This window comes from Quercus lobata, chromosome 1 (assembly GCF_001633185.2).
Source record: "Quercus lobata isolate SW786 chromosome 1, ValleyOak3.0 Primary Assembly, whole genome shotgun sequence".
Classification (NCBI taxonomy): domain Eukaryota; kingdom Viridiplantae; phylum Streptophyta; class Magnoliopsida; order Fagales; family Fagaceae; genus Quercus; species Quercus lobata.
The window spans coordinates 24,750,451-24,822,539 of NC_044904.1; the positions used below are offsets into that span (position 1 = coordinate 24,750,451).

At 39.5% G+C, this 72,089-nt stretch overlaps 5 protein-coding genes and 1 pseudogene across 10 annotated transcripts; 3 read left to right on the forward strand and 3 right to left on the reverse strand.

Moving 5' to 3' along the window:
• Window positions 1–12,767, reverse strand: part of LOC115951337 — a 13,677-nt pseudogene extending 910 nt beyond the window's left edge.
• Window positions 12,768–30,295: 17,528 nt separating this feature from the next.
• LOC115951352 lies at window positions 30,296–31,336 on the forward strand. The gene has a single exon (XM_031068570.1). The coding sequence runs from the start codon at window positions 30,296–30,298 to the stop codon at window positions 31,334–31,336; it is 1,041 nt and encodes a 346-aa protein (XP_030924430.1).
• Window positions 31,337–31,630: 294 nt separating this feature from the next.
• On the forward strand, window positions 31,631–34,966 carry LOC115951362. The gene is made up of 2 exons (XM_031068582.1): window positions 31,631–32,643; window positions 32,737–34,966. The coding sequence occupies exons 1-2, from the start codon at window positions 31,631–31,633 to the stop codon at window positions 34,964–34,966; spliced, it is 3,243 nt and encodes a 1,080-aa protein (XP_030924442.1).
• Window positions 34,967–36,689: 1,723 nt separating this feature from the next.
• LOC115951372 lies at window positions 36,690–38,912 on the reverse strand. Its single transcript, XM_031068592.1, has 5 exons — window positions 38,111–38,912; window positions 37,854–38,024; window positions 37,297–37,775; window positions 36,838–37,219; window positions 36,690–36,790 (listed from the first exon to the last, which is right to left on the reverse strand). The coding sequence occupies exons 1-5, from the start codon at window positions 38,910–38,912 to the stop codon at window positions 36,690–36,692; spliced, it is 1,935 nt and encodes a 644-aa protein (XP_030924452.1).
• Window positions 38,913–44,253: 5,341 nt separating this feature from the next.
• LOC115951382 lies at window positions 44,254–45,045 on the forward strand. The gene has a single exon (XM_031068599.1). The coding sequence runs from the start codon at window positions 44,254–44,256 to the stop codon at window positions 45,043–45,045; it is 792 nt and encodes a 263-aa protein (XP_030924459.1).
• A 2,599-nt stretch (window positions 45,046–47,644) lies between these two features.
• Window positions 47,645–56,337, reverse strand: LOC115984572. 6 transcript variants are annotated; one of them, XM_031107607.1, is made up of 14 exons: window positions 55,468–56,331; window positions 54,815–55,054; window positions 54,359–54,449; window positions 54,164–54,238; window positions 53,840–54,036; window positions 52,939–53,753; window positions 52,723–52,834; window positions 51,809–51,895; window positions 51,544–51,693; window positions 51,350–51,409; window positions 49,555–49,640; window positions 49,434–49,479; window positions 49,203–49,356; window positions 47,645–48,380 (listed from the first exon to the last, which is right to left on the reverse strand). In XM_031107607.1, exons 7-14 carry the CDS (start codon window positions 52,807–52,809, stop codon window positions 48,091–48,093), a joined length of 960 nt encoding a protein of 319 aa, XP_030963467.1. In that variant the 5' UTR covers window positions 52,810–52,834; window positions 52,939–53,753; window positions 53,840–54,036; window positions 54,164–54,238; window positions 54,359–54,449; window positions 54,815–55,054; window positions 55,468–56,331; the 3' UTR covers window positions 47,645–48,090. The 6 variants fall into 6 exon arrangements, with proteins under 6 accessions (XP_030963467.1, XP_030963461.1, XP_030963457.1 ...); XM_031107601.1 differs by having other exon boundaries at window positions 53,840–54,238; window positions 54,815–55,032; XM_031107597.1 differs by having other exon boundaries at window positions 53,840–54,238.
• Window positions 56,338–72,089: the final 15,752 nt, after the last annotated feature.

Here is a 72,089-nt window from a genome sequence, read left to right on the forward strand (position 1 = left end):
CCAATTCCACCAACTGAAAAGCATATCTGCAACCGATCTAGGCAAGACCCAAGAAATCCCAAAGGATCTAAACACCAAACTCCACAACTGATAAGCTTTTTCACAATGGAGAAGCAAATGATTCACCGTCTCCCCATTACAACGACACATAATGCACCAGTCAACAAAATCAAAGCCTCTACTTCGCAGAATGTCTCCTGTAAGAATCTTCTCCCAAGTTGCAGTCCAAACAAAGAAAGAGACGCGCGTAGGAGCCTTAAGCTTCCAAATACCTTTCCAAGGAAAGATAATAGGCAAGGGGCTTCGAAGCCTATCGTAGAACGAGCGTATGTTAAAATCTCCTTTCTTCGACAATTTCCATATCATACGGTCACCTTGTTCAGATTGAGGTAAGCTAGAAGCCAAGGTGTGAAGGAAATCATCCACATCTCCCACCTCCCAATCATTAGGATCCCTAAGTAAAAGAACCTTCCAGCTTCTTCGTGCCTCGGTCCCCAACCGTTCGAGAGACAATGCCACAGAAGCCTCTCTATTAGTGGCAATCCCATACACTACCGGGAAGGATAGGTGGAGAGGTAAGTCCCCACACTACTGATCTGTCCAAAACTTCACTCTATTCCCTTCCCCTACCTCAAACCGGATATATTTGCTAAAAACCTCCCAACCTTTTCGGATACTTCTCCATAGACCACATCCATGAACACCCCTACCTAACTTAGAAGACCATCCCCCCCACTCTTCCCCAAACTTCGAAGCTACGACCCTCCTCCAAAGACGAGTCTCCTCAACCCCATACCGCCATAACCATTTTCCTAATAAGGCTCTATTAAAAGTAGTTAACTTCCTTATCCCCAAACCTCCATTCGCCTTAGGAGCACACACCTTATCCCACCCCACCAAATGAACCTTCGAATCCCCCCACAAGAAGTCCCTCTGGATCTTCTCAATCTTATTAGCCACATGCGAGGGGATAGTAAAAAGAGATAAATAGTAAGTAGGAAGACTAGAGAGCATACTCTTAAGAAGCGTTAGTCTACCTCCTTTAGACAAATACAACTTCTTCCACCCGGCCAACTTCCTATTAATTTTCTCCAAGATAGGATTCCAAATAGAAGGGGACTTATGGGAAGCCCCCAACGGCATACCAAGGTAGGTCATAGGCAAAGACCCAATCCGACAACCAAGAATCTCTGCCAAGGTGTGAACATTATTAACCTCCCCTATTGGAACCATCTCACTCTTCAAGGCATTAACCTTCAAACCTGTCACAGCCTAAAAACAAAGGAGAAGCATCCGCACATGAAGGATCTGCTCTATTTCCGCATCACAGAACAGGATAGTATCATCCGCAAATAGAAGATGCGAGACACAGTCCCCTTCACCCCGTCTCCCAACAGCCTTAAAACCCCTGATCAAGCCAGCACCTTCAACTTTTTTTAACATCCTACTTAAGACCTCCATCATGACCAAAAACAACATTGGAGAAAGAGGGTCTCCTTGTCTCAATCCCCTCGAACTCCCAAAAAAATCAGCTGGAGCCCCATTAATCAAAATAGAAAACTGGACAGTAGAAATACAAGTGCGAATCCATCTACACCACTTCTCCCCAAAGCCCATTCTCTTCAAAAGATCTAGAAGGGCCTCCCAATTCACATGATCGTAAGCTTTCTCAATGTCTAGCTTACAAATCACCCCCGGGATCTTACTCTTTACTCAACTTTCAACACACTCATTGGCAATAAGAACTGAGTCAAGAATCTGTCTACCTCCCACAAAACTATTCTGAGACTCATAAATCAATTGATCTAAAACCCGTTTCAAACGATTAGCCAAAACCTTAGACAAGATCTTGTACAAGCTCCCCACCAAGCTAATAGGCCTGAAATCTCGAATATTAGAAGCATCATTCTTCTTAGGAATAAGGGCTAAAAAGGTAGCGTTCAAAGATTTCTCAAACTTACTATGATGATAGAACTCCTCAAAAACTGCTAGAACATCACTTTCCACCACTCTCCAACAATGATGGAAAAAAGCCATAGAAAAACCATCTGGACCTGGAGCTTTATCTCCAGCCAACTCATTCACAGTTAGAAGAATCTCCTCCTTCTCAAATCTCCTTTCAAGCCAACCCCTCTCCGACCCATCTATCTGATCAAACTCCAAACCTTCCACAAAAGGCCTCCATTCCTCTGTCTCTTGATACAAATTTTTATAAAAGTTTACTACTTGGGCAGCCACCTCGGATTCCTCTTCATAAATCACCCCATCCACCTCCAAAAAACTCAGATGATTAAACCTTCTACGGGAATTAGCCACCTTATGGAAAAATTTAGTATTATTATCTCCTTCCTTAATCCATAGCATCCTAGATTTCTGTCTCCAAGAAATTTCCTCCAAGGAGAGAAGTTTCTCAACTTCAGATCTCACCGCAACTCTCTCACATGACTCAGCATCAGAGAGGCCAAACTCCCCTTCCTTGGCGTCTAATAACTTCAAAGCCTCTAATAGCTGAGTCTTTTTGCGTCCGACATGACCAAACTCCAACCGATTCCACTGAACGATGTCTTCTTTCAAAGCCTTTAGTTTTCTGGCAAACACAAAACTAGGAGTACCAGAGAAAGAATGCCGATTCCACCAAGAATGCACTCTATCAATGAACCCTTCCGACTTTAGCCACATGTTCTCAAACCGAAAAGGGCTTTTCCCCCTCGCCATTCCCCCTATCTCTACTAGAATAGGGAAATGGTCTGAAATAGGGCGAGGTAAAATCCGTTGAGTCACATCCGGATAACGTTCCTCCCAATCGGGAGACACCAAAACTCTGTCTAACCTAGACATCGAGGACTGATTCGATCCGCTAGACCAAGTATAGCTCCCTCCCTCCAAAGGCAAGTCTATCAAATTAAGATCCTGAATGAACTCTGAAAACAATTCCATAGCCGGAGTAAGACGAGAATTTCCCAACCGTTCGCTAGGGAAACGAACAATATTAAAATCCCCGATACAACACCAAGGGACGTTCCAGAAATGATGAACACCGACCAACTCGTCCCACATTAGGCCCCTCGCATTGTTATCAACTGGGCCATAGACCCCAGAACACGCCTAAATGAGGCCGTCTCCCAACCCTTGCCACCGAACAGACACAGAAAAAGAACCCACCAAAAGCTCCAACCTCTCTAAAACCCTACTATCCCACATCAACAACACCCCACCAGCCGTCTGGACTGCATCTAAAGCCACCCAATCCACAAAAGGACAACTCCATAGGCTGCCAACCATCTGTCTGTCCATACCAGAGAGCTTAGTTTCTTGAAGGCAGATAACATCACACTTCCAATTACGCAGTAAATTTTTCACTATCGAACGTTTTCGAAAGTCATTCAGACCCCTAACATTCCAAGAAAGAATTTTTAAATTCATAAAGACTTGAATTCCCCAACTAATAAAATAGCTTAGCAGCCAGCACACTACCTGCCATCATAATTAACCGAAGATTGCAAATTCCTCAGCTCTCTCTTCCCCTTATCCTTATAGATGACAACTTTTCTAGAAGCTGTTACTTTCCTGGTCGACACTTTGGCAGCCTCCGTCTCCCTCTCAATCTTTTGTAACAAAGCAATGCATAAATCCTCATGCCGGCTCAAAGGCAGCCCCACCAATTTACTAAAACTAGGAAGCCTGTTCTTAACCCATCTAGAAATATCCAACATATTCTCACACTCCACATTCTCATTACAACAATTCAATTCAGCTGATATAGGTAATCCAAAGGGAGTGTTAGACAACAGAGGTATAGATAAACTTTCCTCTCCACCCAAACCCATGTCTGGACTAATCAATCCTTCCACCGCCAAAGCACTCACCCCAGGGACAACACATACTGTCTTTGAGGGTGTCATTGCCAGATTGGGTTTCTCTATATCAAGGACAGCTTCCGTCCTAACAATGGCATAACTCTCCCAGCCACCTCTGTCCCCAACATTGTTACCCAATATCACAAGACCAGCCCGGTATAAGCTCAAGAAGAAATCAGCTAAAAAGCATTCAACCGGTGGCCTGGAAAACCCGTTGATAGACTTACCCGATGTCCCCAAGGGAACATCGGAGCTATTTCCGACAAAGAAAGTTCCGGCGACCTTGCCCGGTGGTAACAAGGGCACGACGGCGCTAGTTCCGGCAGCGGAGGAGCCTTCGACCATAACCGGAGGCTCGTCGGAGCTGGAACCGGGAAACCCAGGCTCGTCGAAGCTGGAACCGGGTAACCCAGGCTCATCGGAGCTGGTACCGGTGGAGAATGGGCCGTCGGCCACCAACGAGGCTGCTGCGCACTGGAGACTGGCACGAGATCGAAGGGCAGAATGGGGGCGCCAGTGTCCATGGGGGCTGGGCTTGTACACTTTCTCCAGTCAGAGAGCTCTCACCCACTTCAAAATGACTTGGGCCTGAGAAAACTGACTGAAAATGGCCCACACCAGCTTCAGTCAACACTGGGCTAGAACCTAGGCCCAAAGCTGGGTTAATTGCAGCCTGGTTGGTTCCCCGTGGAACCCATTTAAGGGTCTTAGAAGCTTCTCCATTGCATTTCCAATCTCCTGCCCGTACATCCCTTCTGATCTTCATATCTCCTCTTTTCTTTCTAACCCAGAAAACCTGCCTCCTCCCTGTCACATCAACCTCCACGACAAGACTTCTCCCTGTCCAGCAAGATCTCCAAACTTCACTCCTCCTCCCCTTTTCATAATTTTTTGAATTCAAACACAGACTTGGACTTGGGAAACGTATCCTATCTGCCAGAAATTGCTCACCTACCTCTACTACCTCATTAATACGTTGCTCCCTCCTCACCCCTCCCACCACCTCCTTCTTATCAGACTTATCCACCGGAAAATCCCTTACTTCAGCCCCTGCAATTCTCAGATTCAACTCCATTTTCTCCTCTCCTAGCTGAGTAACCTTCCCCTTGGCTGTGAATCCTAGTTGCTTTAGATTCTTTCTATCCTCTGTTCTTCCGTGAAAACCTTGCACAACATCAGCAAAAGTTCTAGAATATTGGGCCTCCAAGTTATGCCTCCGCACCTGAGGAATGAACTTAGGAAGACCTTTACCACCCTCCGCATAATGAGAAGGGTTCAACAATTTTCTTAGTTCCAGACCAAAAGCCCTCCAACCATTTCTGCCTTTGCCTTCCGGAATAATAAGCGACCTTCTAGGCCCACCAGCTTTGAGCTCAGTCAGTAGCAAGAACTGACCAGAGGAGTTAGAGCTCCATTGAAGAGTAAAAGCAGTGCCACCTTCTCTAAAAGTAAAAAACTGTTTGGAGTTCTCCCCAACGACAAGGTTTTCAATGTTAAACATCAGCCATTGGGCTGCATTCTTGCCCATAAAAACAGACCTCATAAAGAATTTACCCCTCACAAAAATCCTTAACAAGAAATAACGGCCCCCTTCCTCTACTACTAATTGAAAAAATTTGGACTCAATGAAGAAACTACGAACCCCCCCCACGCAGAAAGAATTTCTAAATCCAAGCAGTTTTAGACTGAGACAATATGCAAGACAACCTAGGCTTCCCACCTAGATTAACCCCACAGTAAACCTTAGACTTCACCACCTAAGGTTGTTTGGATTTACCACCAAACGCAACTTACTTCTGTAAATGGTAACTGAACATATAAAGAAAATTAAAGGTCAAGCACATGTAAGACTCTAAGTAATACATATGTATAGGTGGAGTACATCTGACAGAGTCTATAAAGACAGAATCTGTCCTGTAGATAAGTCATTCCCTCAAAAGCAGAAACAATAGCTTCCTTAAACTGATCCTTGTAACGGAGAAGAGGCAGGACCCCCATAACTGATGGCAACTGATAGTGTTTTCAATTGATAATCAATTGATGTTTCAAGAGCAGGAGAAAGAGTGGGTTTTGCCTGGAAAGAAACCAATTCAAATTTCAAAAGAACTTAGGTTCAACGTGAAAACATATAACACACACCATACATGGGAGAAGCACCTTTATTGAAACAGAGGACTTAGAAGTTCCTCTTCCTCCAAATCCTGTAACTGGCACTCCTTCTAAAGAGGAGATAACAGAGGACAAAATGGGCTCAATAAGGTGAGTAACTGCCTCTTCTGGGTTTGAATGCACACATGCACAACAAAGCAGTCCAACCTCAGCAATTGCCCCCAGAAGGATATTTGTCTTCACAAACTTACAAACTTTTTTTAAAGCCTGTTAGGAGCATGAGGAAAAGTAATAAGAACATCTTTGATTGAGATTCTAAAATTCAAAAAGAACTGAATTGAATATCATTAACCAGAACTAAACCTGAGTATACAGGGATTTTGAAAGTCTCCCAAGCAAGATTTCAAGCATGCAATAGTAGTAAGGACCATCCTCAACGAGAAAAGTTCCTGATGTTGCAGACGAATGTAGGCCTTCATTCCTGCAGCAGCAGTAACCAATTATTCCAATACATAATAGAAATGTAGAACAGAAGATATGGAAGAACTGAATGTTAATACTAACGTAACACTGCTGGGTTCCAAGTGCAGAAGCAAGGAAAATAGGCGACATAAGAATTTATCAAGCCATTCAGAAAAACAAATCATAGGCAGGAATGACGACTCGTCTATGTTATCATCCAAATAAGCCAACTGCAAGTATAAATGGATTAGTAAAAGCATTTATTCATGGTTATAAGGGCAATAATAATTGAGTATTCTAAGAATATTACGGGCTTGTGTGCTTACATTGGAAAAAATGGAGCCAATTAGTTGCATGGTTGCCAAGGTTTTAGGAGGATCATTGGCATCCATTCCAAGTAATACATTGGACAATGAAACCATCAAAAGATCAGTGAACTCATCACCACTTTCAACTGATTCTACTGAAGTTGATTGGGAGGTGAGAAATAGTGAACGCCCAACAAATGCTACTGACATTACAGCAATTTTCAGCTAGTGGGTGGCAGTCATCTGACTAGACACAACATTGGTGAAAGAGAAGTTAATGTGATGAAACAAGCAAAACTTAAAGGGGTGAACAATACTATTAATAGGACATTGTTTCACAAATGCACAGGTGTTTTCCATCAGGAAAACTGCAGACAATCATTTTAAGTTTCAACAATTCTGTGATGTAATGAAATAAATGATACAAACTTACTTACCGTCTCTAAGGCCATATGGAATCGAGATGCCACAAAAGGAAGAACCAAAGAGGGCTCCACATAAGACAAAACAGAAGTTGCTGCAGCAACTGTCTCGGATAAATGCTCATTCTTGCTATATTGACCACGATCAATTAACTTCAGCACCACATTGATGAAATACGTCCTTTCTGATCTTCCAAGAAGCAGTTCGGGCTGTCTACTGTTTTCTGTGTTCCTGCAGTAACAGTACTTTAGTAGAAAGAATAAAAATGTGCTAAAGCATGAAGAACAGATTTATATCATCATGCAGGAAATTCTTACTGTTGCTCATGCTGTAGGCGTTTCTCAAATTGTATTACCAAATGGAACAAAAATCGCTCCAATGAATAAGTCCAACGACCACCATTGGAGGGATGGTAATATCTACAACAACAGACACCAGTAAAGAACTGACAGTTTTTATTACCAACTCACACGCTTAGAAAAATAAAATAAAATGTGTATGAGAATATGAGTCAACAAACTGTTCCAAGAGGTTGACCAATTTCTCAAACTGATCTTGAATCAAACTACCAGGTCTGAATAGATACACCTGCCACCAAAATTATAAAATATATACCAACATCTTAGGAACCATCCAAATGGGGACCACTTCATGCAAAGAGTAAAATGTAGGCCATAGTGCAAAAGTCTTACAATAGCTTTTGCGATGGCCTTTGCTGGGGTGACTGTTTTATTGGAGAACAAGAACCTTGTGTTTCGGGGAACATCCACAGAAAAAGGATATGATCCACTTCCATTTGCCACAGGAACCTGTGGTTGACAGATTGGGTGAAGGCATATAAGTGTGTGTAGTAACAATAATAATAATAATAACAATAATATGGCAATAACAACAACAACAATAATAACAGTAATTCTTATTAACAGTAGCAGCAGCAGCAGTAAGTCTTAGGCTCCATTTCATAGTTAAATGTACTCCATAAAACATTTTAAGAATTTTTGGGTGTGTAAAAAACCTTGGTCAAACCGTTAATATTTTTAGTTGACGAGGAAAACACATTTGTAAAAGTTGTAAATTGTTTTACGGCAATTTTTTTTGTAAAACATTTTCCAAACTCTTTCTCACACAGACAACCCCCCCACCCCCCCCCAATTCTTTCACACATAGACCTACATCCTCCTTGCTCTCCTTCTCACACCCAAAGGATGCCAGCTGTGGGGCATGGGATCATTAGCATGGTGGCACAGTGGTGAAGTGGCATGGTGGCACAGTGATCATCGGTGCAGAGGGTTCATTTTTTTCTGATCCACTTGGTGGTCAAATGTTGGGGTTTGTTGAGGCGCAAAGGCTTGGCAGTCAATGCTGGCGGGCAAGCGGTGGCCATCAGCAGTCTGCTAATCTGCCACTGCAGATGATCTGTTATGGGTGTTGTGATTTTGGGATTTTTCCACCAATCTGTAATGGGTGTTTGGGATTTTCCTACTGCCAATCAGTGATGGGTATTGTGGATATGTAGAGTTTTGATCTATTTGGGTGTTTTGTCCTGTAACAGGTTTTGGTTGTGGATATACAGATTTTGTGATGGAGGAAATTTTCCACATTTTATCTAGCAACAAACACCGAAAAATAATTTCTAAAGCATTTTCAAAAATGCAGCCAAACGCTAAAAAAGAAAATGCTTTCACTAACTGAAAAAATTTTACATCAAAAAACATTTTACAATAAAACAAATGGAGCCTTATAATTATTTTAGGCCATCTTGTAGGAGCAAATAAAAACATCATTTAATTGCTTGACATTATTGATGCATAATCAATCAAGGATCTACAATTTCTGTCAAAATGTACTTCTACTTTCTTTATGATAAGCATTAGTTAGAAGAAAATCATGTTCAACTACAAGACTCATATCCACATGCTAGGGACCACTGTATGTAACCAGTATCAATACATATTCAACACTATTTAAACAATTCATACACTCACCTCAAACATATTCAAGTATCTGGCAAAAAGTGTGGGTAAGAAACACTCCCATTCTATGGAGTTGCAGTTCTTTACAACACGAGCTACTAGAGCAGCCCATTGACTATTCCAAAATTGGCAATTTGGCATCGAGTCCCACAGGTCTATACACGATTTAATCCAGTCATTGCCATGCCAACAATAGGAAGTTAATTTGCCCAAACAAGCATAAAGAAAACCACAAAGAATAGGAGTTCTCAAAAATATGTGCTGCTAACAACAACACAAGCCTTAATCCCAAATTTTTGGGGTTGGCTATGGATTCTCAACTAAAAAATGGCAGCTTACTTTGTAAAAAAGTCTTGGTTGTCTAAATTTGTAGGAAGAAACAGTCTCACAAACCCAGATACTTCAAATGATGAATTATGCCATGGATTTTCCAATAAAGATCTGCAGGTTTGTTACATTAGATGGTAAGAAACAAAAAGTAAAGAATGAACACAGAGCTTTCACCATTATGACCACGCCAAAAATTCAATTCAATTGGGACGAGTGACTCCACTTCTTAACATTCCTAACATGAATACTATAAATTCAGTATAGTACAAAGTTTGAAGAGATTTTTTTTTTTTTTTTAAGTAAGAATGTTATATATACGAATGGCTACTCTATGCATGAAGAACATAGAGCAAACCCAGAAAATACAAGAAGAAGAAAACAGAGAACAAAGTTTGAAGAGATTTAAAGCCTACATTGACCAAATTGATTTCTATTCAGGCTACCTATTTTTTGTTGCTGAATCATCAAAGGCTAAACATCGGGGACTGCAGAAGAGTACAGATGTTTAACAAAAAGTCAAGACTGAAGTGACCAAATTGAGTTTTTTTATTATTTCTAAAACCTAATATTTTGGTTGTTTTAAGATTATTAAAAAAACAATAGTAAAATAATATTTTCACAAAAATAACATGAATTTTCATAGACAATGTCTGGTGTACTTGGTGTAGCTATTAATAAAACAAATTACTAAAACTCTAGTGTATTCTGCCTCCATGAAAAAACTAAAGGTCAAAAACATTAAATATATGCCATATGTAACTTTGAAAAGATCCAAATCAAATTGAACCTACTGATGGCCAAAGAAATCCAAAGTAACTTCAAGGCTTTTAGACAGATCAACAAAATCAAAGAGAGAGATCCTCAGAGCACTGACCTAAACTCAGACCATATCTCAAAGGCAGAACCTGGTGGGAAAAACCTCCGGCAGGATCGAACAAGGGAAGTAATAGCCTCAAAATGTCTCTGTCTCAATCTCCACCCTTCAGGACCAGTATCCCTGTAACAGATGAATAATCCTAAGTCATCAGCATATAAATTTTCCAAAACTAGGAAGTACAAGACAAAAAATAGTGTATATGTAATTCAGTGAAGCAAAAAAAAGCAATTATTGACAGGTTAAGAAAAATACAACTATATTAAGTTGAAGGGAATGCAAAGAAGTATGAGTCGTATGACAGCAACAACAAAGAGAAAGACTTTAAGCTAGAGACCTTGGATCATTAAGAATTTACTTTGTCATACAGATTTTTTTTTATTGGAATGATTTCCCTTTGGTTAATGTGGGTAATTTTGAAAAAGAAAAACTACAAATTTAACGATGGCATTCTCTCTTTTATTGAGCTGAAAACATTGTTTGTAAGGTTGTTTGAATGGGCCCGAACATTTGGCACTATATGCATGCTCTGTTGTAGAGTTTATTGATTCTATTTCCTTTAGATTGTAATTTTTGTATATTTTAATTCTTCAGGTTCACTGTATGTATACATCCTGTGTACACTACACATTCCTCTTTTCAATAAATTGCATATTACTTATCCAAAAAAATAGCTTCAAAATCACTAAACAGTTTTAGTGCATAAATAGGAGATTTCATGATAAAATATCTTTTTCTTTTTTTGGATTGATTATTTATAAACAATCCAACATAACCTCATCATTCGCCTCATTCTTATTTGGGGGTGGGGGGTGAGCTGCCATTGAGTGTTCATAATGAATTATCATAATTTAACCAATCAATTAAATCATGGCAATACTTCGTTGAACTAAGAATAAATGAAAACAATACATTTTGAAGGCGAATACTTAAAACTCGCCTTGTGAAATGTGTATTAACCGAAGTATCGTACAAAGGTCGCCATTGAACTTTCAAGGACAACTTCTTCCGATACTTATTAAGTACCCTTACTAAGATATTTCCCCATCTAACCTAATCAGCACAAACAGAACATCATATCAGAAAAGACAAATTGTAAAAGTAAATATGTACAAGGAGAAAATATTTCACATGAGACAATAGATCACCTGGGCATAAAGCTTGTTTTGTGAGTTTTTAAACAACTCCAACCCTATCTCAACAAGTGTGCTGACATCTTCCAAAGATACATCACTTTTTGCCTTTATGAAACTGCATAACAAATAAATTCAAGTCAGATTTCAATCCTGTCACCAATCAATATAGATGGGACAAGGCATGGATGAGCTAGCTCCATCCGCTTCACCAACAAGTTCTGCAATTACTAGCTATATAAGTGAAAAAAGACCAGTCTGATAGTAGGACCAGATCAACTATGTGCCAAAAAAAGAAACAAAAAATAAAACAAAACAAATTTTCAACAATTTCTGAAAAGAACTTTTTCAATTGAAAAGCAATATAAACACATTAGATCTACATCTTCCAAACCAACTGATATATATCTACACCAGATTGAGACCAACCATAATTTGTGTGCCTCCAACATAAAAAAATTTACTATGACATATATCTCACATGCACCATCCATAACACATAGTAATTTGCTTCATGCATCTTTTTGAGTGACTCTCAGTGATATCCTTAGTACAAGGCCTGTGTAATTGGGGTCCATCGTACTCTAGTTTTTTAATTTTAATAAAGTTTTACTTTAAACAATAGGAAGTTAATTTGCCCAAACAAGCATAAAGAAAACCACAAAGAATAGGAGTTCTCAAACCAGAGGGTCGACACTCATCTTGCTACAGCCAAGAAAATAAAGAGATGAAAATGCAACCTTTATCTTTCAGAAGGCTGCATTGTCTCTGACAGCAAAAATTGATTTATTGCTTCCTCAAAATGCAGGCCAAACAGCAATAGAAACCCCACTTGAGCATGAACAAAGGAGAGCATATCCTTTGACAATTCACCATCACACTCAAGTTCCTCCACCAAGGCAATGGCTTCTTTAAAGTTCTTCTTTCTCAAAACGTCTTTGTTTTGTTCTTCAGAAGGTAATTTACGATAGCAAATAACCTAGCAACCATTTAACATGAAACGGGAGAATTTATCAAGACCCCTCGAGAACAGAACTAAAACAAGCTATTGGTTAAGGCATAATGTGAACATCTAAATACAATACAACATGTACCCTTTACATAACAAAATAGACCATCAATTGTAAAAATGGGTGAAGCCCCATCAAGCTCGTTTTACATACCTTGTTAGGTGTTGCAACAGCAACAAGTTTCCCACTCCCAACTTCCTCATCAGCAACAACGCTAACTCCAACTCCTTCCCCACCAAAACTTATCAATTGAATACACCTACCCGACTTTTTATGATACACCTCCATTTTCGTGGACCTTAGAGGTAGGGTCCAAGGAAACTGATGAAAAGGCTGACGAGGTTCTAAAGTTGTTGGAGTCCAAAAAATCACTATCGATGGTCTAAATCTAGAAATGTCTAACACTTAGATTCAGTCCATCGATAGTGATTTTCTGGCATCCAACAATCCAAAATATCCTACTTTAGAACCTCATCAGCCTTTTCATCAGTTTCCTTGGACCCTACGTACAGAGCAAAGTTCAAAAATAGATACGGTCCTGATAAACAACATAATCATACAACACATTTTCAAACTCCCCAACTTCATGAGGCTTAGCCCCTCTAATTGGCCACAGTTAAATACATCACAAATTAATAAGTTAGAATCATTACCAGCCACTTCAAAATTGACCTAAAATCCGCCTTCTCCAAGCTTATTGGTATTAGAAAAGTTATTTGTTGCTACTTTTATTGTGCTGAACTTGAATTTTAGTGCTTCCAGCCTTTTCATAGCATCATCATCTTCATGAAAGTAACAAGTGGACAAACCATAATGATTAAGTAATTTCCATCAGAACAAAGAATGCTTTTTAGCTGCTTATATATTGTAAAATAAACTTTGAAAATGTATCATTTCAATTACCTTTTTTGAACCTTATGCCGTCTCGTATAATGAGGAGGAGGTCTTGCATGTCCTTTATCAGATGTCTCGGGCCCAGCGTTGTGTCCATGTTTGTGCCCCCTGTCCCACAAGGAGGTGCCTTTGATATGCGTTTCGGCCGACCTTCTGGTTGAGCAGGTAACCCACTAGCATGCTCAACCTGAACATGGGGTGGGTCGATGGCTGATGAAGGGCCAATAGACGTATTGTCAGAGGGTGGGTCCTGCTGCATGTTAGGTGGGGTTAGATGAATACCCAAGTCAAAAGATGGAATGGGTGACACCTCGGGAAATGACCGTGGGGTGGGTGGACGAATGTCAGACCCAGGACAAGGATGTGGAGTCGGTGGAGGGATGGTAAAACTACGGGATGGATGTAGGGTGGGTGAAGGGATGGTAGGGCTAAGGGATAGATGTGGGGTGGGTGGAGGGAGATCAGGGGTAGGGACAAGTCGAGGGGTACAAATAGGCAGACGTCTGGTAGAAGCTGTGCTCGTGTTTGGGCTTTCAGTAGTGCTTGGCCTCTTGAGTAGCTGCTGCCGCAAGAGTAGCTGCCTCCTCATTTGGGACCTTAGGATCCGGAGGTCGTACACGGCCAATCGCCTGCACTGCAATCAGCACATCAATAATGTCTTGGTGGTCCTCCGTGCCCACCAGGTGACGGCTCAACAAACGGAGGTATCCTTCAATCTGCACATGAAAAAACCAAGTATAATAGTAATACAATACAAAATCAACAATGCGAATGAATAATAAAATAATAGTTTGAACAGTAACTGGTTCTACTAGCAAGAATTGCAAATTATAGGGAGACCAAGTATTACCTTTAACTAAATTTAAATTATCTTTTCTATTAAAGATGTAGACAGAAATGCTAATTAAAAATTCAAATGAGTAGAAAATAAAAAATTATAAGAATGGGAAGAAGAATGTATACCATAACTCTAAAGGCTGAAATAAGAAATATGACCTTCGATTTTGAAATTAGATTTTGAAATCAACAAAGTTCTCTATAAGGTAAATGAACAAAGTTCTCTATAAAAAATCTTAAGTAGACAACAGCTTTATGCTACTTCTTTGATGCTAAGCATACATTGGACCACATATATCATGTTTTATAAATAGTGGTTTCATGCTAAGAAGTACGGTAATATGTAGAAGATGTAGAGAAGTTACCATTAGAATCAATGTAGCATCAGGAACATCGATGAACCTCCGAGTCACCCTTTTGAACCAGTCGAAGTACTAATGCTGTGGAGGCATATCACCAAGCACTGCTTGACAACACCGTTGAAGGCGGTTACCCCAATGCATGATATGCAGAGCATGTTTCCGCATCCAATCAACGCCCACCTTCCCCCTCAAATCAATGGCATGAAGCACGGTGTCAGTGTCAACATCGCCGGAAATTTCTTGGATCATCTCAAATTGACGAACGACACGATCCGGTGTATGTATTTCTACTAGGTGGAAACATACAAGCGGCACCGTTGCCGTCCACACAGCCCTCCCTGCAACGCACCATGACGGAAGGTCCTCAAAATCAACTTCATACGGCTGTCACACCACCTACAGTAGCCCAAAAACAAGTACGCAACACATTAGGCAACTATGTTAATATTTCAAAGTTCACCAAACATATATCTTGTTCCTAAACATATTAACATGTTAAATAAGGCATTTTCATACCTGGCCTGGCAACATTGAAGCTATTTGCTGGCGATACCAGTCCCTGAAGATGTAAGCAGGCCTGTTTTTCTTGTTTGGGACCCACAACCACCTACAACAATCAAGAACAAATTATCAATATCTAGAACTTTCCTACTAAGATAATGTCATGACTAAAACTATAATGTTATCACATATAACTACTAAGATAATGTTATAGATATTTACTCAATTGATAATATCACTAGAATAAGAAACAATCCTTATAAGGTAGAGACTTATTTCAGGTACAGAGGACCACGCGCTGGAGGACCATAAGCGCCCACTAGCGGGCCACGCTCAACTGCCAGGCACAAATAGGGAAACCTGGCCCATAACCAATACTGGACCAACAGTAAGCACCCACCGATTTGACTGGTGTCCTTATGGCTTGCCCTGCATAGCTCTCGGTACAACCATGCAAGGCAAGCACTTCTCCAACTATACCTTTGTGGGTTGCGAAGGTCTTCCAATTGCTACACCCACATTAGATACACCCTATCGCCAGATTTGTCCATAAATATTGTGTCCCCCAGTAGCGCTAGGATATATCATCGTGCGTACTTATGCAGCTTATCCTCTTCGGCATCAGCGACAATAGATTAGCAACTTGCTCCAAAAGCCGTTTGATGAGAATCCTTTGGCCATTAAGTTCCTTATGCTCTTGATTTATAGGTTGAAAGCCAAGGAACTCCTCGCACACATTCATCCAATTTTTCTATGTGCTCCCTGTTATAACGTCACCATCAACAGGAAGCCCGAGAATCACCTCCACATCCTGCAATGTGATAATGATCTCACCATGTGGCATGTGGAAGGTATGAGTCTCGAGCCGTCATCGCTTCACTAAAGCTGTTATTAGGCCATGGTCAAGCTCTCTACCCGGTTGCCTCAGCAGTCCCTCCAAGCCCAATGCCTTAATGATGTCAACAACTCAGTCGTCCACCATTGGCTCTCGGTTGGAGAACTCTTCAGTACGGCCACGGTAGGTAAGGGCCCCTGGATCCTACACAAAACGGATCCTTGGATTAACATATGACAAACGTTTGCATGTACATTGTATGAATTAAATACGTGTACATTTGACATAAATATTTACTGCTGTGTTGTACCTGCCCATTCCAAATAGCTTTTGACCGATGGGTGGGCTGCAACTTTAACACCGACGTGTCAATAGGGCCAGGCTGTTTATGGTCAATCCGTCCAGCATTTGCAGCAGCCATATTGCACGAGAATGATAAGCAATTAGCACGTAATAGACAGGATTCAAAAAACAAAAACCAAAAACAATCTAAGAAAAATACTCAAAAAACAACTTATATCTGGCCATTACGTTATTTTCAAAACTTACTATCCAAGTTTATAAGAAAACTCTAAGTTCATAATAAAACTTACTATCCAAAATCATATAACGTAAAGAAGTCAAACTTTATTAATATTTTCATACAATATGTCTATATCAAAACAAAACTCTAATGATCACTTATTTTACTATTCTGGAATACATGAATCCATGTTTTCAGGCCAACTAATTCAATATGTTTTGTTTGGGATTCAAGTTTATTGGACAAGCTATTTCATTTTTCCAGCTAAGCTCATTAAGGACATTGAGAAGCTTTTCAATCTGATCAGGCTGTTCATATAGCTAAAGTAACTTGGACTCAAGTTTGTTTGCCAACAAAGAAGGGTGACTTGGGGCTGAAAAGGCTGCAATAACGAAGCACATTTGGATTTTGCTTGTGCAAGCTGGCTCCTTGTGGGTGGCATGGATACACAGATACCTTTAGAAAGGGCAAAATTTTTGGAAGGTAAACCCCCCCCCCCCCAAGAACTGTTCTGTTTTTTAAATGGAAAATTGGAGATGGGAGTAGGGTTTCTGGCATGATAATTGGCATCCTCAATGGGTCCTTAGTCACAAATTTTATACTAAAGCCATATTTGCAGCAGGCAGCTATCCTTCAGCTAGGGTGTCTAGTATTATTGTTAATGGTCATTGGCAGTGGAGGCCTCCTCGATCTATGGATCAAAGTCCTTTACAACAGGAATGTTGGTTCCTATTCATGGAGAAGACACTTTAGTATGGACTCTAACTAAAATTTTTATATTTTCTTGTAAATCTACTTGGGAAGCCCTTAGAAATAGAAGCAATGAAGTTGATTGGGATAAAGTGGGTTGGGATGCTGCCATCATGCCAAAAACATGCATTTATTTTTTGGTTGGCTATTCAGGATAGGCTTTTCACTTTTGATAGATTAGAAGTGGGGCTGGCAAGAAAATTTGTTGTGTTGATTCTACAGAAACAAGTGTGAATCCAGGGATCATGTTTTCTTTGAATGTTCCTTTTCAAGCAAGATGTGGCAGCAAGTAGTGTGGGAATGTTTATGGCAGCAGGTGCCTGATCACTGTGGAGCAGTAATTGATTGGGGGGAAAATTTAACAGGTAGAAGTATACAATCAAGAGTGGGGAAAGTGGCCATAGCAATTGTTGTATATCATATCTGGAGGCCGAAGAACACATGTAAAATTTCAAAAATTATGTTTACTGAAGAACAAATGGTTAAAAGAATTTTTTTTGGAAATAAAATAGAGATTAGGGGCCTTTGTGCCTAAAAGGATCACTGCAATTGACAGTAAGTATATGTCGAAGATTAGGTGTTAGACAATTTTTTTGTAGCATGATTGTGACTGGTTTGGTGATGGTTGAGCTAGTAGTCATGTGCTTATGCTAAAAAAAACAAGAATAATTTGAAAATAGAAAGTGGGCCTGGTGAATCACGTATCCCTTGCTTGCTAGTTTCAAATTGTTGCAGCTTCTGTGCTAGCTAGATGCTATTTACTGCTAGTAGGTTATTTGACTAATCCTCTAGGTGGAGTGTAATATATTTGCTGGAGAGTTTGTATGCACCCCTTTCTTGGTGTAATTTATTAGTTTGGGGGAGGTGGTTTTGCTTAGTTTTCAAAATGGGGTTTGCAATTCGTTTGCTGCTGGTTTGGTGTTTTGGACTTCACTGTAGATCTTTCTTTTGTTTTTGTTATATATATATATGTGTGTGTGTGTGTATAATCATTGTACTTTGCTATGTTTGTTTCATGGATAATCAAGGGAAAGAAATGAATTTCAGGATTATTTTCTATATGGTTGATAATTCAAGGAAATTTTCCTTTACTGTTTATTGATTATTGATTTGATTTTGGTGCTTTATATATCTTTATTTGTTGATTATCTTTATTATTACTACCTAATAAAAAAAACCAAAGACTGTAAATACAAATATTGGAATTCATAGTTGGTTGGATTCTTTGTACCGCAGAATTGACAGTCCTTGGACAGCACTTGGTTAATAGTTCATTGTAGTTTAGTTTATATGTTTTGTAATGTGACACAATTCTTGTGTCTATTATTATTGTATTGTAATGTGATTGTTATTAGTAGGTGATTTTAGAGTATGGTTGCTAATAGGATAAACATTTATTTTACCTAATGATTTTATAAATTGAAGATTAATATTTTTTATGATTGTCATTTGTGTTGTAGATAACAACAATACATAGAAGGACTGAAGGATGCAGTCGCGTAATGTGGCAGTAGTTTTTTCTTTTTGCCTAGAATTTTTTTCTTTTTTTTTGTTTTTGGGCCTATGGCTCTTTGTCAAGCCTTCTTTGTTTGGAAAGGATCATTTTAAATTTTAGACAAAAATGTAAAGTACACTTTCTATTTAGAATAATTTTAAATTTTTTTTTATAAACTAAGATATTTTATTAGAAGACAAGATTACTTCGTGTTCAAGATGATAAACAAAGAACCCAAAAGAATTGCACACTCATGAAGCGATTCTATAAAATCTAAATGGAAATGCAACTAGTAGGACCCCACACATGAGACCAATTAAACTTAGTTCAAATCATCAATGATTCCAACTTAACATAAGATATATATATATATATATATATTCAAACTTAACGAGTCAAAATTCCAAATATTTGAGGGATGTTTTTCGAACTAATTCCTCCAATATACCTTCCCTAATAATAGCCATTGGATCTCAAGAGGCTTTAAAGACTACCTTCTATAAAACATATTAAATGGATCAACAAATGGTCTATAGTCTCACCATTTATATAGGTGCATGTATATAACACATCCCATGCTACTTTCCAAATGAAAAATGAGCCATTTTTCAGGCTTTAACACACTAAAGAATCTTCTATTTTACCCCAAATAATCTCATACTACGAACAAACATCAAAATGACCACTCCCCTTGAATTTTCATTTCATCCTATTGGTCGCTAACCTCTTGGGGATATTTGAGTACAGCAGATCTGAATGAAATTTCATTGACACCAATTTCTAAAAATGAAAACCTTTTAATAAATCTTACATTCCAGCTCCATTGCACCCCAGACCTTCATGCACTCTTACATGATACTGTCTATAACTATTCACTTACAAGTTTGAGACTTGGTCATGCCAATAAATTGGATTACATGCCTTCACCATTTCCTATGATTGTCTTTCATTCTAAATTTCATACTGATACATCTACTCCATAAACTTAACCCCTCTCTCTCTCTCTCTCCAAAGAAATTGAATAAGACTATAATTTTCAACATTTTATAGATGAGACACCTGAGTATATTAGGATATGAGACCAAATGAATGATTAGGAGAAAAAAATGGTAATTCCCATTGACATATAGTATATTGATATTATATGTTACATAAACATAATACTATAATCCTAAACACACTGATTTTATAAGGTTTAGTTACACAGGACCATGAAGATTCATTTGGTTAATTACAAGGAAAGGAATCAAACAGAAAGCTTAGGGTGCTGGAACAGCCTAATCCTACAAGGTGACATGCTGCTAAATTTTCTCATCCATTATCACTAAACAGATATAACATGAATATGACAAAACTTAACTACTAGCCAAATATTCTGCTGCAAACACAACAAAAAAACAGAGGCTTTTTTAACAAAACAATCAGCAATAAGAAAATTTTCAATTACTATATCGGGAAAAAAAATGACTACCCAATTGAAATATTTAAATGTAAATAAAATTTAAAGGAGCACAAATGCAGAATTCACAAAATTAGGAAAATAAAAAGGGGTTTAAGACATTATCAAACCCTAACATCAACAATTTAATTTCACAAAGACCCACTTAACAAACCCTAACATCATCACTGCAGAACAATGCATAGTTCAAGATATAAATTTGAAATTTGCCTGATATCAACAGTTCAACCCACGAACAGAACAACGCACAAAACAAAAAAAAACAAAAAAACAAAAAAATCAATCCCACAAACCAATTCAATCTCAAAAAACAATAAAGTTTCGATCTTTTTTAACAGTTTTATTAGAAATTCAATAAAGAAACCAAAATACAAAAGAACTTCGTCAAACCAAAGTTTCTTTGATTTTTCCCACTGTTTCTCGACAACCAAACAGTTAACTTGGTACAAAGCAACGCAACTTTCTTTTTAGTTTTCAGAGACCGCGTAGACTGAAGGAACTCAAAGCTTGCTGTGGCTTGATCAATTCTTTTGGCCAAGGAGATGAATGTGAAATAGTGGAGACTCAGAGTGGAGACTGGGTGAGAGAACGAAGAAGATGAGTGATTGATAGTGGAGAGAGTGGAGAGCGTGAGACGGTGAGTGAGAGAGCGTGAGACGGTGAGTGAGACTGTGTCTGCTCTTTGTGAGAGAGGGTGAGTGAGAGTGGAGAGTGATCTGTGTGAGAGAAGCGTTATTTTTAAAAAAAATAGCCCATTTAAAACCGAGTCTTAGACTCGGTTTCCATGTCTGCCACGTGACCACAATATGAAACCGAGTCTATGGCCATTTGGCCCTCGCAAGGCCAACCAAGTTCTAAGCGATATCTATTCTAAAAAAAAAAAAAAGTTCGAAGCGACGTTAACTTGAACCTCATGAAGGATAGCGCAACCCTATCAAATAGACTAGCTCTACTTATAGGACATTAGATCAATTAGAAATAGAAAGATTGTTTACCATATTAATTTTCTAGCAAATCTGTGTACCAAAGTAAGTTAGAAATTTGTATGATCGTATCAATTTTCTTATCAGAAATTGTAGTCTTTCCAAATCCTTCCATTCCAAGAGAAGTAAACTCTGTACAGTGCGACCGGCTGGTGACCCGCGCACTACACATCATACCGAGATTGATAGTATCGGGTGGGTCCCAGACCTCCATGACAAGGTCGAAGACAAGCCCTCCAGGGATTAGACCGTCACTGCAAAGCATGCAGCCATGGTTGGGGTGTGTAGAAGTAGAAGCGAACGGAAATGGGATGCCATAGAGAAATTGAGAGGCCATGGTCACAGAATCACCTATGGGGTACCTAGTGGCTAGTGGTTCCATGGTTTAAAAACCGGGAATCGGATCTCAATCTTGCCCGGTTCTTTTCGAAAATCAGAAATTTAAAAAATATGCATCAAAAACCGGAAATCGGTGGCTCAACCATCAAAACCACTCTCAACCCAGCGTGTAAAAAAAAAAGACAGTGGTATCACTGATACAATGACCAGCGTGTTTGCAGACAGAAAGAGAGAGAGGGGTAAAGAATTCGGCAGTGCGAGGTTTCAACAAAAATGAGAAGAAGCGGTTGCAGATCCAAAAGTTTTGAGAGAGAAGCTGAAGGAGAGAGGAAACTTAACAGAGTTATTAGTAGAGAGAGAGAGAGAGAGAGAGGAGGTGGAAGAGAGAGGAAACAACCCAGAACATATCCGGCGAAATTAACAAGAAGTAAAAGAAGTGGCCAAAGGGAGTATGTGGGAAGTTGGTATTTAATGGATTTTTTCTGCCATTTATTAATGGAGTTGCAGTGTCATGAGCCAAGAGCTAGTCAGGCCCTTAGCTTGCACGTGTCCCCTCTAACTTTGTTTTCCCTCCTCGGGAAGTGGTAAAGAAGATGGAAAAACAAACACCTCAGTTCAGTGTTGAGCAAAACTCAGTTCAGTGTTGAGCAAAAGAAGACAACACGTGAACAAACTATATTTCAAAATATTGAGTTTACATTACACTTCACAGTCACATTAGCTTAGATACACACGGCAATCGCTTATCTTTTATAAGATAGGCTTGGTTACCAAAATACACTCGCCTCACTCTACATACTTCACACTCAAAAATGGAAACCAAAAGAGACCTTGCAAAGAACAAACAAAAGAAGAGAGTCCATGCCATGTGAGAGGTCTGGTGAGGATCAAAAAAAGAGCACTTGCAACAAAATAAGAGTCCATGCCGTGTCTCACGTCCCAAACCATTAGATCATTCATAGCAGATATGTCAAATGTCAAATATTTGGCACATTTAGTATACCAAACGTCAAAAAACTCTCTTTATGAGATATTCCAAATCTTACAATTTTTGTCACATGTGAATAATACCGTTCCAAACATTTGGCACATTTAGTATACCAAACGTCAAAAAACTCTCTTTATGAGATGTTCCAAATCTTACAATTTTTGTCACATGTGAACAATACCGTTCCATTTTGGAACGGTATAGATAAGAATGCTAAAAAAAAAATAGTTTTTTATTCATTTCTCTCTCGTCGTTTTTTATTTTCTCTCTTTTTTCTCTTTTTGGTGTTTGGTGGGACGAGTTAATATATTATTTTAATATGTAGTAAATATTATTTTAATTTATAGAATTGAATGATAAAACATCTGATAAATGGAATGTTGTAAAATGATGTGGTAAAATAATAAAATAGGCTTTTAGTGTGTCAAAATGGCATTTTTTATAGAACATCTGCTGTGAATGCTCTAAGATATGACTAATATCAGTTTTTTTTTTTATTGCTTCTTTTGGTTTTCTCTGGAGGAATTCGAATTCTAGTGGATTTTTTCCCACGTTAGCTTTGCCCCCTAAAAACTCGAGTTTTTTCATTGAATTTAAGTCGTAAAGACACAAAATGTTAGTTTTTTTAAATAGTTTCAAAAATCATGCTAATTAACAAAATTATTAGTAAAATTGTGTAAATATGCCCCCAAAAAAATCTGATTTATCCTTTGCCTAATTAATTGAGGGGATAATTGCAGTTAACCCACCTGTGGTTTGGTCAGTTTTAACTAAGCCTACCTGTGATTTAAAAAGTGTCACTTAATCCACCTGAAGTGTCCTCCATTAGATATCTGTAACTCACCTCACCATTTTCACAGTTAAAAAAAAAAAAAAAAAAAACATTTGTGCACTAAGGTTTTAATAATCTTCCTAATTAATATTTTGTATCAATTTCTGAAAATTTCAAAAACATTCCACAATATTAGCATTATAAAAACTACTTTAAGTAAAATAAATCTACTTAAGAAGTTAAAATGGGCTAAAGTTAACTTAATTGGAATATATCGATAATTATTGACAGCATGCATAAGTTACAGCCCTGAATCTTCATAGTCAGGAACCATGACTTGACTTGGCCTAGATATAAATGCAATAATATGCATATGTTTTTTTTTTTGAGAAAGAACTTGAGTATTTTTATTAATGTAAATGAGTTACATCCGAAAGTAAAACCGACACAATATGAGATGGAACATCTTCCATCCATACTTGAAAATCTGGTATGCCTATAGCATATCTCGCCAGATCATGAGCTACACAATTGCCGTTTCTCTTTACATGAGAATACAACACTCTTTGAAAATGATTTGAGTAAATTTTAACATCCTCTACCAGCAGACCCAATGGGCATAGGTTCTGTTCTTGAGATTTCAAAGCTTGAATCAAATGTAATGCATCACCTTCGAGAATGACATTTTGGAACCCCAGCTCATGTGCAAATGACAAAGCTTTCCGGGCAGCCAACGCTTCTGTCACACCAGCCTCATACGCCTGAAAAATACTCTCTGAACAAGAAGCCAAAACAGCACCATAGTTATCCCTTATTACAACACCAATACCAGCTCTATTTGCATCATCAAAGACTGCTCCATCAAAGTTAACTTTCACAAAACCAGCCGGCGGTGCACTCCATCTGTTTCCTCCATTTCTGTTACTCCTTACCGCTGTACCTGCTGCTTCTGTGCTGGTTTTATAATGCGCCAACCATTCAGCTGCCAGATCAGCAACATGATGCAACGGATAAGCTTGCAAATTAAGCCTCACCTTGTTTCTTTGATTCCAAATAGTCCAGGCCGTGTAAGCCAGCAGCTCCAAAGACTTCCCTTCCTCTATCATCCATGACAGCAGCTCTCTTACACAAGTGAACTCCATTTCGCACCTAAACCCCCATTTTTCCTGATCAGTCCACACTACATCCAGCTCCGGGCATGACCACAAAGCATGCACCGAGTCCTCCACTGCCAGTTTACACCTTTCACAGATTGGTTCCTCTAAGATTTTCCTACGCATCAAAGCTTGTTTGGTTGGAAGTACATTACGGCAAGCCCTCCAAAGAAAATTTTTTATCTTTGGGGGAGCTTGCATCCGCCATATTTCCTTCCAAACTCGCTTATGACAGATAGGGGGAGTTTGAAAATTTAATTGCAGCTCCTCTTCTTCTTTAAGGAACCTATATCCGGACTTACATGTGTAATTTCCGGAGGTTGAGTAAGGCCAATACAAAGTGTCCTCTGTCACATGTCGACTTAGGGGGATTTTCTTGATCAACTTAGCATCCTCTTCCACAAATAACCCATCCACCATCTCTTCATTCCATCTTCTTGTAGTTGGGTCAATAAGTGAATCTACGGTATAATTTTCAAGACTCTCCAATGGGCAGGAAGGCAGAAACGTTGGATGTTTTCTTGGCAGCCAACGTTGCTGCCAAATGTTTATTTTTTCTCCATTTCCTACCCTCCATATTGCCCCCCTTTGAATGATGTCTCTTCCTCTAAGGATACTCTTCCAAGCATAAGACCCCATCCTTGACTCGGCAGCCTCCATAAGCGATGAATTTGGGAAGAAACGAGCTTTAAATACTTTGTAAAAGAGTGAGGATTTATTATTCAATAGCCGCCATGCTTGCTTTGCTAAGAGGGAATCATTGAACATAGCAAGATCTCGAAAGCCCATACCTCCAATAGTCTTAGATTTTGTCATCTCTCCCCATTTTATCCACTGGATTTTCCTACGGTCTCCCCTTTGGCCCCACCAAAATCTTTTGATTAGAGCCTCAATTTCATTGCACAAACTCACCGGTAATTTGAAACATCCCATAGTGTAAGTGGGGATGGCTTGTATGACCGCCTTTATAAGCACTTCCCTTCCGGCTTGTGAAAGTAACTTTGCTTCCCACCCTTGAAGTTTCCGCCAAACTCTCTCCTTAATGTAGCTAAAACTTTCTTTTTTTCGTTTCCCAACCAAGGAGGGCAGCCCAAGGTATTTTTCATAATGCAAGATTTCTGGTACACCTAAAGCCGCCTTAATTCCATGCTTCACCCCCTCCGGAGTAGACTTGCTAAAGAACAAGGAGGTTTTACTCTTATTCATTTTTTGACCCGAGGCTTCTTCATACTCTTTTAGTATCTCCAAGACATTGTTGCACTCCTCCATTGTTGCCCTGCAAAAAATAAGACTATCATCTGCGAAAAGCAGATGCGTTAGTTTTGGGCCCCTTCGACAAAGGGAGTAGCCATGGATATCACCATGTAGGTCCGCCTTTTTAATTAAGCCATTCAACCCCTCCGTACAAAGAAGGAATAGGAAGGGGGAAAGTGGATCTCCCTGCCTAATCCCCCTTGTAGGATAAATCATCCCACATGGTTCTCCATTTACCAACACAGAATATGAAACTGTTTTTACACAACCCATAACCAAATTTATCCACCTCTCCCTAAAACCCATTTTCCTCATTATCCCCTCCAAGTAATACCACTCCACCCGGTCATACGCTTTACTCATATCCAATTTCAGTGCCATATACCCATACTTACTCCCCTTGTAATTTTGTAGACTATGCAAGGTCTCGAAGGCCACCAAAATATTATCAGAAATTAATCTACCCTTAGTGAAGGCTGATTGGTGTTCAGTGATAATGGATGGAAGTAATTTTTTGAGGCGATTTGCAAGAATTTTGGAATAAATTTTGTAGAGGACATTACAAAGGCTAATAGGGCGAAATTGGTGTGCATATTCAGGGGAGTTTATTTTTGGAACAAGTGTGATAAAAGTATGGTTTAGGGGCGTAGGTATAGTACCTGAGTTCAACCATGACAATATGGCTAAGGTAACATCATGATTCACCGTGCTCCAAAAATGTTGATAAAAGAGCGGAGGCATGCCATCTGGTCCAGGAGCTTTGAGGGCCGCCATCTGTTGGAGTGCAGTAGCAACTTCACTTGCTTCAAATTCTCTACAGAGGCTTTCATTCATCTCCTCATCTATCACTGTAGGCACACAATCTAAGATACCTGTAGAAACCCTCCCATCTGTTGAGGTAAATAGAGACTTGTAATAGTTCACCATTACTTCCCCAATATCCTCCTGTCTAGTTCTCCAAACACCTCCCTCATCCCTAATACCTTCCATTGTGTTCTTCCTATATCTCTTTGAGGCATAGCTATGGAAATACTTTGAATTTTTATCCCCTTGATTTGCCCATAGAATTCGTGATCGTTGAGCCCACATCGCAGCTTCCCTATCTTGCAACACCTCAATTTCTTTTTTAATCTGTCTCACCTTAAAATTATCCCCACTAACCATGGCTACCCTCTCTTCTCTAGCTAGGTCCTTTTTCAACAGGTTCAAGTCCAATCTTACATTCCCAAAAACATTTTTCTCCCATTGCCCCAACTCCTTACCACACTTCTCCACTTTTTTTAGTATATCATCCTCATCACCAACTTCATACCCACTGCCCCACGCCGAAACTACCACCTCCTCACAACTGGGATTTGAGAGCCACATTTGTTCGAACCGGAAAATTTTTTTCCGAGTAGGTGGGTGCAGGCCAGAAAGAGATAATAGAATTGGAACATGATCCGAAGAGTTACATGACAAATGGTACACCCTTGAACCTCCAAACTTCATGAACCAACTATTATTTACCAAACACCTATCAAGCCTCTCCCAAATTGAAGCCCCATTTTCGAAGTGCTTGCTCCAAGTGAATTTAGAGCCCTCAAATCCCAAATCCATGAAACCACACTCATCAATCACCTCCCTAAATTGTTGCATCTGATTATAAGGCCTTCTTGCACCCCCAAGCTTCTCCTCTTGTTTGATAATTTCATTAAAATCCCCATAACAAAGCCATGGTTTTTCCGGTCTAGAGTTTAAAGCCCTAAGTTTTGCCCAAGCTTCATGACGTCTAGCTGTATCCGGTTCACCATAAAAACCCGTTAATCTCCACTCATTCTCCGTATTTTTATCAATCACCGCATCAATATAGTACCTATCTGAATCTTCCACCTTTAAATTGATCGAAGCTTTCCAATAAAGAACTAATCCCCCACTCCTTCCCACTCTTGGCACCACCCATCTATGATCAAAACCAATACTTCTTTGCACAAACTCTAGCCTAGCATCATCTGTAAGCGTCTCGGCTAAAAACACTACAGTGGGATCTTTTGCCCGTATGATTTCCACGAGCTCCCTCCCTGTACGTAGGTTCCCAAGCCCACGACAGTTCCAAGCTAAACAACTCATTGCTGTTGGCGGGGCTGCACATCAGCTCCCGCCATTACAAAAGTTTTGTTTTCTCCACTAAGGATTTTTTGGACTCGCTTTGCTGAAACCTCATTATGATCTGCCTCTGTCACAGCCCTTCTTTTCTTCCCTTGTGACTGAAAATTTGCTGCTGTGTTGCCCTTAGACTTTTCCCTTTGTCTGCGTGTCCAGGTTGAAGAAACACGTGAGTTGGGAGTGTTGTGAATCCTGACTTCCTGAGCAGCACGTGAGTTGGGAGTGTTGTGAATCCTGACTTCCTGAGCAGCACGTGATTGCTTAAGTGTTGGATTCACACTTAAGTTGTCACGTGCACTTAAATTCTCACATGCATTAGGGCTTCTTGCCAAACTTCTACCCGTTCCAAGCATGCTAGCCGCCCCAAACTCCTGAGCCAGACTTAACTCCTCTTTATTTCCTTCATCAGCAAATTCAGTTTCCTTAGGAGTCTTCAAATCCTCAATAATTTTCTCCTTAATTCCCTCTTGATTGACCGTGTCTCCCATATTAATTCCATCCCCTTCATTACTCCTTAATGACCTAATTACTTCCTCGTCTTCAAGGCTGACATTAATGCTAGCCGTTACTCCATGTGGCTGCTCCGGTACATTTTCTCCACCAGAAACAGAGGTCCGACCTGAATCAGAGTCTTCCGGTGTACCTGAACTTCTCTTCTTCTTCTCGGCATAGAACCCAGGGACTAATATTGCACTTCGTCTTGCAGCAACAAATGGTGGAGCTCTCATCACTGTCAATCCATAACCCGCAGTCTCTGTCATCGTGAGTTAATCGTCCACACCAGTAGCACATATTCGGCAACCTCTCATACTTGAACGATATCCACACCTGCTTACCTCCTTCCCCTACAGAAATCAGTCTACCCCGACATAATGGTAATGACAAATCAATGGAGGCCTGGATTCGGATAAAATAACCACCATCAAATATTCTTGGATCCGTTGGCACGAAAACATCCCCCAAAACACTACCAATTTTCTTCGCAGCCTCTATTGTCATAAATTTCAATGGAATTCCATGCATTTGAACCCATAGTTTCGTCCTCTCAAACCTTAACTCTTGAAGTGAGGACTCATTATCATATCGACTCATTGCCACCAAGTGTTTATCAAAAGTCCATGGTTCTCCCTCTAAGATTCTCTCCACATCCTCCCTATTATCAAATGTGAAAAGAATTTTATGGTCTCCAAAACTCTGGATCTTGAACCCGTTCTTGGCTCTCCATAGCGGGTTAAACGTCTTCGCTATGACCTCCATGTTAATGGCTCGCTTTGTCAAAAACTTTGCAGCAATGGAAAACTTCTCCTTGCTATCATCATCAATCAAGCAACACCCTGGTCCCTCTCTCTCTGACAACTTAAGTCGATTCCATGACTGAGCCAATTCGTCCATCCTCACACTCACTCAAACAGTTTCCCACACCCCCAAAAGGAACCCAACAAGCCTAGAAGCAACAGTGTTACTCCTAGGATACCCAACACCTTCGTCGAAGGGACACACAAATTCTACTGTGAAAAAAGAGTTAGAAAGAAATACCATGATTAGTGCACAAATACCATGATTTGTTTCCCTTCACTGTTGGACCAATCAACTCTACCTAAAACATGGGAAAAAGTGGAAAATTAAGCAATTAAAATATTAAGGGTCCGTTTGGTACATGTGTTTAAACATATGTTTTCCGTTTTTAAACAATATTACACATATTTCCACACATTTTTTCACCCACATGTATTTTTAAAAAATACAAAAAACGTTACTAAAATAACACTACCAAATAGCCCCCAAAGTGTTCCCTTCACTAATACCATGATTTACAAATTCAGATGGAGTGTTGACCCTGATAGAGAAGCGGAAAATAATTCCATCTCCAGCTCGTCCAGAGCCTACAACGCAGGTCGATCCCAGAGTTTATCCAGAAGAAGAAGAAGAAGCGTCCATGAATAATAGCACCACTCCATAAACTGTCCTCCATGAAAGACATGATTGTCCATTAGGTTCGTCCATGAACAATCATTAGATATCCTTGGACGAACCAAACCGTCCTACGCTAGACGGACAGAAGCTCAACACTTAGACTTTCAACTAAACCCACAACTATCTCAACAAACCCTTCGAATAAGTTAACTTCCATTAGCGGTTACAATTTTATATCCGTTGAGATAGTTAACTCCGGAGTTGTTGGTTTCCACAAATCCTGGGACGGTTATTGGACAAGTAACCGTCCCAGGCCTCCTATATAAGGGACCGGTCTGAACCCGACAGAGGTAAGATTTTCACTCAGACAATTTTCCAAAATACTTGGAACTTCCTTCTCTACGAAACTAACTTCTCCATCGGAGGAGGTTCGACCGGTCTTCTCCGGTCTCCTCTTTGATTGCGTTTCCTTCCTTGCAGGCCATCAACCGTTTCGATAGCCCACCGAAACCAGGCCATCCACCTTACTGATTCGGAGCGATATCAGTTGGCGCCGTCTGTGGGAATCGAAGGTTGTTTTGCGACTTTCTTTTCCGCGACAAAGGGTTAGGATGGTCAGGACCAGGTCTAGGGCTACTAGCCCTGGCCGTCAGGGAAGCAGAGGCTCTTCAAGTGATCCCCAGCGTGATCGCCAATCTGCACCAGTCATGCAGACGTCATCCGTTCAGAATATGCAATCCATGGCGGCTGCAATGGCGGAATTGACTCGCCAAAACCAGGAGTTAAGGATGGAGATCAGTCAGAGAAGACAGACACGTGAGGAACACGCAGGACAGACACAAGGCCATGGTGACAGAGAGAATACTGAGGTTGGAAGCCAGTTTAAAGGCACCACTTCACGGACAGTGCCACACTTGAAAGAGGAGATGGACCAAATGAAGAAAGTCATGGAGGAGATGAAGGAGAACATGAGGAGAACTAATCCTATAGAAGATTTGGTCCACAGAACAGATTCTCCTTTTACGGCTTCCATCAATGGCCAACCCTTACCATCAAAGTTCAAATTGCCTTCCCTGGACTCGTATGATGGGACGCGTGACCCCTTTGATCACATTGCAACATTCAAGACGACAATGCACCTCCAAGGGGTCCCTAATGAAATCATGTGTCGAGCCTTCCCTACTACCCTTAAAGGCCCGGCACGAGTTTGGTTCAGTAAAATCCCCCCAAGTTCCGTAAGTTCTTTCGAAGAGTTAAGTAAATTGTTTGTTAACAATTTCATCGGGGGACAGAGGCACAAGCGCTCTTCGTCCAGCTTACTGACCATAGAACAAGGGGAGAACGAAAGCCTGCGGTCATTCATCACTCGCTTCAACAGAGAAGCCCTTAGCGTGGACGAGGTGGACGACAAGCTTCTATTGGCAGCCTTCCACAATGGGATTAATTCGGATTTATTTATCCACAAGCTATACGAGAAGGAGCCTCAAACCATGGCCGAGCTTGTCCATTCGGCTCAGAACTTCATGAATGCAGAAGATGCAATCATAGCCAAGAAGAGGAAAAGAGCTGAGAGGATGGAAGCGCACCCAGTTCGACACTCAGAACAAGCCCCTCGTCCAAAGAAGGGACGGACGGAAGATAGGAAGGAATGAGATGGCAGGAAGACAGGTCCCTTGGGAAGAAGCCAAAACTATACGCCCCTGAACGCTCCACTTAATCAGGTGCTCATGCAAATCAAAGACGATCCTTCTTTAAAATGGCCAGAGAAGATGAAAGGGGATCCCAACAAGCGCAATAAGAACAAATATTGTCGCTTTCACAGGGACCATGGGCATGACACGGATGAATGTTATGACCTAAAATAGCAAATTGAGAACCTTATCAAGCAAGGAAAGTTGAAGCACTTCGTTGGAAGGGATCGTACAGATGAGAAGCTGAAAGGCAAAATGGAGGAATCATCCCGGCCCCCACTTGGAGAGATAAGGATTATCGTTGGAGGGAACCCGATGGGGCAATCTTCCAAGTCGAAGAAGACGTATCTCAAAGCGGTACAAAATGTCCAGCTCTCTGGACGACCACCAAGGACGAGATTAATGGACGAGCCAACCATTTCCTTCACCGATAAAGATGCTGAGAGGATCCATCACCCGCACGACGATGCGATCGTCATTACACTGCTCATTGCAGATTATACAACCAGAAGAGTGTTAGTTGACAATGGAAGTTCAGCAGACATATTGTACTACCCCGCCTTCCAACAGATGAGGCTTGGACGAGATCAACTTCGTCCAGTATGCTCGCCGCTGATAGGATTTAGAGGAATGAAGGTGCAGCCCGTGGGTACCATTACATTACCAGTGGTGGTAGGGTCATACCCGCAACAGATAACCAAGGAAGTCAATTTCCTCGTGGTAGACTGTACTTCTTCATACAATGCCATCATTGGAAGACCCACTCTTAATAGTTGGAAGGCGATAACCTCGACCTACCATCTATCAGTCAAATTCCCTACGGAGTACGGGATAGGACAAGCACAAGGAGATCAGTTGGCAGCTAGAGAATGCTACTTAGCCATGATGGCTTTGGACGAACAGATGCAGACAATGAGCATCGAGGAGAGAAGAGTTATTGCAGAGCCCACGGAAGTGTTGGAAGATGTTCTTTTGCAAGAAGATGATCCTGAGAAATTTACCAGAATTGGAACAGGTATGAAGGAGAAGGCAAGAAAAGACCTCATCCAGTTCCTGAGAAAAAGTATCGACGTTTTTGCATGGAGTCATGACGACATGCCAGGAATCGACCCAAGTGTGATCACTCATCGATTGAATGTATACCCCTTTTTTAAGTCTATCCGTCAAAAGAAGAGGGTATTCGCTCCCGAGAGGGACAAGGCAATCAAGGAAGAGGTTCAAAAACTGACCACGGCAAAATTCATTAAGGAAGTCTATTACCCGGACTGGTTAGCCAATGTGGTGATGGTGAAGAAAGCTAATGAAAAGTGGAGAATGTGTGTAGACTTCACTGACTTGAACAAAGCATGCCCCAAGAATAGTTATTCTCTGCCACGCATTGATCAATTGGTGGACTCTACTGCTGGCCATCAGTTGCTGAGCTTCATGGATGCCTTCTCAGGATATAATCAGATCAAGATGGATGAAGCCGATCAGGAAAAAACTTCCTTCATTACTAGCCAAGGCTTGTTTTGCTACAAAGTGATGCCCTTCAGCTTGAAGAACGCAGGGGCAACTTATCAAAGGTTAGTGAATCATATGTTTCGTCCACAAATAGGATGGAATGTGGAGGTTTATGTCGACGACATGCTTGTGAAGAGCATAGACGAGGGAAGCCATCTAGATGACCTACAGGAAACCTTTGAAACACTTCGGCGATATAAGATGAAGTTGAACCCAAGCAAGTGTGCATTCGGAGTATCATCGGGAAAGTTTCTGGGGTTCATGGTCTCGCAAAGAGGAATTGAGGCAAATTCGGACAAGATCCAGGCTATATTGAACATGGAGCCACCGAAGAATATTAAGGAAGTCCAATCCCTCACAGGACGAGTTGCCGCTTTGAACAGGTTTGTTTCGAAAGCCACAGATAAATGTTTACCTTTCTTTAAAGTCCTCAGGAAGGCATTTGAGTGGACGGACGAATGTCAAAGGGCCTTCCAAGACCTGAAGGACTATCTCACAACTGCCCCATTATTAAGTCCATCCGTGCAAGGAGAAGAACTGTACTTATACTTAGCGGTGTCCTCACACGTCGTAAGTTCAGCTTTAATCAGAGAAGAGGGGAAAATACAAAAACCGGTGTACTACACTAGCCGGGCACTCAGAGGAGCAGAGGGAAGATATCCGCTCATGGAGAAATTGGCTTTTGCACTAATAACGGCTTCTAGGAAGTTGAGACATTACTTCCAAATTCATGTCATCAATGTCATGACGGACCATCTGCTTAAGAGGGCAATGAACAAACTGGAAGCCGCAGGACGACTGATTCAGTGGGCAGTTGAACTTAGTGAATTCGACATTCGGTACCAACCGAGAAAGGCAATAAAGGCTCAAGCCCTAGTAGATTTCATCGCAGAATTCACCCCAAGTTACGAAGACCTGGGGGAAGGAAAGTACAACAAATGGGTCGTCCATGTAGATGGATCATCTACATTATATGCTGGAGGAATAGGAGTTGTTTTGCAGTCGCCAGAAGGGGACAAATTGAAATACACGGCCCGTCTGCAATACCAGACTACTAACAATGAAGTGGAATATGAAGCCCTTTTAAAGGGGTTGGAACTGGCCAAATCTGTAGAAGCAGACGCAATACTTGTCATGGGAGACTCTCAACTGGTCATAGGCCAAGTCAATGGAACATATGAAGCCAAGGAAGACAGAATGAAGAAGTATCTAAGGAAGGTAGTACGCCTTGTGAAGAAATTCAAAAAAGCAGATTTTATTCAAATCCCAAGGGAAGAGAATATGGAGGCAGATACTCTGGCAAAGGAAGCATCTGCGAATGAGGTATTGGACGATATAGATGGTGTACACCACATGCCAAGTATAGACCTTCCAGAACTGATGCAGATAGAGGGGGAAGAAAATTGGATGACCCCAATAGTGTCCTACTTAAAGGACGGAAGGCTTCCAGAAGAGAAGGACGAAGCAAGGAAGCTCAAAGTCAAGTCAGTCAGGTATGTGCTTATGGACGAGGTGTTATACAAGAGAGGTTTTTCCCAGCCTCTCTTAAGATGTTTGGCTCCGGACGAAGCAAGTTACATTTTAAGGGAGGTTCACGAAGGAGCATGCGGGAACCATTCGGGAGCCAGATCACTCGTCCATAAAGTCATCCGTAGCGGATTCTATTGGCCAACCATCCAGGCTGATGCTAAAGCATATGTCAAAGTATGTGATCAATGTCAACGCTTCAGCAATATTCCCAGACAACCAGCAGAATATCTCACGCCAATGATGGCCCCTTGGCCTTTCGCACAATGGGGACTAGACATTTTGGGGCCCTTTCCGACTGGAACTCGGCAAATGAAATTTCTGGTGGTGGGAATAGATTACTTCACAAAATGGGTGGAAGCCGAACCCTTAGCCAAAATTACGCAGCAGAATGTCAAGAACTTCGTCTGGAAGAACATTGTATGCAGATTCGGAGTACCTAGAGTACTAGTGTCTGACAATGGACGACAGTTTGACAATACACCCTTCAGGGAATTTTGTGAACAGCTTGGAATGAAGAACCATTACTCCTCACCTTCCCACCCACAGGCCAATGGCTAGGCAGAAGTAGCGAACCGATCCTTGCTGAGTAGCGAACCGATCCTTGCTGAAGATCATCAAGACTCGGCTCGAAGGGGCAAAGGGAATATGGCCGGATGAATTACCAGGTGTTTTATGGGCTTATAGAACGACAGCGAGAACTCCAACAGGAGAGACTCCTTTTAAACTAGCCTACGGAAGCGAGGCAGTTATACCAGCAGAAGTACACATGACGAGCCACAGGGTGAGGAAGTATCAAGCTGAAGAAAACGAGGAACAGCTCCGTCTTAACCTTGACCTTATGGACGAGGTCAGGATGGATGCAGAGCAGAGGACAGCAAGGTACAAAAATCTAATGGCAAGACAATATGACGCTATGGTGAAGCCTAGGCGTTTCAACATCGGGGATCTCGTCTTGAAGAGGGTTACCTTGGCAACAAGAAACCCGGCCTACGGGAAACTTGGCCCAAATTGGGAAGGACCTTATAGGGTTATCAACTGCAAAAGGCAAGGATCCTACTATTTGGAAGCTTTGGATGGGCGGAGGCTGGAACACCCTTGGAATGTTGAGCACCTCAGGAAGTACCATCAATAAGTGCTGACTCTTCACCAGTGTCCTTGGACGAGGTATCCGGACGAGCAGAAGTGTTTACTACTATTAAGTGTTTTTAAGTATTTTAATAATCCCCTAGAAAGTACATTAGTGTCTTCACTTTTGTGCTATTCATGGATGAGTTGGTTTGTATTTCTAATTCAATAAGGCACTAGCTCATGAGCATGTGCCATGCCTGTGGACGAATGATTACATAAGTTTGGGTTTTCAAATATATATATTGTTTTAAAGTATATTATTGGAATCCTTATATGATCATTTAGATTGATCCGCAAAAAAGAAAGCGAGCATGGACGAATGAAATCCTTGGACGAAAGGACATATCGTCCATGAGCTCTCCTCCAAAGGAAAGATGAAAAGGTACATCCGTCCAAAGCAAGAGACGAGATGAAACCTAAGCTGAAAATGAAGCTAAGGTCCATCCGTCCGTAACACAGGACGAGATGAAACCTAACCCAAAATTGAAACTAAGGTTCATCCGTCCAGAACATAGGACGAGATGAAAAATAAGCTGAAAATAAAGCGAAGTTTCATCCGTCCAGAACAAAGGACGAGATGAAAAGGGAATACTCGTCTAGACCTCAAGACGAGATGAATTCCCAAAAGTGTTCGTCCAAGACGCGGACGAGCGAAGACTTCAAAACTAGCTTAACAATCCATTACATTGGACGAGAAATCGCTAAAAAGTCTAATCATCAAGGACGACAAAATGATCGTCCATAATTTTGGAATAATGAAAAATCTAGCCAAAAGGAATCAATTTACTTTCTTGGTGATGTAATAAAATTCACCCCCATGCCCAAGACGAGGTGAAGTGAATTCCTAGATGGACGAACCACACATTGATGAAAATAAAAATTTCATACATAAAGCTGGAAACATATATATTCAAACACAATGGAAGTAAAAATAGAAGTATTCATTTCTTTCATGAAATTCAAGGGTGGACGACCAACGTCCAAAAACCCCTTTAGTTTTGAATATGAAAATGTATATAAAACTCGTCCATAATCCTGGACGAGATGATTGTACTTGCATAAACTTTAAAAAAGAAAAAGAAGTAAAAAGCCCAAAACAACAGGCACTTCTATGAAAAGGCAAATAAAAGTAAATTTTCTAAGGAAATAGATTTCACTTGGGCAAGCTCGTCTTGGGATCGTCCTGAATGACTTCAGTGTTAGCATCGTCCATGATGTTGACGTCCTCGGAACTCGTCTGCAACGCGGAACTCTCTGTAGCAAGAGGGAGCTTGAACGAGTTGAAGTCCAAATCAGGATACGCCTCTTGGCATCAGCACGGAAGTCTTCATACCCAGCTGCATAATGACTGTCTAGACGATTCTTGTACTCGTCAGACTTCTTAAAGGCAGCAATTGCTTCCTCACGTGCCTTCTCCAAGGACGAGGTAAGCTCTGAAACTTGTCCCTCGAGATGGACGATGCGGGTATCCTTCTCTAAGTTGTCAGCTTTGAGCTCCTCTACTTCGTTCTTCAACTTCGTCTCGCTTCCCAGCAGACGATTAAAATCCTCTGTCAACCTAATGACCTCCCCCTTCTTGAGCAAAACCTCATGGCCCAGCTCCTTAGCCTTATCCTTGGCTGTCTTGGCCTCTGTAGCAAGCTCCTTGGCCTGGCAGGTCGCTGTATAAAACTTTGACATAGCCTGCATTTGGACGAAAAGGAGTTAGACATTTCATTCAAAATTAAATGTCTACACACAAGGACGAGGAAGAAATTTACCTTGAAAAGGTCATGGATGCCAGAACGCTCAAACTCCTTCACTGACATGTTGTAACATTCGTTAACCTCATGATCAGTGACGATCCCTTTGAACGTCCTCCATGCATAACCCTCGTCCAGAACCAAATTAGAGGGACGATCAGAGGATTCAGACGAGCCAGACTTGTGAGAAGTTTTGGGAGCAGGGGGAGGATCAGACGGAACAGGATGAACCGTTTGGACGGGCTCCACGTCCACCACAGGCTCGTCCAAGTTCACTGTTGGTGGCACGAACTTGGGAACCTTTGGAAGGGAAGTCCTTGGTTTTTGTTTTTTGTGGCCACGACGACTGGGGAGGTCGTCCAGATCCACAGTACTCGAGATTGATTTAGACTTCCTCTTCCCAGCCTGGACGGAAGCCACTTTAGCAGTAGGGGCAGCAACATCCTCGTCCCCGCTAGCCACTGTTTTCTCCTTGTTTTCCCTCATCGTGCTTATTCCTATGATGAGGAAATTTAATATAAAAAAAAGAAAAAAAAAAAGGGAAAGGAGAGCTGAAACAGTGGACGATCACTTACTTCGACGAGTGAGCTCCTCGTGACTTAAATTCTCAGCAGTAGGAGTTGGACCGAGTCCCCAAGTTGCTAGACGAGAAAAAGTAACCAAGTCGTGGAAAGTCCTTCCTGGAAAAGTGCGAACCACTTCTATCTGATCCAAGAAAAACTTATCCAAACGTGGACGAACGACAGCTGCATCACCAAGATAAAAGGTTAGACGAGTGACAGATAAAAATTTTTTGAAGGACAAACAAGATAAAATGGAAAGAAAAACATACCCTCAGGACGAAGACGACCTAGAGGGCTGGTAAAAGGAGGGAAGAGGGGAATACCCACATCAGCTGGGTCCCCAGCCCAATTTCCAGAAATAATAAAAAATTCTTTTTTCCAAAGCCGGTCAGACGAACTACGGCCCGTTATTAAACTGTAATATGAACCTCTGGACGAGAACTGGTAGAACCCAGCAGATTTTTTGATCTCTGAGGGCTTATAACAGTAAAGGAACTCGTCCACTGTAATTGGACGGTTCCCTTCCAATGCCTCACGCCATAATATTTGCATGGCAACTATCGTCCTCCAACCATTGGGGTTGAGCTGGTTTGGCCCAATACCCAACCTTTGGAAGAGGTCTCTGCAGAAAGAGTTTAAGGGAAACCTAAGGCCAGCTAATAGGTAAGAAGCGTATACCCCTAAGCCAGAGGAAGGGGAACAACACCATTCTCCAGGCTGGGGTAGACGAGGGTTAAGCTCTTTAGGGATTTGGTATCTATCTACAAGAGTTTTTAACTTAGCACCGTCTAAGGTGGATGCTACCTCTGGGGCACAACTATAGATTACATCTTCGTCCTCTTCCTCGTCTTGAGGAGGACTTGATGGCTGTCTGGACGAGCTAGCCCCAGATCCAAAAGCCGCCCTATGTCGTTGTTCCTGAAATTCCTCTAAGGGAATGCCAGGAACCCCAGACGAGTAATGCTCGTCTGAGGAGTCACTACAGGACGAACTATCTACACTACCGTCACTCTCAGAAGAACCGTCCTGGTAGTCGTCTATCTCTCTCTCTAGACTAGAAGATGAAGGCATGGTTGAAATGTAGAGGACTTAAAATGAGAGCCTAAAAATAAAAAAAAGAAAGAGGAAATACCTGATGAAACTAGGACGAGAGCTAGACGAGAATCTTGGACAAGTTGGCAGAAGAGAGAATGAGGAAAAAAGTGAGGGGCATGAAAGAGAATGCGCTATTTATAGGCCCCAGCAACAGGGTCAACGAAGTGACACTCACCACTCAGAGATTGACACGTGGCGATCCCTTTGGGAAACGAGATCGACGCGACTGGCCAACCAACGGTTTCGTGACACGTGGCGTACGAAAAAGCGAAATTTTGTTGAAATCACGACAATGTCCTGGACGACCCTTTGAACAAAGGGGCAACTGATAGAGAAGCGGAAAATAATTCCATCTCCAGCTCGTCCAAAAGGCTCGTCCAGAGCCTACAACGCAGGTCGATCCCAGAGTTTATCCAGAAGAAGAAGAAGAAGCGTCCATGAATAATAGCACCACTCCATAAACTGTCCTCCATGAAAGACATGATTGTGCATTAGGTTCGTCCATGAACAATCATTAGATATCCTTGGACGAACCAAACCGTCCTACGCTAGACGGACGGAAGCTCAACACTTAGACTTTCAACTAAACCCACAACTATCTCAACAAACCCTTCGAATAAGTTAACTTCCATTAGCGGTTACAATTTTATATCCGTTGAGGTAGTTAACTCCGGAGTTGTTGGTTTCCACAAATCCTGGGACGGTTATTGGACAAGTAACCGTCCCAGGCCTCCTATATAAGGGACCGGTCTGAACCCGACAGAGGTAAGATTTTCACTTAGACAATTTTCCAAAATACTTGGAACTTCCTTCTCTACAAAACTAACTTCTCCATCGGAGGAGGTTCGACCGGTCTTCTCCGGTCTCCTCTTTGATTGCGTTTCCTTCCTTGCAGGCTATCAACCGTTTCGATAGCCCACCGAAGCCAGACCATCCACCTTACTGATTCGGAGCGATATCAGACCCTAATATATTTTACGCTTATACTGTCTCGTATAGTGTCTGGTATGTGGGGGAGGGGGTATTGCATCTCCTTGGTCAGGCTCCTCTCGTTGATGCAAAGATGAAGTCACAACCGAACAATGGATTAGATGAATTTAATACCAACCATGACAGCAATCGTGAAATTATTCATTACATTAAATTACTTGTCATACCATGGGGCTAGCCTTGTGTCCTGCTTTATGACTAACTGTCCCACAAGGAGGTGGTTTTGTTGTGCGTTTAGGTCGACCTTGTGGGGGTGAGTGTAACCCAACTACTTGCTCATTCTCGACATGCACATTTGGCTATTTTGCTTCACTTCCAACAACTAAAGATCCTACAACTGTGGGGGAGGATGGTGTAGCAGATGATATGAGTGAGGCCTGTACTCATGGGATCTGTATGCAATCCAGGAGTGGGCATGAATGACATGGAGTCAGTATGGGGTGGGTTCATGGCTGAAGTAAGGCCTATACAACTGCTGGGTGGTACATAGTCTATATGACCAATGCTATACAAAGGGGACTGGATGTGCATGACAAGAAGGGTCTCATTGAAATCAATGTCGAGATCAAAGGATGGCAGAGTAATTGAAAGATGAGCAAGGTCAGAAAATGTACGTGGGGTGGGTGAAGGGATCTTGGGGTGAGAAGATGCATTAGCAATAGGTGAAGGGATCTCTGGGGAACGAGATGCATGTGGGGATGGAGGGATCTCTAGGGCAGGAGATGCATGTGGGGGTGGAGGGGGATCCGGCCTAGTGACGACCTAATGGGGTGCAGCACGCCAACCATGGCTATGGTTGGCAGGAGTTGAGCTCGTGCTAGGTCGTACAATATCTTCTGGCGCTTCTAGATTTGCCTCATTGGTATTTTGCACAGGAAGATGGGCAGTTAAACGATGAAGGCAATCCACTGCCTTAAGCACATCTGTAATCTGCTTATAATCAAGATTGCCTCCTACACAACGCATCAACAATTGCTTGTGACTTGCAATCTGCAAGTAAATAAATACAATTACTACATCCAACACAAAAATGGTAATATGCAACTAAATTTGAAAAGAAAGGTCGAAGCAATTACTATAATACGAAGTGCAGTGCTAGTGTGGTCGAAGAACCTCCAAGTGACCCTATCATACCACTGGAAGTATGGATGATTAGGCGGCATATCACCCTCTAGTCATGCTCCATGACATAGTAATTGTGCTCGACTATTCCATACTTGGATATGGTCAACATGTTTCTCCCTCCAATTCATTTTGGTCTTCCCCCTTAGGTCTATAGCATGAAAGGTGTCGTCAGTATCAACATCGAAGGGAATTTCTTGTATCATCCCAGACTGACGAATTACACAATTTGGTGAATGTTTCTCTACTAGCCAGAAACATACAAGTGACACCCTCGTAGTCCACATTTCCCTTCCTGCGAAACAAAATGCAGGCAGGTGGCCTAATTCGGCTTCATATGGTTGCCATACCACCTGCAGTAGCAAAAAAAAAAAAGGGCAGCACATTATGCAATGTTCCATTATTTTTTACTATGAGATATTTTACAATTATAACAACATACACTATTCATAAACATTACAAGAAACACAATTTAGGTACCTAGTTAGGATGCATAGAATCTAGAAACTGACAGTACCAGACCAAACAGATTTCGGCGGGGCAATTCTTCGTGCTCAAGACCCATAGCCACCTACAATTAAGAAAGAGAGAGTCATGAATATCTACCAATTATGCAATGATAACGCAATATAATTGAGTTACTTAATGGACAATGGAGAAGGTGCTAATGGTGGGCCATAACATTGACCACTACCCATCACAAACAAACTCTATTTTTATCAATATTTAGCCAAAATAATCCAAGTCTATGAGTATTTTGTAACATGAGTTTATGCAATGGATTCAAGTCCGTCTTACATCAAACACATAATGACCACGAAGCAAGGACACACTGTAATTTAGGCAAAATTACAATTTAACTTATGACTTGGTCCATCACAATTTAGCCTGCAAACTATTAATTGATAACTCCAATGATTTTATTTTAGTCTCAACCTCATGCAACAAAGCATTAAAATTGAATAAACCACTCCTTAACTTATTAAGTATAATAAAACCGAGTGTACAACTTTGAAGTTCATATCTTAAACACACTGCAGGAAACTAAGATGCATGTGGGTTGAGAAAGTGCCAAAACAATTTGAGAAATAGAAGAGAGAAAGAACGATGGATGCACAATGCTGTAAGAAAGTGCACCGTATATTTAGGAGAACATTCAACTTCATAATATAGCACCAAACATTGCTGACAAAATCTGAAACCAACACATCTTTGCTTGAAATGCAAAGAAATTTTAACACAAAATCCACTCCAATCTTTGCTTTAAATACATAAAAACCAAAGTCAAACTCTACTCCAAACCAATGTCGTTTGGTAGACAATTCTTGCCTATCACTATATATATAAAAGCACCTTTTATTTATTTATTTTTTAATGATTCAATAATTAAAACTTACTATCCCTAGGGAGAATGAGAAGAATTACTTAGGAAAATTATTTTATATGTGTGATATGAACCCTAATGGACCTTCAAAGTTCTAATAGAGAACGGTCAACAAAATTCGATGTAAAGGGTCATGTTAAGATATTGACATCTAAATATAATGAGCACTTTTTATGAAAAGAAGTTGCTGGTCATTTCTACAATTCTCTTTGACAGAGTGAGTGCTTATTTTTGAACTCAATATATGCCCCTTCATCCCTTGCCCACCAAAAGAAAAGATAACGCTGAATTTATTTTAGGTGGCAACAAACTTTAGTTTAAGTTTTGAGGGGGCAGGCTGAAGTTTTACTGTTTCTGGTGTGGGTATGAGTGGGCATATGTGTATTATATAGTGGAAGTTGAAAGGAAGTTTCAAAGTAATTCAACCATGTCTGTGTTTGATCATCTGTCTAAGTATTATATAACCATTTGTGGGAAGCAAAGTGCTCCACAGTTTACAATAACTGTGTGTTTCTATGATTTATCACAAATAAATACAAAAATGTTTTAGAAATATATCTTTGGGATAGAGCTTTTCATCCATAAACTTCTAATGGATTCAAGAAGTTCTATTTCTATCGAAGGACTTTTTTGGTTAGGATAGCTGGCAAGCCTAAGATTCTAAAGGGCTATTTGATTTTAAAAAAGTCTTCACTCATCACTTATCACTTAAAATACCCCAACTCCCTAAAGGTGGCACGTTTGGCACACTGTTTCCAACTTCTCATAACTCAATTTTTTGTACTTTCTGTGAGACCTATACTTAAGCACCATGTCAGTAAGTTCTGTTTGCCTACCCACCTCACCCTCATTTCATTTCACTTTCTTCACTGCTTATTTCCCCTTCAGTTCTTCAACCCTATTACTCTCCCAAACCCAAAGACGAACCCAGCTAAAATTCCAAGCAAGCTCGGACCTATGGCGCCGATCACCAAGGCCACTTGATCTCCTCCGACGTGCAACGGCGGCGCGATCTCCTCCATCGTGACTCAACGGCACCGATGAAGTGTGAAGAAACGTGACCCATTTCCTTGATTTGTCACGGACGATCTCCTCCGATGTATAACGGTGCTACTTTATCCCTTTTTGTACTCTCTCAACTTGTGAATGGATCTGATTTATGTTTTTGGCATTTGGGTTTTGAGAAAACTATTAGCTTTTAGCTTGAAATTGTGTTGGCCTTCATTTTTCCTTGTAGTTTGGTTTCTGAGAAAATAATAAAGAAGACTTTTTTTGGTTTGTTTTTTGTTTATATGATATTATTATGCTTGCCCATATGCTAGTTTAGCTTCAATCTGATTATTTTTTCCTGTTTGGCTAATATTATATCGTTTTTTGAAAATATTTGACTTCTCATCAGCTTAAGTAAACCAATTCAAATAGATGGTTTAATTAGCTTAGAGGCTTTGAATTTTTAATTGTTAAAGTAATATTAAAAGAAAATAGCTCAATCCTGTTTGAACAATAGTATTATAGATGATTGTCTTCTTTTTACCAAGAAGACAATGGTTTAAGGTTTATATGTTTCGATGTGCTGTGATAGTGTGTATTGGAGTATAGGGTGGTTCTGTTTGTAATGGTATGGAGATCCTATAATTTTGGACATGCTATGTTGGGTGGTAACTAAAGTTGTGTTCTTATCACCAAAAAAAAAAAAAAAAAAAAAAAAAAAAAGAGGAAGAAACAAAAAGCAACATGGAAGACTAGAGTTCAGCATGTTACAATACGACTCTCGTTTATGAACCTCCTGCCTCATCATTTTATGAAAATACTTGGGAAAATATGGTTGATCCTGAAGTTGTTCAGCAAGCATTTGGTTCTTCTTGGAATGCGGACATGAATTTTGCGAAAGGGTTGATTTTTGCGAATAAAGAGGCAGTGAAACGTGCATTAACAATTTACACCACAAAGCATAACAGAAACATTATGACTAGTAGGTCGACCACAAGTAGACTGTCTGTGAAATGCAACGATGAATCATGCGTGTGGTACGTTGGGGCAGTCGCGAAGCCTGAACTCGGACTATGGATGGTCACATCTTATAGGGGTCCTCATAGTTGTATGCCCCTTGCCACGGCCCTTGATGGTAGAATGATGAATTGTAATTTTCTTACAGCAGAATTTGTTCCATTGTTGCAAGAGAAACACACGGCAACAATTTATCACTTCAGACATTTCATTAAAGGGAAGTATTATGGGCATAATCTTTCTTACTATAAGATATGGGATGCGAAACAACGAGCTATTGCAAAGATATTCGAGGATTGGGAAGAGTCTTACCAAAGGTTGAGAAAGTTATTGTTGGCATACTGGGATCAAGAACCTAGCACCCGGTTCTGGTGTTACACCATACCCAGGGACGAGTTCGATGATACAATATTGCGTTATGTATTTTGGGCTTTCGCTCCATGCATTGAAGGATTCATACATTGTAAGCCAGTGATCAGTATTGATGGGACCCATTTGTTTGGTAAATATCGAGGGATGTTGTTGATTGCAATGGCCACCGATACCAATAACAAGGTTTTGTCTCTCGCATTTGCCGTTGTAGACAAAGAGTCAGGGCCTAGTTAGGGGTGGTTTTTAGAACACCTCAGGAATGCACTGGGGGATGTGATAGCAAATAAGGACATCTGCATAATTTCTGACCAACATAAGGATATTCAAAACGCAATTGCAAATTGGCCTAGAGATGATGATGGACGACTACGAGTAGTTCACAGATATTGCCTTCGACATGTTGCTAGCAACTTCAACACGCATTTTCAGGACGTCACTTTAAAGTCATTGGCCTTGAAAGCGAGGTATGCTACTCAGGAAGCTAAATTTGAGTTGTACATACAACCTATCAAGGAAGCCAAGATCGAGGCCCTTAGGAAGAAACGGAGAACCGAGCGGCAACAAAATGAACCCGACTCATCATCATGCCATACACATATCTAATGCTAGGCATGTGGACCCAGCTACATGATGGTGGATACCGTTATAGGGCTAAAGACAACCAATGCCTTGAAAGCGAGGTATGCTACTCAGGAAGCTAAATTTGAGTTGTACATGCAACCTATCAAGGAAGCCAAGATCGAGGCCCTTAGGAAGAAACGGAGAACCGAGCGGCAACAAAATGAACCCGACTCATCCATCATGCCATACACATATCTAATGAAAGAGGATCTAGGCATGTGGACCCAGCTACATGATGGTGGATACCGTTATAGGGCTATGACAACCAATGTCTCGGAATGCTTCAATGGAGTACTTAAAGGTGCCCGTGGCCTACCCATTGCTGCAATGGTTGAATTCACTTGGAGCAAACTTATTGCGTATTTCCATGATCGACACAAAGAAATTACTCATGATCTCTCAAAGGACAAGATATGGAGTAAATATGCCTTAAAAATCTATGGACAAAACCTACAAAAATCAATTTCACACCAAATAAATCTGCTTAATAATTTGAATGGTATATATCAAGTAATTACTGCACACAACATCCATAACTCTGGAGGGGGACACCATAGTTATGAAGTAAACATAATGGCCAGAACATGTCGTTGTGGAAAGTGGCAAATGAGAAAGATCTCTTGTTCACATGCAATTATAGCTCTTCAGCACTTAGGGCAAGATGCGACTACATATATTGACCCATGTTATAGTTTGGTGAACGCCATTCACACCTACTCACATGCATTTGTGTTGCTAAAGTTAGAGTCATTGTGGAGGGATGTGGATGGTCCAAAGTGGGTGCCTGACCCAAACCTGTTGCGAGGCAAAGGTCGACCTGTGGCGTCTAGGATACGGAATGAGATGGATGGGGTCCGGCGAGAACCGGGAAGCCGGAGGCCAGATTCTGACTTGAAGGAGATTCAACAAAAGCAGAGTTGTGGACTGTGTCATCAACATGGGCATAACCGTAGAAGATATCCGCTTTCCCGTGGGGCTTCGATAAGCAGTAATAATCCAAACTAGATAAGTGATGCTTTTATATAAAATGCCATGATTGTATCAATTAGCCAAGTTGCGTAGATTAGTACGTATGTTTTGGGTTTTGGTATCTAACGACAATATTTGAATTTTTGTCAGGCATGCAAATACTCGATTTTGGAATGACATTGTAGATGTAAATTGGGGTTCTCTTTATTATGTATTTGAACTTACTACTGGGTTGTATCGGCACAATTATTATTTTGTTTATCACCGAATGAACTTGTAATCAAAGTATTCTATATCCAATGTACCTGTTTCTAGATTGTGATATGATGACTGTTTAACTTTGTCTTTCAATTTTAAATTCCCACAATTTTGTAGTTTATATTGCTTACTACTCACTAGATCACAACAATTTTAAACAATGAAAGAAATGACCTCTCTTGGTCTTCCAGTTATTGTAGCAAGGGCAGAATTCCTTGTTCCCATAAGTTCTTGGAGAAACACATAAGCATTTAGCACAGAACTTTTGGCAGAAGAACATGCATGGCTTTTTGAATGCTGTTTTTGAGCATTTCTAGGTGCAACATGGGCAGCCAAAGCCCATGTTCCGTGTCCATATATATATATATATATATATATATATATATGTACACACATGTTCATTTTCTCTTTTTCTACAATAGTACCGCAAATGGCATAAAATTGAACTAAATTTCTTAAATTTGAATATCAATTCTTTATTTTTTTTTTTTAGGAAAATATTACTTGTAAGGGTTCTTTTACTCCCCCAAAAAAAAAAAAAAAAAGCCTTTATTGAACCCAATGTTCACAATTTTTAACTATGATTTTCCCTAAATGCTATAGACACACACACATCCGATGTTCTTTTCTAAGTGAATATTTCTTTTTGTAAATCTGAGTTAGCTCAACAGTTCTTCCCTTCCCATTCAAGCAACAATATATATTGTCAATGAATTATCAGCCCTTTAATCATTCGTGCTTTGAGCATTGATGCTGCAACTTCCAATTGAAACTTGGTCACTACCATCAGTGCAGCGGTGAAAGTAGCTTCTGTTAAAGAAAATGGGGACAAAATTGGGCACAAGAACCATGGCCTCCTAAGTAAAATTGCTACGGCATGGTTAATGAATTCTAAGACTTCCAGGATTAAGAGCATCAACAAAAGATAAAGAAACTGAAGAAGCTTAATTGAGCCTCATTTCTGTCTAATCATGTGCACCAATAATTGAAACAGAAACATCACATTCAAAAAGAAAAAGATATGAGATGGTCATAATAAAAATACGTGGGGAGTGCCAAATCTCTCCAGCATTTATTGGACACGTCCAATAATGGAGCAATTGTTTTTTTTTTTTTTTCCTAATACAAAATCTCGAGCTCTCACTTTGGTTGTCTCAGCCTGTCATCTGGTTCCTTCTTGAGTCTTTGCCAGTAATGCACTGTCTTCCTTAAATAATTTACAACTTAGGACGAAAACAAATAAAATATGAATTCAACTTTATATTTTTCAGGAGATCCTGACCCAGAAGCTCCTCATAAATTACAAGACAGCAATCTTTAACCAACTAATTCATAAATCAGAAATGGAAAGGTACTTCGTCCTGCGCCTCATCTTCCATATCAATAACAATGTTATGAAGCAGGCAGCAAACAAGAATAATCCTCGGCAACCTATGTTTGTCGGGCCTCCACATCACTCCTTGAATAATTCTCCACGTCTTTCAATCTTGCAAATGCCCTGTGCGCCACCATCTGAGTGGCATGATGCCGCCTATTGAATTCAGCTCTTGACTCAAGGAGTTCTTTCCCTTCATAGGGGATGATAAGATAGGGAAGTAAAGAATAGCCTAAATCCCCGATTATGTATTCCTTTCTTTCTGATCCTTCGGGGAGCTCTAAATTTTTCCCATTCAACCTCTCTCCTTTATCACATAGTTTGCAGAAGTTTGAACTCTGAAACACTAACCAGTCAATTAATGGATTAATTCAGACATGATTTGTTTTGACTTTTGAGCATGCAAAACAACAAAAGGTGCAGACAACTAAGAAAGCATTATAAAGAAGATTGACATGGTGTGATTGTTGAGGCATGTTATAACATAATTTTTTTTTCCCTCATCACTCAACAACTAAGTTGACATTCATTACAAGGTAAACTTGCAGGTATAACATTTGGCTGTTACTCTGGACTAACCAAATTTCTATGGTGAATTCATTTCAACTTATGCAAACCCAGCCCAAACTTCTCCAAAAATAAAGACATAGTTAAACATACAGGTAAGTGCCAGTTCTCATGCTAGGCTGCTCTGGGGTTAAGGGATCAATAGATGAGAAACATATATCCATCTACAAAAGTATAAAACATGCGATGCAGGTTGAATGGGTTTCGTTTTCTTTTTCACCAAGGTGAAATTCTCCTCCATTCTAAACATTGAAGGAGAGATTTTTAAACAGATATATATTGGTACACCTTGCGATTGATGACAATAAGAAATAAGCACAGAAGTTAAAACACATAAAGAACATGGAAGCCAATATTTCTTAGATTGAGCTATACAGTGACTACTGGCACACCAGAATCACCAAACTAGCATTTAAACATGTAAAGCATTTTAAACAATACAGTCACATATGGTAGTTGTAGAAAAAAAAATATGAGCAGGGAGCAACTTCAAACTGCTACCAAGCTCAATGTCAAACAAGTATCACAAAAAGCATGCAAGCCAAGCCCAAAATTCTGGACAAACTTTTAAATTTTGAACATAGAGCGGGATGCATCCTACCTGAAGGAGCCGGTATAGGGGCAGAAATTGACTGAGGCACATTTATCACTGGAGTTGAATCATCCCGAGGCATAGGAGACACATTTAACTTCCCAGGAGCTTTACTTAGTTTTGCCCTTATAGCATATCGCCTATTTTGGAACCAATTCCAAACCTGAATTAAAGACTCTACATGAGAAAAAGACTTTAAATGATTCATCATTAGGAAAAAAATTAAATAAACCGTCATACTTGCTTCATTTGAACTGTAATCTTGCCTTTACGATCCGGTGACTCACTAGAACCAAAGACAAATGATCACAAGTCAATTCCAACGTTAAAAGAACAAAATAATGAAAGAGACAAGGCACACCTGAACTTATCTGCAAGTGACACAAGGACATCACGTGATGGCATCGTATTATTGTGTTGTTGCAAAATAGCTTCCATCTCTGCAACCTTGAATAAGTAGCAAGACATCATATTATTGAGGGTTTTAAATTATGGCTAGAATCTCCATAAAATACTAATTTTCAATTCAATTCCACCATTAATGAAGCCGGTTCTTGTAGGGTTTGAAACCCTGACACAGGGCACCACAGCGGGTGCCTGTGCCATTGGACTATCACTCAATCCCCAATGAAGATGGTTCTCATATGGCATCATGAAGACATAAGTCATTAATCAAAACGAATGCCTATGAAAACCTTATTGATACTTCTTAGATAATTGAGGAGTTTGGGGTTTAGAGTTCAAAGTCAAACTTACAAGTACAGGATTTATGAAGTTGAAGGTTATTTATATCATATGATAAAAAAGAAAAGGACTTCCAATCCATCTATCTGGAATGCAAAAGAAGACTTGTAGGCTCAGCAGTACAGCTGAATATAGAAGAAGGTAGTTCAATCTTGAGATAACTTTCACTTGTAATTCTTGAAGTCTCCAGAAATGACAGTGGCAATTACTGACTAATGTTAATAGTATTAATATGTAGCCTCAATCAATACCTTATGCTATTACAGCTATGGACAATTAAAATAGTTATCCCAATTTTACACAGAAAATATAGATACCTAATAAGCTAGGCCCTTGGTAAAACTAAGCTTCTTCATACAAAAGAATCATTAGCCAAAACTATTACTGTTTCGAACAAAAAGGTGGTTGCTGCAATCAAAACCATAAAAAGGAAAAAAAAAAAAAAAAAAAAAGGTGACGGTGAGGAATTCAATTACCACGAACTTCTCATAACACAAAACAAGCTCACTTTCTTTGAGGTAGTACAACTTGTAAAAGCTCAACATTTAGTTCAAATGTAGCTCCAGGCTGCAAAAGTTCATAATAATTTTAGGGAGCATAAGTCATAATCCCAAATTTTTTCCCAGGTATAAAATGTAAAAATAAGAATGCATGTATTACACAAGAATAAACATGTATTTGACATTGGAAAGACTCAAGACTTGGCAATATGATTGCTAGGTGAAAATTATAGAGGTTCATGACTTGTCCAAGTTCTAGAATAAGTGAGGAAGGAGGTTTTGATCCCACAAGCACCGTATTACCTTTTTACTGGAGTGTTTGTCTATAATTGTTTAGATCAAGAAGTGGTAGTTGTACATGACTGTACTTCTTTAAGGTGGCTGGTGAGCAAGCATTAAGCTTCAAGTGTTATTACCTGCCAATGATAAAGGCAATTTGATTTTCTTTCTTTTCCCTGCAAAGGCAGATCTTTTGTTCTGTTGCTAAACCTCCTATCTCTATATACAAAATGAGGACAAATCTGTAATGATAGCTAGTTGTATGCACATACGATGTATGGGTTAATTAAAAACCATATGTGATCCATGGTGAAAGTACGTTGTACAAAATGAAACACTTGTGCTGACCCATGTGTACAAACAGTGTGTAGGACAAAACTTTTTATATAATATATGAGGTTCAGGAACATAGTTTTTTGTGATGGTTAAAATGAGGGTCATGACATCTGCTACTTTCTTCTACTATATGATCTTCACGTTATAGAAGATAAATAAGCTATCACAACAGTACCAAAAGAAAAGAAGTAAAAGTAAACACCATTAAAAAAAAAAAAATTGTAATATGCTAGCTAGAGTATATGTGTAACTTTGTAAGCAATAGTAAATGTACAGAAATTAAGAATAGAGGCTTACTGGGATTTCATTCATTCCCTTTTGGCCATACCCAGCCTCTGGAGGAATAATCACAGTTCGCCGCAATAAGAAATCATTTTGAAGAAGGAAAGTAAAGGGTCATAAGTTTAGAATAATAGAGAAGATGAGAAACTAAAAGAGAACTTGCTGCCTTCAAAAAGCATATATTGACCAAAAAGGGAGGATGCTATCACCTTTCCCCCTAATTTCATCCCTTCAGTTATTGAGTACATAGCTGCTGGGGGTTTAGGTGCAGCCTGTGCAGAAAACAGACCATTTGGGTTGTCTGCAAGGTCACGTTTCCTTTCTTTGCCTGGAGGAGCTCCAACTTTGAATTCATATGGCTAATTAAAGCACAAGGAACTGTGAATTAGCACTTCTAGCTATTGGTTTTGATTAAAAGAAGCTGTGCCCTCTCTCTCACTGACCACACACACACACAAAGTCAAAGGTGAGAACCTGGGCAATACTACGATTTCCAGCCAAGAGTTTAGATTCTCGACTTGACAAAGCTGTAATCCCACAGTACATGCAGTCAAAGTGCACCTGTGAAGTATAAGCCAATGAAAAGGTTATTATATATCACATATATGAAAACAGAATTTCTTCAACTTACAGCACAATCAAACCTGAACTGTTGATCCTTTTTCAGCTATAGGACCCTTTCCCTCAACAACATCATCGTATTTTAATCCCTCAGCTGCTTTCAAAGGTAACAAAAAAGCAAAATAAGTTTAAATAATAACTAAGAATGCTCATAACTGCTCTTTCCCATAGTTTTTGCAGCTCTGGTACTTGTTTCATTAAAATTAATGTGTTCCAATCAGTGTATGCTGGGAGCAGATAGCCTACAATATATACCTCTCCACACTGAAGCATATTCATAGCAACACTTGAGTCACCGAATTAATATCTCAGGTCTCACGACACAAGCTGTCAAACAATCTTAGTTGTCATCAAGGATATTCTCACTCTAATATAAGCTTTTCGTGAGTTTCACATTCACCTAGGCACTTCTGCTTTCTTCTTCAAATACTCCCAGCTTAACAACTTGTACTAAATTCAAAATTGTTGCAAAGATATTAACGGTCCATTTGTTTAAGCACCTAACGGTCCATTTGATTAACGTGTATATTCTATAAAACACATGCACAATAAGTGAGCCAATAGGAGTAAGCCACATGAGGTCAACTCCAAAAAAGCTTGAGATGTATAAATAGGTTTAACCCTCACCAGCCATATGAATGAAGAATAATCCTTTTGTTGCTAAAGACGAAAGAAATCTAGCTTACACCAAATTTCAGAGATAACAATATATTACATTTAGGCTAAAATAAACAAATTGAAAACAAATGATAACAAAATTCACATACACATTCAAATGGGGTGCTGATCCTAATGCATTTTACGCTTATGCTGTCTCGTATAGTGTTTGGTATGTGGAGGAAGGGGTACTGCATCTCCTTGGTGAGACTCCTCGCGTTGCTGCAAAGATGGAGTTACAACCAAACAATGGATTACATGAATTCTAATACCAACCATAACAGCAATTACTCAATATGCTTCATACATTAAATGACTTATCATACCGTGGGGCCAGCCTTGTGTCCTGCTTTGTGACCGCCTGTCCCACAAGGAGGTGCTTTTGTTGTGCGTTTAGGTCGACCTTGTGGGGGTGACTGTAACCCAACTACTTGCTCATTCTCAACATGCACATCTCGCTGTTTTGCTTAACTTCCAACAACTGAAGATCTTACAATTGCGAGGGAGGATGGTGTAGCAGATGAAATGTGAGTACGGCCCGTAGTCATGGGATCCGTATGCAGTCCAGGAGTGGGCATGAATGACATGGACTGACTATGGGGTGATACATGGTCTATATGACCAATGCTGTATGAGGGGGATTAAGTGTGCATGACAGGAGGGGTCTAACTGAAATCATAGCCGAGATCAAAGGATGGCGGGGCAAATGAAAGATGAGCGGGGTCAAAAAATGAACGTGGGGTGTGTGAAGGGATCTCGGGGTGAAAAGATGCATGAACAGTGGGTAGAGGGATCTCTAGGTCAGGAACTACATGAACAGTACGTGGAGGAATCTTTGGGGTAGGAGATGCATGTGGGGTGGAGGGAACTTCGGTGCATGTGGGGGTGGAGGGGGACCCGGCCTACTGACAACCTGATGGGGTGCAGCACGCTGACCATGGCTATGGCTGGCACGAGTTAAGCTTGTGCTTGGTCATCCAGTATTTTCTGACGCTTCTTGATTTGCCCCATCGATCTCTTCCAAGGGAAGTTGGGCAGTTATACGACAAAGGTGTTACACTGCCTTAAGTACAGCTGTAATTTGCTTGTACTCAGGACTACCTACTGCATGACGCATTAACAACTGCTTGTGACTGACAATCTGCAAGTAAATAAATACAATTAGTACATCTAACACAAAAATGGTGATACACAACAAAATTTGAAAAGAAAGGTCGAAGCAATTACCATAATAAGAAGTGACGCGGTAGTGTGGTCGACGAACCTCCAAGTCACCCTATCGTACCAATTGAAGTATGGATGAGCAAGCGACATAGCACCCTCTAGTCGTACTCCATGACATAGAGATCGTGTTCAACTATTCCACACTTGGATATGGCCATAATGTTTGTCCTTCCAGTTCACCGCAATCTTCTCCCCCAGGTCTATGTCATAAAGGGCGTCTTCAGTATCAACATATGGGGGGATTTCTTGTACCATCCCAAATTAACGAAAAACACAGTCAGGTGTATATTTCTCTACTAGCCAGAAACATACAAGCGGCACCCTTACCGTCCATACGTCCCTTCCTGCGACACAGAACGCAGGCATGTGGGCTAATTCAGTTTCATATGGTTGCCAAACCACCTGAAATAGCCAAATAAAAGGGTAGCACATTATGCAATGTCCCATTATTTTCGACTATGAGCTATTTTACAGTTATAAATACAATAGTCATAAACAATAGAAGAAACTCAATTTGGGTACCTGCTTGGGATGCATAGAATCTAAAAGCTAACGGTACTGGACCAGACAGATTTCTTGGGGGCTATTTTTCGTGCTCACGACCCACACAGTCCTACAATTAAGAAAGAGAGAGTCAATACTTGGAATTGAGAATTTGAAGTAATCAACAACAATAAATGATGGGCAATCGTAAATTTAACATTACATACGACTAAATTTATACCAATAAATGATTATCTAAACATATGATTAGTGGTGGAGTTAGAAATTAATAACACTTGTATTATACATCAATCATAACATATGACCTCAGTGGTTTTAAAACGATATATAAAAATAAATAAAAATCCTATTAATTTTCAAAATTTGAGAAATATCAAGGTTAAAATTTTATTCTCTATGTCTAACAATGTATCATATCGTTTAAAATTATGGATCTATTTCCAATAGAGACAATCGATCAAGGAAGAGACTTACTTAATGGACAATGGAGAATGTACAAATGGTGGGCCATATGCATCATCAGGTGGAAGGTCCTTCCTTGGGCACAAAAAAAGGAATCTGAACCATGCCCAATACTGAACCAGTAGTAAAACCCCATCTCTGTTGGTTGTCCTGCATAACTCTCTGTACAACCATGTAAGGCAAGCGCTCCCCCAACTGTATTGAGGTGAATTGTGAAGGTCCCTCAATATCTGCAACCACATCATATGCACCCTATCGCCTCACAAGCATTCTTAGTAAAATGTCTATTAAAATCTTCCACATCGTCATAACAAGAAAATTAACAAATTTTTATAATACAAGTAGCTCTCTTATTTCCTTAGAAAACCATAAGTTTGAAAAATATAAACTACTATGTCTTTAGGAAAATCCCAATTTAGCAAATTCTACTTACCCTCGCAAGGCCAACCAAGTTCTAAGCGATTTCTATTCTAAAAAAAAAAAAGTTCAAAGCGATGTCAACTTGAACCTCATGAAGAATAGCGCAACACTATTAAATAGACTAGCTCTACTGATAGGATATTAGATCAATTAGAAATAGAAAGATTATTTACTGTATTAATACTCTAGCAAATCTATGTCTCAAAGTAAGTCAGAAATTTGTATGATCGTATCAATTTTCTTACCAGAAATTGTAGTCTTTCCAAATCCTTCCATTCCAAGAGAAGTAAACTCTGTACAGTGCGACCGGCTGGTGACCCGCGCACTACACATCATACCGAGATTGATGGTATCGGGTGGGTCCCAGACCTCCATGACATGGTCGAAGACAAGCCCTCCAGGGATTAGACCGTCACTGCAAAGCGTGCAGCTATGGTTGGGGTGTGTAAAAGTAGAAGCGAAGGGAAAGTGAGAGGCCATGGTCACAGAATCACCTATGGGGTACCTAGTGGCTAGTGGTTCCATGGTTTAAAAACCGGGAATCGGATCTCGATCTTGCCCGGTTCTTTTCGAAAATCAGAAATTTAAAAAATATGCATCAAAAACCGGAAATCGGTGGCTCGACCATCAAAACCACTCTCAACCCAGCGTGTAAAAAAAAATGACAGTGGTATCACTGATACAATGACAAGCGTGTTTGCAGAGAGAAAGAGAGAGAGGGGTAAAGAATTCAGCAGTGCGAGGTTTCAACAAAAATGAGAAGAAGCGGTTGCAGATCCAAAAGTTTTGAGAGAGAAGCTGAAGGAGAGAGGAAACTTAACAGAGTTATTAGTAGAGAGAGACAGAGAGAGAGAGAGAGAAGGTGGAAGAGAGAAGAAACAACCCAGAACATATCCGGCAAAATTAACAAGAAGTAAAAGAAGTAGCCAAAGTGGGAGTACGTGGGAAGTGGGTATTTAATGGATTTTTACTGCCATTTATTAATGGAGTTGCAGTGTCGTGAGCCAAGGAGCTAGTCATGCCCTTAGCTTGCACGTGTCCCTTCTAACTTTGTTTTCCCTCCTCGGAAAGCGGTATAGAAAATGGGAAAACAAACAGGTCAGTTCAGTGTTGAGAAAAAGAAGACAACACATGAACAAACTTTTATTTCAAAATATTGAGTTTACAGTACATCTCATAAGTCACACTAGCTTAGATACACATGGCAACCACTTATCTTTTATAAGATAGACTCAGTCACCAAAATACACTCGCTTCACTCTACATACCTCACACATCAAAAATGGAAACCAAAAAAGACCTTGCAAAGAACAAACAAAAAAAGAGAGTCCGTGTCATGTGAGAGGTCTGGTGAGGATCAAAAGAAAAGCACTTGCAACAAAAGAAGAGTCCATGCCGTGTCCCACGTCCCAAACTATTAGATCGTTCATAGCAAATATGCTAAATGTATCAAATGTCAAATATTTGACACATTTAGTATATCAAACGGCAAAAAACTCTCTTTATGAGACGTTTCAAATCTTACAATTTTTGCCACATGTGAACAATACCGTTCCAAAACACATGTGAACAATATCGTTCTATTTTGGAACGGTACAGATAAGAATGCTAAAAAAAAAAAGTTTTTTATTCATTTATCTCTCATTATTTTTGACTTTCTCTCTTCTTTCTCTTTTTGGTGTTTAGTGGGAGGAGTTAATATATTATTTTAATATGTAGTAAATATTATTTTAATATATAGAATTGAATGGTAAAACATCTGATAAATGGGATGTTGTAAAATGATGTGATAAAATAATAAAATAGGCTTTTGGTGTGTCAAAATTGCATTTTTTATAGAACATCTATTATGGATGCTCTTAGATATGACTAATATCAGTTTTTTTTATTGCTTCTTTTGGTTTTCTTTGGAGGAATTCGAATTCTGGTGGGTTTTTTCCCGCGTTAGCTTTGCCCCCTAAAAACTCGAGTTTTTTCATTGAATTTAAGTCTTAAAGACACAAAATGTTAGTTTTTTAAAATAGTTTCAAAAATCATGCTAATTAACAAAATTGTTAGTAAAATTGTGTAAATATGCCCCCAAAAAAATCTGATTTATCATTTGCCTAATTAATTGAGGGGATAATTACAGTTAACCCACCTGTGGTTTGGTCAGTTTTAACTAAGCCTACCTGTGATTTAACAGTGTCACTTAATCCACCTGAAGTGTCCTCCATTAGATATCCGTAACTCACCTCACCATTTTCACAGTTAAAAAAAAAAACAAAAAACAAAACAAAACAAAAAAAAACAAAAAAAAACATTTGTGCACTAAGGTTTTAATAATCTTCCTAATTAATATTTTTTATCAATTTTTGAAAATTTCAAAAACATTCCACAATATTAGCATTATAAAAACTACTTTAAGTAAAATAAATCTACTTAAGAAGTTAAAATGGGCTAAAGTTAACTTAATTGGAATATATCAATAATTATTGACAGCATGCATAAGTTACAGCCCTGAATCTTCATAGTCACGAACCATGACTTGAGTTGGCCTAGATATAAATGCAATAATATGCTTATGTTGGTGCCAGCTTAGTGCACAATACCATGATTTGTTCCCTTCACTACTGGATCAATCAACTCTGCCTGAAACATGGGAAAAAGTGGAAAATTAAGCAATCAAAATATTAAGGGCCTGTTTGGTACATGTGTTTAAACACATATTTTCAATTTTTAAACAATATTACACATATTTCCACACACTTTTTTCACCCACATGTATTTCTAAAAAATACAAACAACGTTACTAAAATAACATTACCAAACGGCCCCCAAAGTGTTCCTTTCACTAATACCATGATTTACAAATTCAGATGGGGTGTTGACCCTAATACATTTTACGCTTATACTGTCTCGTATAGTGTTTGGTCTGTGGGGGAGGGGGTATTGCATCTCCTTGGTCAAGCTCCTCGCGTTGATGCAAAGATGAAGTCACAACTGAACAATGGATTAAATGAATTCTAATACCAACCATGATAGCAATCGTGAAATTATTCATTACATTAAATTACTTGTCATACCATTGGGCTGGCCTTGTGTCCTGCTTCATGACCACCTGTCCCACAAGGAGGTGGTTTTGTTGTGCGTTTAGGTCGACCTTGTGGGGGTGAGTGTAACCCAACTACTTGCTCATTCTCGACATGCACATCTGGCTGTTTTGCTTCACTTCTAACAACTAAAGATCCTACAACTGTGGGGGAGGATGGTGTAGCAGATGATATGAGTGAGGCCTGTACTCATGGGATCTGTATGCAATCCAAAAGTGGGCATGAATGACATGGAGTCAGTATGGGGTGGGTTCATGGCTGAAGTAAGGCCTATACAGCTGCTGGGTGGTACATGGTCTATATGACCAATGCTGTACAAAGGGGACTGGATGTGCATGACAGGAAAGGTCTCATTGAAATCAATGTCGAGATCAAAGGATGGCAAAGTAATTGAAAGATGAGCAAGGTCAGAAAATGTACATGGGTTGGGTGGAGGGATCTTGGGGCTGAGAAGATGCATTAGCAATAGGTGAAGGGATATCTGGGGAAGGAGATGCATGGGGGATGGAGGGATTTCTAGGGCAGGAGATGCATGTGGGGGTGGAGGGGGATCCGGCCTAGTGACGACCTGATGGGGTGCAGCACGCCGACCATGGCTATGGTTGGCAGGAGTTGAGCTCGTGCTAGGTCGTCCAGTATCTTCTAGCACTTCTAGATTTGCCTCATTGGTATTTTGCACAGGAAGATGGGCAGTTAAACGATGAAGGCAATCCACTGCCTTAAGCACATCTGTAATCTGCTTATAATCAAGATTGCCTCCTACGCAACGCATCAACAATTGCTTTTGACTTGCAATCTGCAAGTAAATAAATACAATTACTACATCTAACACAAAAATGGTAATATGCAACTAAATTTGAAAAGAAAGGTCGAAGCAATTATCATAATACGAAGTGCAGTGCTAGTGTGGTCGAAGAACCTCCAAGTGACCCTATCATACCACTGGAAGTATGGTTGATCAAGCGACATATCACCCTCTAGTCACTCCATGACATAGTAATTGTGCTCGACTATTCCATACTTGGATATGGCCAACATGTTTCTCCCTCCAATTCATTTTGGTCTTCCCCCTTAGGTCTATAGCATGAAAGGTGTTGTCAGTATCAACATCGAAGGGAATTTCTTGTATCATCCCAAACTGACAAATTACACGATTTAGTGAATGTTTCTCTACTAGCCAGAAACATACAAGAGACACCCTCGCAGTCCACATTTCCCTTCCTGTGAAACAAAACGCAGGTAGGTGGCCTAATTCGGCTTCATATGGTTGCCACACCACCTGCAGTAGCAAAAAAAAAAAGGGCAGCACATTATGCAATGTTCCATTATTTTCGACTATGAGATATTTTACAATTATAACAACATACACTATTCATAAACATTACAAGAAACACAATTTAGGTACCTAGTTAGGATGCATAGAATCTAGAAACTGACAGTACCAGACCAAACAGATTTCGGCGGGGCAATTCTTCGTGCTCAAGACCCATAGCCACCTACAATTAAGAAAGAGAGAGTCATGAATATCTACCAATTATGCAATGATAACGCAATATAATTGAGTTACTTAATGGACAATGGAGAAGGTGCTAATGGTGGGCCATAACATTGACCACTACCCATCACAAACAAACTCTATTTTTATCAATATTTAGCCAAAATAATCCAAGTCTATGAGTATTTTGTAACATGAGTTTATGCAATGGATTCAAGTCCATCTTACATCAAACACCATTGACCACGAAGCAAGGACACACGTAATGTAGGCAAAATTACAATTTAACTTATGACTTGGTCCATCACAATTTAGCCTGCAAACTATTAATTGATAACTCCAATGATTTTATTTTAGTCTCAACCTCATGCAACAAAGCATTAAAATTGAATAAACCACTCCTTAACTTATTAAGTATAATAAAACCGAGTGTACAACTTTGAAGTTCATATCTTAAACACATTGCAGGAAACTAAGATGCATGTGGGTTGAGAAAGTGCCAGAACAATTTGAAAAATAGAAGAGAGAAAGAACGATGGCTGCACAATGCTGTAAGAAAGTGCACTGTATATTTAGGAGAACATTCAACTTCATAATATAGCACCAAACATTGTTGACAAAATCTGAAACCAATACATCTTTGCTTGAAATGCAAAGAAATTGCAACACAAAATCCACTCCAATCTTTGCTTTAAATACATAAAAACAAAAGTCAAACTCTACTCCAAACCAATGTCGTTTGGTAGACAATTCTTGCCTATCACTATATATATATAAAAGCACCTTTTATTTTTATTTTTAATGATTCAATAATTAAAACATACCGTCCCTAGGGAGAATGAGAAGAATTACTTAGGAAAATTATTTTATATGTGTGATATGAACCCTAATGGACCTTCAAAGTTCTAACAGAGAAAGGTCAACAAAATTCAATGTAAAGGGTCATGTTAAGATATTGACATCTGAATATAATGAGCACTTTTTATGAAAAGAAGCTGCTGGTCATTTCTACAATTCTCTTTGGCAGAGTGAGTGCTTATTTTTGAACTCAATATATGCCCCTTCATCCCTTGCCCACCAAAAGAAAAGATAACGCTGAATTTATTTTAGGTGGCAACAAACTTTAGTTTAAGTTTTGAGGGGGCAGGCTAAAGTTTTACTGTTTCTGGTGTGGGTATGAGTGGGCATAAGTGTATTATACAGTGGAGTCAATTTCGTACCGTACTGGCTGGTACAGCCAGAATTTATCGTACCGGCAGGTGAACCGGTACAAAAACACTCATGATTCGTACCGCTTAAAATACCGGTCCTTACCGGACTATACCAGACGTACTATCAAATATCAGACATCTTGGCCGAAAAATGGATACCGGGCGGTACTAAAAACTTGAAGAAAATGGAAAAAGTTAGCAGCAGAAAGCTCACGATGCCGTCTTCACTGGTTGTTTTCCCATGTTGTCGGCCATTCCCCCAGCCTTCCTCCTTTTGTTTTATCTAGCCGCTGCTCTTTTTTCTTCTTCTTCTTCTTCTTCTTGTTCAGTTTTGACCGAGACTGTTCTTCTTGTGCCTTCTATTTTAGTTGTGTGTGGCTCTTTTTTTTTTTTTTTTTTTTTTTTTTTTTTTTTGAGAATCAGAGTGTGGCTCTTGTTTAATTGTTTTGTGTGAGTTTTAGTTTTGTGTAAGTTCTGACACCCACGTGAACTCTAATGAGTTCAAATTTCAAATATACTTGACTTTTAGGCTGGCTGCCACTCACATTTGGTAAGCAATTTTATTTTTTATTTTTTTAATAATTAATATCATCTTTTTATCTTTTTATTATTATTACAATCTAGTATATCAGGTTATATTAATGGGTTGATATTTGAGCAAGAAATAATCATATTAAAAATAAGCAATTAATTTAGAGAAATATGCTATTATAAATTTAAGGATTCTTATATAGATTTATAAATAATTCTAAATAAATAATAAGTATGTCTATTGTAGGGACACGATTTTCGTTAACCCGGTCCTGGACGATCAGACCCTGCAGGCCCAAGAAGTCCCACACAATTAAGTTTGTAGAGTATGGGTTGAAGAACTCGGTTCCAGTTGGCTCAGACGGTTCGTTGCATGTCCTTAGTGGATGTAGAAACGTAAATCAAGAAAATGGATGTGAAAGTGGAAGTTTTATTCATGGACATGCTTTCATACAATGACTTCTTGCTTTTCTTTCTTCTCTCCTCCCCTCTTTTTTCCCGTCCCCCTTTCTAGGGGACTCTTACATATGATATAGGCCATCTTTTATCATTTGGGCCCTACACTTGTTGATCATCCAAACCCCCACTTGAGCACCTGTCCCATCAGACGCCCTTACCAGTTCTTTGTGAGTTGCAGTGATGAAGGTAATATTGTTCAGGGGTCTTCTCTTCATTAATGCGGCAAGGAGAGTAGTTGTGGTGCATTTAATGTGGTGGTGACAACCTTTGCTGGGATATTTTGAGCCTTCTTTCTTTTTATGCGTTTGGAGTGAGGACTACAGTAACTGGGATGCATCATTGATCTGGACTTTGGAATGTCCGAGGAGGAATTACTCCTCGGACGTGTTTTCTTCGCCCCAGTTGGCTTGGGCAGGGATTATGAGCCACGACGTCTCCTCGGACAGGATCGTCCTCGGACGGGCCCAAGGCCCAGCCAACTTGCTATTCTGGGCCGGTCCCCACATCTATCTATATATAAAATAATAGCAATAAACCCGAAACGGTACACCGGTATTGACCGGTACCCGAAATATATCGTACCGCTGGCCAAATCGGTACAGCTTCCGATATGGTATTGACTCCCTTAGTATTATATAGTGGAAGTTGAAAGGAAGTTTCAAAGTAATTCAACCATGTCTGTGTTTGATCATCTGTCTAAGTATTATATAACCATTTGTGGGAAGCAAAGTGCTCCACAGTTTACAATAACTATGTGTTTCTATGATTTATCAGAAATAAATACAAAAAAGTTTTAGAAATATATCGTTGGGACAGAGCTTTTCATCCATAAACTTCTAATGGATTCAAGAAGTTCTATTTCTATCAAAGGACTTTTTTGGTTAGGATGGCTAGCAAGCCTAAGATTCTAAAGGGCTATTTGATTTTAAAAAAGTCCTCACTCATCACTCATCACTTAAAATACTCCAGCTCCCTAAAGGTGGCACGTTTGGCATACTGTTTCCAACTTCTCATAACTCAATTTTTTGTACTTTTTGTGAGACCCATACCTAAGCACCATGTCAGTAAGTTCTGTTTGCCTACCCGCCTCACCCTCATTTCATTTCACTTTCTTCACTGCTTATTTCCCCTTCAGTTCTTCAACCCTATTACTCTCCCAAAACCAAAGACGAACCCAGCTAAAATTCCAAGCAAGCTCGGACCTATGGCGTCGATCTCCACTGTCACCAGGGCCACTTGATCTCCTTCGACGTGCAACGGCAACGCGATCTCCTCCATCGTGACCCAGCAGCATCGATGAAGTCTGAAGAAACATGACCCATTTCCTTGATTTGTCACGGACGATCTCCTCCGATGTATAACGGTGCTACTTCATCCCTTTTTGTACTCTCTCAGCTTGTGAATGGATCTGATTTATGTTTTTGGCATTTGGGTTTTGAGAAAACTATTAGCTTTTAGCTTGAAATTGTGTTGGCCTTCATTTTTCCTTGTAGTTTGGTTTCTGAGAAAATAATAAAGGAGACTTTTTTTGTTTGTATTTTGTTTATATGATATTATTATGCTTGCCCATATGCTGGTTTAGCTTCAATCTGATTATTTTTTCCTGTTTGGCTAATATTATATCGTTTTTTGAAAATATTTGACTTCTCATCAGCTTAAGTAAACCAATTCAAATAGATGGTTTAAGTAGCTTAAAGGCTTTGAATTTTTAATTGCTAAAGTAATATTAAAAGAAAATAGCTCAATCCTATTTGAACAATAGTATTATAGATGATTGTCTTCTTTTTACCAAGAAGACAATGGTTTAAGGTTTATATATTTCGATGTGCTATGATAGTGTGTATTGGAGTATAGGGTGGTTCTGTTTGTAATGGTATGGAGATCTTATAATTTTGGACATGCTATGTTGGGTGGTAACTAAAGTTGTGTTCTTATCACCAAAAAAAAAAAAAAAAAAAAAAAAAGAAGAAAAAGGGAAGAAACTAAAAGCAACATGGAAGACTAAGGTATTTCATAATTGTAAAAGTGTTTTTTTTGCTTTCTTTTTTTTTTCTTTGCTTCTCTATATGATTTGACTGTAGAATCTTGCATCTGCTATTTAAACTTTAAAGATGAAAATGCTTTGGTAAGCTAAGCTGCACTAAATGCCGTGCTCTGTTTAGCTCATCCTACTGAGTGTGAGAGTATATCACTAGGAATTGAATATGTCGATCCTATGATTTACATAGAGAAAGGATTAATAAAAGGCAAGGCTTTAGGAAGCCAATAAAGATAATTAAACCAATTGTTGTAATGGGATGTGAGTTTTCCTCTTTGATATGGTTTGTTGCTATTCATAGGCTTGTGAGAAAGAATGATTCAGCACAGATTAAGTTTTGAATTGGGATATGGAAATGCTGTTTTCTAAGTCTTTCTTACAGTATTTTAAAGACTAACCATCCAACACACCTTATGACAGACATAATATAAGTAAAAAGTGGTTGAGGTGTGTGTTGTACATCAAAAAAATTGAATAACTTCAAATATTCCTCACTTTGTGCGCTCATCCTATCTACAACATGTTTTATGTTTTAAATTTAAATTTCATTTTTATTGTTATTTAATTTTATTGATGTTTTGCCACATGTGAAACATTTAGCTACTGCTGCTATTGCACTGAAGGGCATTGGAGGAATCTTCTTTATATTTGGAAGCAATTTGGGAGCCTTTCTTCTAGTTAGAATTTGAACCATACTATATGGTTTACTTTTGATCTTTTATAAGTAAAATATTTATATGAATTTCGTCACAGCCACTGGGCACTTGACTTTAGTCAGCTACGAGTGCCCAGGCTACTTCTTGACCCTATCTTGTTACTAGTTTCTTTTTCTTTGCTATTTTCAAATTTTACGATTAGAATAAATTGAAATGAATGTGTCATCCTGAAGGTACCATGGTTGTGAATATATTGTTTGTAGTTTTTTAACCATGAAAAGGTTGGTTGTTTTCTTGGCTTAAATAAGCGTAATTGGTTTCTACAACAATAAAGATTAGTGATATAGCTTACCCTGTTTTACTTCTAGTACGAAACATAAATGGACATTGGCCTTGAAGTTTGTATTGATAGTATCTTGTCATTTGCCATTATTCAGTCTCTATGGAAAGGGATCTATTTTTTATTTTTTTGTTGGGCTAAGTAGTAATGGGGAGGCTGTTTTCCTTCTATTAATGGTTTACTTCATGGTGCTGGAAGCAAAAGGTGAAAGTCTCTTGTACAGCTTTACAGGGTTTCTCTTTTGCACATGTTAAATGATGGTCTAAAATACTTTTTTTCTTTTTTTTTTTTTTTTTTTTTTGTGTTTTGGGGTTTCTAGCAGTGCAATGTCTTCTGCCATCAGTTATGAGTCCACTACTAGTGGGCATATGTGCGATGTGGATCGATGTGTACAAAGAACCTCCCTATCGATCTGTAATTTTGGAAGGAGGGTTTATGGGTGTCAACATTAGTCGCCAGTTAGTATTAAATCAATTTAGTGTTGTTACATATTTGCCTTGTCATCTTCTTACTATCTTTGTTGACCATCATATATATATGCCTTGAATTTTGTATGCAGAACTCCGATCAGGCATGTCCGTTCTTCAGATGGTTGGACAATAACACATGCCCATGTGGCCATGCAATAGCACCAATTGTGTGGGAATGGTTTACAAGGCCATCAAACAAGGCAATGGCTGCAAGAAATGAAAGGGATGTGGCTCATGCAATGGAAGCAAAAGCATAGGAGTGGAAGCAAAAGCATGGGAGCGAGAAAGGATAGCAAAGTGCAAGGTTGAAAAAACTGAGCTCGCCCTCCGGATTGCTGAAGACAACGTCTACAAGTATAGGCTGGCTTTAATTCTGTCTTGGATTGTAGTTGGGGTTTATTTTGTATTCTTTGCTATTTTTAGGAGCCACAGTTGTACACAACTGTGTCTGCCATGATTTTATTTACGGTCATGTGTGTTATGTTTTATACTGATTACATGCCCTTTTTGTGTTGCTATATATTTTATTGGGTGTTGAACAGTGTACTACTTTATGCATTTCATAGCATGGAGTTAAGTAATGTGAAATTTCCTTAAAATAGTGGCAATATTTTTTGATGTCTGATGGTCCAAAAATATTTCTTATAGTAATGAAATGTAATTACGTGAACCTGCTCCAAAATATGCTAATAATTACAACAATTGATGTATTCGAATTACATAATTATGACGAGAACATATTGCAACCCATGTTTTTGCACGTTTCCATATCATTCCAAAATAGTGCAATAACGTTACAAGTTTAACTAAGTTCTACATCCGCTTACATAAATAGTATTTCCTTGACATAAAGTAGTACCAAAACAATTACGTTGCAAAATGATAGCATCTAAATTGCAGCAAAGTAAATGGTCAATTGCCACGGGCAACATAATCATCTTATATTGCGTCAGTGATATTGTCCATAAATTGGGCCATCAGTCTCTTCGATGCATTTGACATTTCCATTACATGCCTTTGGGTTGCTGAGCTTATTGATGCTCTAGTATTGCCACTTCCTTCATTATTGGTCTCACTGCCTTCGACAAAACTTTCCCCTATTGTGTTGAACAATTCATCACTCCAATTGTTAATGCGTATGTAATTGTGTAGAGCACAACACATAACAATGACGTAACGCTACCTACTTTGCTTGAAGTTTGGCATTAAATTCAAAATGGGGAAACAGGCCTTCAGCACTCCAAAAGATCACTCAATAACTATCCTCAAGGACGAGTGTCTATAGTTATACAACTCTTTTTTCGATGTTGGCCGTCTATTGCTTGAGCGGAACTAATGAGCATGGTACCTAGTTGACTTGTGAGGGAAGAGAAAATTAGTGTCAATTGGTAGGCCCGAATCCGCCAAGTAATATGACCCTACACACACATAAAACTAGCCAGTACACACTTAAGTTGTTCACAAACATACTACTTACAATGGAGAATAACATTCTTAAAGTCACAGTAGTGGATATTACCTCTTGGTGGCCTTGGGAATCCATGCTTTCAGTCAAAGATCGCTTCTTCGAGCACCCTTGAGTCATTGGCACTGCCTTCCCACCCATCATGGACATAAATGAATTACATGTCCATGTTACACACACACAACACATTAGTTGTTATAGTACTCCTATGTGCCTGAGTCGCATTTGCAGGAGGTTGGACACTCACATGTGTACCATCAATTACTCCTACACATTTCTTCACAAGGAAGTTTTCATTAATCTTAGCAACCACATATCAAATAGCATGGTATATTACTATGTACCATCAATTGCTCCTACACATTTTTACACAAGAAAAATTTTATTAATCTTAGCAACCACATATCAAATAGCATGGTATATTAATGTTATGCGAAGTTAGTTAAGGAAGAGAATTTTTTGTACTTCAAACCATGGCCAGTACTTGTTCACTTGAAGATGTTTGGAGAGGCCCACGACATTCGAATCAGGTTTAATTAAATGCCTCGCGTATGAGTGGACAACCCGCAACGCCTGACGAAAATGCCAAGACACGATTTCCATTGAGTGCTGAAACCTGTCTGCAACACATCTATAGCAGGTGTTATGTCCAAGTATGTACAATAACATGACGGATGTGATAATCCTTAAGACTTCTCAAAATCAAATGTAACCATGCTTATAGATGTATCTTCATTACTGTTAATAAAATTACTTTTTTCATATACTAGGAAAACAAACATGACCTGAAAGTGTCATGTAGAACATATGTATGTTTAAATTAAGTAATCTAAATGTTGATTAATCATAATTTTATGTAGTCAACGACAATTGTCTCAAATACAACTACATTAAGAAATTTTGACACCCTAAATCAAATCATAAATGAAAGCCTATCCCACAGACACAAGAAATAGACATATACAAATCCAATCCAACATGAAACCCTATCCCACAGATACAAACCAAATCACAATCAAAACCCTAAATCAGTCAAATACTATAGAGAGAGAGTCGTTACTTGTGATAGACATGGAGCCACTAAGAACTAGGACCCAAATACCCACCAGCAAAGCCACCCAAAATACAAAGATGACAGTGTAGAGTGAGAGGATTGTATGAGAGTGTCTAAGAGGGTCTGAGAGTGTTTGCAAAGTGATTGAAGAGGGAGAAAGCGACAAAGAGAGACGGGGTAGGAAAGAAGAGTCTTTGAAGTTTGAAGAGTGAGAGGAAAGTTTGAAGTGTGAGTGAGTGAGTGAGACTGTGAGAAAGACGGAGAAGTTTGAAGTGTGAGGGAGTGAGTGAGACTATGAGAGAGACGAAGAACTAGGGGAAATGGACCCACATCACATGTGGAGGGCTATCCACAAGGAACTGAAATTGAGTTCATAAGGCTCATTTTCCATTTAAATTAAATCAAGTCTAGAGAACTCAAGTTCATCTCAACCAAATCAAGTCTAGAGAACTCGAGTTTTGTGCCTATGTGGACAAAATGTCAACCTCAGCTATTGTTGCAACGAGAAAATCGAGTTAATTATACTCAATTTATAGCTCCAAAATCGAGTCTCTTACTCTCGAGTTGTTAAATTGCTAAATAGTTTTGAAAACATGCTAACTAACAATTTTTTTTGAGTTTTAGTGTTATTTTGAAAAAAAAAAAATCCCCGTATGAAGTCTAGGAGTGGGCATGGATGGCATGGATTCAATATCGTGTGAGTCCATGGCCGAAGTAGGGCCAATAGAGCTGGTGGGTGGGAGGGACCCATGGTCTATATGGCCAATGGTGTACAAGGGTGACTCGGTGTGCGTGACAGAAGGGGTCTCATTGAAATCAATAACAAGGTCAAAGAATAGAATAGGTGAAAGTAGTACTTGTCTATAAAATCAGTGCTTAGTTTCCAACTCCATTATCATCAAGCCCATGCAAGGCACTCTTACTTGAAAAACATTGTATTGTTTAAGGTCCTCTTCTAGACAACCTCTCATTGGATCATAGCTGGAATTTTTCATTATCACCAACAAAATCATTTCTTTTCACCTCATTTTTTTCTTTTCTGGTAAGTTCACACATGCACTAATGGGGGTTATACTCCACCCTTTCTTATGTATCATTTGAGTTAGAGCTCATTGACTTTCTATATTTTATTTTCTCAATTAGTTAGAACCAAATATATATATATATATATATATGCAAAAACAAAACATCATGAGCAAAGTATTCATAATCACCAACTCTGATAAAACATCATGACTGAAGTGAGCAAAAATTCCTTGTAGAAAATCAAATGGAATTTGAACAATTAGGCTGCGTTTGGTTCAACGAAAATGCTTTTCTGAACGTAAAATCATTTCAAGGGAAATTGTTTTCCCATAAAGGAAAATGTATTCAGGCTGTTTGGCTGCCTCAGAATTCGTTTTATGGAAAATCAATTCCAGTGTTTGGTTCGTTCAAACATTTTACGAAAAATGCTTTCCGTTTTATGGAAAATCAATTCCCATGTTTGGTTTGTGGATCATTTTATGGAAAATATGAAATGTCTTACAAATTCAACACCTGCATTGCCTAGACAAACCTGTAACAGTACAAAAATAATCATCCACTTCAACATCAAAAATAATCATCTGAATATACCCATAATATTTATATCAAAACAGCCACATCAATCTTTCACTATTGGCATTACACCTCCATGGTGTACAAAATGATACATACACGTCGTATCTGAACAATACAAATACATAATTTGGGCAATTATATCATCCCAATAATACAAAAGACTACATATATAATACAATGGTAGGTGAATACTAGTACTGCAACAAAAGTTAATCCCTAAAGCTACTGTCATAGTCAACATGAAACAAACAAGTCAGAGGTGTGTGAACATAATACTATCCATCCACAGCTTTCTCAGCTTAGCATTCTTGGCTAGAAATCCTCGTGCTGCCTTTTTTTTTCACAGAGATGGTCAAAGGTAGTTGCGAGCATGTCTTCGCTATACCCATCCGCCACCATAGCCATGACCTCAGAGTAAAGAGCTACGTAATCAACAGGCCCCCGGTTGATTTCTTTCAAAGCCACAGCGATTTCCTTCAGCTGATTAGACAGATCAGCCAGCACACTATCATCAGAGGGAGGTGCACGCCCTCTTTTGCAGGACTTGGAAATTCCCGACCCAGTGGTGGATGACTCTACCGCATTCTTCCCTTTGTCCACCACACCTTCCTCCCCATTGTCCGCCACAAACTCAGTACTGTCCCCATTATCTGGCTCATTCTCAATATCCACATACGACTTAGAAAAGCTACCTGTGGTTGTATCCTTCCCACTACAATAGCTAATTCATCGTACATCTCAATCTTTTTGTTCAGATACTTCGCATGTTTACGATGTGCCTGTAAGGGAGAAAAGAACGTATCATAACAATACAATAATCACTTCACTCATAAATTCAATATTCAATTCAATATAGATGCTATTAGATGATTTAGGTCAATGATAAACAAAAAAATCTATTAGGGAACAGGAGACATAACCCATGATTTTGAAGATTAGTACAATAGAAAATACAATGTACAAATGCTAATACCAGATTTTACAATAGATCCGCACATGAAAGTTATATTTGAAAATTTGTAAAAGCAATGGAATCCTAAAAAGAATGATACTATAAATTTCATATAAAGAGGGTACTTAAGCAATCTTGTCTTGTTCTTAATTCATAGATTATAAAAGCCAAAAAGATATATTATCATTTATATTAAGAAAATATAGTTGGAAACCATACCATGACTTCTTCTTGATATGTCTTCACATCGCATGTTATCATTTTTAAGTTATCGTCCCAGCCGAAACCACTCTTCTTCCTAATAGTTTGAATAGTGGTCCATATGGTCCTCAGAGTCCGCAGTCGATTCTCTACATAAGAGGGGTGGCACTTGACCCCAAATTGAGCAGATATCTCCTTCGCTACAAAAGCAAAGGAGCCGGCCTTGAAAGTGTTAGAAGGCTTGTTGCCCTTCGCAGCCTCCTCGGTAAGTAGCCTAAGCATAGTCATGTGCATGGGGGGTAGCCACCTGAACTGCTTAGTGCAGCCCACCTTCTCTTTTCCCTTCTACATTACTACATATGAAAATTGTATAGTGAGAGTAGCATTTAGTAATTACACTCGGAATATGAACAATACATCAAACACACATACAACCACGCTTATAGATGTGCACAACATAATGAAACATGCTAACACTGGAAATAACAATGTAATGTTGAAAATAATTTTTCCTTACACCACCAGAAGTCTATAGTAAATACATTGTCCTTACAGAAAAAAAAATACAGTACATATTACAATCATAGAAATCTAAATAAAGTACTACTCTCCACTCCTAGTATAATCAGACCACATAGCTTGGCATATCTGATCTCTCTTAGCATTCCACACTCTACTATCTTCAATGGAGTCCCGACGTGACTGTGTTTCTTGTTGGAGGCCACTAGACTCTACTTGGTTCATTGCAGCTTCCATAATATGGTCATTTAGTTCAACCCCCATAATGTGATTATGAATCACACAACATGCTAACACTATTTTCACTTAGGTTTCAAAAGACTAAAATGGTTCTGCATCCAACACTCGAAAACGTTTCTTCAACGCTCCAAACCCTCGCTCAATGGTAGTTCTCAATGAAGAGTGTTGGAGGTTGAACAATTCTTGCTTATTCTCAGGAGGACAATCACTAAACTCTTTCAAGTGATATCGTATACTCCGATAAGGTGACAAAATTCCATTTTTATTACCATACCCAGCATCACTAAGATAATATTTACCTACATATATTCAAAAATAAAACTAAATCACTACTATGCTTAGGAAAACGCATAATATTTATTAAACTAATAAACCAAAAAGGTGAAGTAATCCTATAATACCTTCGGGAATTGAAAATCCCCTGGCCTAGCAAATGCATCATTTAACACACGTGAATCATGTACACTGTCTTCCTATCCAGCCAATACATAAGTGAACTTTAAGTCAAAACTAATGGCAGCTAACACATTTTGCGTGATTCC

What these genes read in the sequence shown, in the direction of transcription:
- LOC115951352 (XM_031068570.1), top strand. Translation starts at nt 30,296, where the DNA reads ATGGTCAGGACCAGGTCTAGGGCTACTAGCCCTGGCCGTCAGGGAAGC.
- LOC115951362 (XM_031068582.1), top strand. Translation starts at nt 31,631, where the DNA reads ATGGAGGAATCATCCCGGCCCCCACTTGGAGAGATAAGGATTATCGTT. An exon ending in GAAGTCTATTACCCGGACTG is followed by an intron (nt 32,644 to 32,736) that starts GTTAGCCAATGT and finishes CCCCAAGAATAG; the next exon opens with TTATTCTCTGCCACGCATTG.
- LOC115951372 (XM_031068592.1), bottom strand. Translation starts at nt 38,912, where the DNA reads ATGCCTTCATCTTCTAGTCTAGAGAGAGAGATAGACGACTACCAGGAC. An exon ending in GCATCCATGACCTTTTCAAG is followed by an intron (nt 37,220 to 37,296) that starts GTAAATTTCTTC and finishes GTCCAAATGCAG; the next exon opens with GCTATGTCAAAGTTTTATAC. An exon ending in CCGTGCTGATGCCAAGAGGC is followed by an intron (nt 36,791 to 36,837) that starts GTATCCTGATTT and finishes CTCTTGCTACAG; the next exon opens with AGAGTTCCGCGTTGCAGACG.
- LOC115951382 (XM_031068599.1), top strand. Translation starts at nt 44,254, where the DNA reads ATGGTTGATCCTGAAGTTGTTCAGCAAGCATTTGGTTCTTCTTGGAAT.
- LOC115984572 (XM_031107601.1), bottom strand. Translation starts at nt 52,809, where the DNA reads ATGCAGTACCCCTTCCTCCACATACCAAACACTATACGAGACAGCATA. An exon ending in GGATGAAATTAGGGGGAAAG is followed by an intron (nt 51,410 to 51,543) that starts GTGATAGCATCC and finishes TTCTTATTGCGG; the next exon opens with CGAACTGTGATTATTCCTCC. An exon ending in AGGGAATGAATGAAATCCCA is followed by an intron (nt 49,641 to 51,349) that starts GTAAGCCTCTAT and finishes TACTTATTCAAG; the next exon opens with GTTGCAGAGATGGAAGCTAT.